Source organism: Triticum aestivum, chromosome 3D (assembly GCF_018294505.1).
Source record: "Triticum aestivum cultivar Chinese Spring chromosome 3D, IWGSC CS RefSeq v2.1, whole genome shotgun sequence".
Lineage (NCBI taxonomy): Eukaryota > Viridiplantae > Streptophyta > Magnoliopsida > Poales > Poaceae > Triticum > Triticum aestivum.
Window position 1 is genome coordinate 498,519,853 of NC_057802.1, and position 70,717 is coordinate 498,590,569.

General features: G+C 46.1%; 5 protein-coding genes and 4 non-coding genes across 18 annotated transcripts; 4 read left to right on the top strand and 5 right to left on the bottom strand.

Moving 5' to 3' along the window:
- The first annotated feature begins 14,345 nt into the window (after positions 1-14,345).
- LOC123075073 (transcription factor JUNGBRUNNEN 1) lies at positions 14,346-17,098 on the top strand. Its single transcript, XM_044497755.1, has one exon. It carries the CDS (start codon positions 14,479-14,481, stop codon positions 15,574-15,576), a length of 1,098 nt encoding a protein of 365 aa, XP_044353690.1. The 5' UTR covers positions 14,346-14,478; the 3' UTR covers positions 15,577-17,098.
- Positions 17,099-18,564: 1,466 nt separating this feature from the next.
- Positions 18,565-24,493, top strand: LOC123079971 (probable jasmonic acid carboxyl methyltransferase 2). Of its 4 annotated transcripts, none has more exons than XM_044502812.1 (11): positions 18,565-18,869; positions 18,958-19,491; positions 19,739-19,931; positions 20,318-20,556; positions 20,756-21,491; positions 21,621-22,076; positions 22,168-22,285; positions 22,788-22,902; positions 23,108-23,500; positions 23,566-23,832; positions 23,901-24,493. In XM_044502812.1, the coding sequence occupies exons 8-11, from the start codon at positions 22,828-22,830 to the stop codon at positions 24,249-24,251; spliced, it is 1,086 nt and encodes a 361-aa protein (XP_044358747.1). In that variant the 5' UTR covers positions 18,565-18,869; positions 18,958-19,491; positions 19,739-19,931; positions 20,318-20,556; positions 20,756-21,491; positions 21,621-22,076; positions 22,168-22,285; positions 22,788-22,827; the 3' UTR covers positions 24,252-24,493. The 4 variants fall into 4 exon arrangements, with proteins under 4 accessions (XP_044358747.1, XP_044358748.1, XP_044358749.1 ...); XM_044502813.1 differs by having other exon boundaries at positions 20,438-20,556; XM_044502814.1 differs by having other exon boundaries at positions 20,445-20,556.
- A 282-nt stretch (positions 24,494-24,775) lies between these two features.
- TRNAK-CUU (transfer RNA lysine (anticodon CUU)) lies at positions 24,776-24,848 on the bottom strand. The gene has a single exon. It is a non-coding gene; the product is annotated as a tRNA-Lys (tRNA).
- A 214-nt stretch (positions 24,849-25,062) lies between these two features.
- LOC123079972 (transcription initiation factor TFIID subunit 9) lies at positions 25,063-27,665 on the bottom strand. The gene is made up of 2 exons (XM_044502816.1): positions 27,339-27,665; positions 25,063-25,703 (listed from the first exon to the last, which is right to left on the bottom strand). The coding sequence occupies exons 1-2, from the start codon at positions 27,648-27,650 to the stop codon at positions 25,356-25,358; spliced, it is 660 nt and encodes a 219-aa protein (XP_044358751.1). The 5' UTR covers positions 27,651-27,665; the 3' UTR covers positions 25,063-25,355.
- Positions 27,666-27,752: 87 nt separating this feature from the next.
- On the top strand, positions 27,753-27,834 carry TRNAS-GCU (transfer RNA serine (anticodon GCU)). Its single transcript has one exon. It is a non-coding gene; the product is annotated as a tRNA-Ser (tRNA).
- A 27,299-nt stretch (positions 27,835-55,133) lies between these two features.
- Positions 55,134-61,340, bottom strand: LOC123079973 (uncharacterized). Of its 7 annotated transcripts, none has more exons than XR_006438162.1 (8): positions 59,973-61,340; positions 59,794-59,891; positions 59,072-59,244; positions 58,769-58,854; positions 57,528-57,600; positions 56,682-56,749; positions 55,889-55,993; positions 55,134-55,587 (listed from the first exon to the last, which is right to left on the bottom strand). XR_006438162.1 is itself a non-coding variant. In XM_044502817.1 (4 exons), the coding sequence occupies exons 1-4, from the start codon at positions 57,591-57,593 to the stop codon at positions 55,425-55,427; spliced, it is 402 nt and encodes a 133-aa protein (XP_044358752.1). In that variant the 5' UTR covers positions 57,594-58,734; the 3' UTR covers positions 55,134-55,424. The 7 variants fall into 7 exon arrangements, 1 of the variants encoding a protein (XP_044358752.1); XR_006438161.1 differs by having other exon boundaries at positions 58,769-58,860; XR_006438159.1 differs by having other exon boundaries at positions 58,769-59,244.
- On the bottom strand, positions 60,786-60,858 carry TRNAK-CUU (transfer RNA lysine (anticodon CUU)). The gene has a single exon. It is a non-coding gene; the product is annotated as a tRNA-Lys (tRNA).
- Positions 61,341-61,403: 63 nt separating the features above from the next.
- Positions 61,404-64,310, bottom strand: LOC123079974 (transcription initiation factor TFIID subunit 9-like). Its single transcript, XM_044502818.1, has one exon. It carries the CDS (start codon positions 64,218-64,220, stop codon positions 63,906-63,908), a length of 315 nt encoding a protein of 104 aa, XP_044358753.1. The 5' UTR covers positions 64,221-64,310; the 3' UTR covers positions 61,404-63,905.
- Positions 64,311-64,324: 14 nt separating this feature from the next.
- On the top strand, positions 64,325-64,406 carry TRNAS-GCU (transfer RNA serine (anticodon GCU)). Its single transcript has one exon. It is a non-coding gene; the product is annotated as a tRNA-Ser (tRNA).
- Positions 64,407-70,717: the final 6,311 nt, after the last annotated feature.

Below are 70,717 nucleotides of genomic sequence, written 5' to 3' on the forward strand. Positions count from 1 at the left end.
CTACATACCCTTGTAGATCGCGAGCGGAAGCGTTCAAGAGAACGGGGTTGATGGAGTCGTACTCGTCGTGATCCAAATCACCGATGATCCTAGCGCCGAACGGACGGCACCTCCGCGTTCAACACACGTACGGAGCGGAAACGTCTCCTCCTTCTTGATCCAACAAGGGGGAAGGAGAAGTTGATGGAGATCCAGCAGCACGACGGTGTGGTGGTGGAAGCAGCGGGATTCCAGCAGGGCTTCGCCAAGCACTACTGGAGGAGGAAGAGGTGTCACGGGAGGGAGAGGGAGGCGCCAGGGCTTAGGGTGTGGCTGCCCTCCCTCCCCTCCACTATATATAGGGCTAGGGGGTGCATGCCCCCTTGGAGATCCCATCTAGAAGGGGGGGGCGGCGGCCCCGGGGCGGCGCCCCCTCGGGGGGCACGGCCCCCTTAGGGTTTCCAACCAGGGGGGCGCATGCCCCCTCGGGGGGCAACGCCCCCTAGGGTTTCCAACCCTAGGCGCCTTGGGCCCTTGGGTGGGGCGCACCAGCCCACCAGGGGCTGGTTCCCACGCCACTTCAGCCCATGGGCCCTCCGGGATAGGTGGCCCCACCCGGTGGACCCCCGGGACCCTTCCGGTGGTCCCGGTACAATACCGGTGACCCCCGAAACTCTCCCGGTGGCCGAAACTGGACTTCCTATATATAAATCTTTACCTCCGGACCATTCCGGAACTCCTCGTGACGTCCGGGATCTCATCCGGGACTCCGAACAACTTTCGGTTAACCGCATACTAATATCTCTACAACTCTAGCGTCACCGAACCTTAAGTGTGTAGACCCTACGGGTTCGGGAGACACGTAGACATGACCGAGACAACTCTCCGGTCAATAACCAACAACGGGATCTGGATACCCATGTTGGCTCCCACATGCTCCACGATAATCTCATCGGATGAACCACGATGTCGAGGATTCAATCAATCCCGTATACAATTCCCTTTGTCAATCGGTACGTTACTTGCCCGAGATTCGATCGTCGGTATCCCAATACCTTGTTCAATCTCGTTACCGGCAAGTCACTTTACTCGTTTCATAATGCATGATCCCATGAATAACTACTTAGTCACATTGAGCTCATTATGATGATGCATTACCGAGTGGGCCCAGAGATACCTCTCCGTCATACGGAGTGACAAATCCCAGTCTCGATCCGTGCCAACCCAACAGACACTTTTAGAGATACCTGTAGTGCACCTTTATAGTCACCCAATTACGTTGTGACATTTGGTACACCCAAAGCATCCTTACGGAATCCGGGAGTTGCACGATCTCATGGTTTAAGGAAATGATACTTGACATTAGAAAAGCTTTAGCAAACGAACTACACGATCTAGAGCTATGCTTAGGATTGGGTCTTGTCCATCACATCATTCTCCTAATGATGTGATCCCGTTATCAATGACATCCAATGTCCATGGTCAGGAAACCGTAACCATCTATTGATCAACGAGCTAGTCAACTAGAGGCTCACTAGGGACATGTTATGGTCTATGTGTTCACACATGTATTACGATTTCCGGATAACACAATTATAGCATGAACAATAGATAATTATCATGAACAAGGAAATATAATAATAACCATTTTATTATTGCCTCTAGGGCATATTTCCAACAGTAGTTTCAATGGTGAACATCACTATGTTGATCATATCTACTATATGATTCACGCTCGACCTTTCGGTCTCAGTGTTCCGAGGCCATATTTGCATATGCTAGGCTCGTCAAGTTTAACCTGAGTATTCCGCGTGTGCAACTATTTTGCACCCGCTGTATTTGAACGTAGAGCCTATCACACCCGATCATCACGTGGTGTCTCAGTACGAAGAACTTTCGCAACGATGCATACTCAGGGAGAACACTTATACCTTGATAATTTAGTGAGAGATCATATTATAATGCTACCGTCAATCAAAGCAAGATAAGATGCATAAAAGATAAACATCACATGCAATCAATATAAGTGATATGATATGGCCATCATCATCTTGTGCTTGTGATCTCCATCTCCGAAGCACCGTCATGATCACCATCGTCACCGGCGCGACACCTTGATCTCCATCGCAGCATCGTTGTCGTCTCGCCAACTTATGCTTCTACGACTATCGCTACCGCTTAGTGATAAAGTAAAGCATTACAGGGCATTTGCATTGCATACAATAAAGCGACAACCATATGGCTCCTACCAGTTGCCGATAACTCGGTTACAAAACATGATCATCTCATACAATAAAATATAGCATCATGCCTTGACCATATCACATCACAACATGCCCTACAAAAACAAGTTAGACGTCCTCTACTTTGTTGTTGCAAGTTTTACGTGGCTGCTACGGGCTGAGCAAGAACCGTTCTTACCTATGCATCAAAACCACAACGATAGTTTGTCAACTTAGTGCTGTTTTAACCTTCTCAAGGACCGGGCGTAGCCACACTTGGTTCAACTAAATTTGAAGAAACTGACACCCGCCAGCCACCTATGTGCAAAGCACGTCGGTAGAACCAGTCTCGCGTAAGCGTACGCGTAATGTCGGTCCGGGCCGCTTCATCCAACAATACCGCCGAACCAAAGTGTGACATGCTGGTAAGCAGTATGACTTGTATCGCCCACAACTCACTTGTGTTCTACTCGTGCATATAACATCTACGCATAAAACCTGGCTCGGATGCCACTGTTGGGGAACGTAGTAATTTAAAAAAAATCCTACGCACACGCAAGATCATGTAGATGCATAGCAACGAGAGCGGAGAGTGTTGTCCACGTACCCTCGTAGACCAAAAGCGGAAGCGTTAGCACAACGTGGTTGATGTAGTCGTACGTCTTCACGATCCGACCGATCAAGTACCGAACGCATGGCACCTCCGAGTTCAGCACACGTTCAGCTCGATGACGTCCCTCGAACTCCGATCCAACCGAGCTTTGTGGGAGAGTTCCGTCAGCACGACGGCGTGGTGACGATGATGATGTTCTACCGACGCAGGGCTTCGCCTAAGCACCGCTACGATATTATCGAGATGGATTATGGTGGAGGGGGGCACCGCACACGGCTAAGAGATCAAGAGATCAATTGTTGTGTCTATGGGGTGCCCCCCTCCTCCGTATATAAAGGGGGGAGGATGAGAGGGCCGGCCAAGGGGGTGGCGCGCCCTAGGAGGGGGAAACCTACTCCAAGTAGGTTTGCCCCTCCCTTTCCTAGTCCAAGAAGGAGGGGGAAGGAAGGAGTGGGAGAGGGGAAAGGCAAGGGGGGCATCGCCCCCCCCCTTCCTTGTCCTATTCGGACTCAAGGGGAGGGGGCGTGCCTCTTGCCCTGGCCGGCCCCTCTCTCTCTCCACTAGGGCCCAACAAGGCCCATTAGTTCCGGGGGAGGGGGGGGGGGTTCCGGTAACCCCCGGTACTCCGATAAATGTCCGAAACCTTTCCGGTGTCCAAACATAGTCGTCCAATATATCGATCTTTACGCCTCGACCATTTCGAGACTCCTCGTCATGTCCGTGATCACATCCGGGACTCCGAACAACCTTCGGTACATCAAAACACATAAACTCATAATATAACCGTCATCGAACTTTAAGCGTGCGGACCCTACGGGTTCGAGAACTATGTAGACATGACCGAGACACGTCTCCGGTCAATAACCAATAGCGGAACCTGGATGCTCATATTGGCTCCTGTTGGAAATATGCCCTAGAGGCAATAATAAAATGGTTATTATTGTATTTCCTTGCTCATGATAATTGTCTGTTGTTCATGCTATAATTGTATTAACTGGAAACCGTAATACATGTGTGAATACATAGACCACAACATGTACCTAGTAAGCCTCTTGTTGACTAGCTCGTTGATCAATAGATGGTTATGGTTTCCTGACCATGGACATTGGATGTCATTGATAACGGGATCACATCATTAGGAGAATGATGTGATGGACAAGACCCAATCCTAAGCATAGCACAAGATCGTGTAGTTCGTTTGCTAGAGCTTTTCTAATGTCAAGTATCATTTCCTTAGACCATGAGATTGTGCAACTCTCGGATACCGTAGGAATGCTTTGGGTGTACCAAACGTCACAATGTAAATGGGTGGCTATAAAGGTGCACTACGGGTATCTCCGAAAGTGTCTGTTGGGTTGGCACGAATCGAGACTGGGATTTGTCACTCCGTATGATGGAGAGGTATCTCTGGGCCCACTCGGTAATGCATCATCATAATGAGCTCAATGTGACTAAGGAGTTAGCCACGGGATCATGCGTTACGGTACGAGTAAAGTGACTTGCCGGTAACGAGATTGAACAAGGTACTGGGATACCGACGATCGAATCTCGGGCAAGTAACGTACCGATTGACAAAGGGAATTGTATATGGGATTGATTGAATCCTCGACATTGTGGTTCATCCGATGAGATCATCGTGGAACATGTGGGAGCCAACATGGGTATCCAGATCCCGCTGTTGGTTATTGACCGGAGAGTCGTCTCGGTCATGTCTGCATGTCTCCTGAACCCGTAGGGTCTACACACTTAAGGTTCGGTGACGCTAGAGTTGTAGAGATATTAGTATGCGGTTAACCAAAAGTTGTTCGGAGTCCCGGATGAGATCCCGGACGTCACGAGGAGTTCCGGAATGGTCCGGAGGTAAAGGTTTATATATGGGAAGTCCTATTTTGGCCACCGGAAAATGTTCGGGATTTTTCGGTATTGTACCGGGAAGGTTCTAGAAGGTTCCAAAGTGGGGCCCACCTGCATGGGGGGACCCACATGAACGTGGGTAGTGGGGGCAAGGCCCCACACCCCTGGTCAAGGTGCACCAAGATCCCACCATAGAAGGAATAAGATCATATCCCGAAGGGATAAGATCAAGATCCCTAAAAAAGGGGGATAACAATTGGTGGGGAAGGGAAATGATGGGATTTCTTTCCCCCACCTTTGCCAACGCCCCAATGGACTTGGAGGGCAAGAAACCAGCCCCCTCCACCCCTATATATAGTGGGGAGGCGCATGGGAGTAGCACCCCAAGCCCTGGCGCCTCCCTCCCTCTCGTGACACCTCTTCCTCCCCGCTTGCGCTTGGCGAAGCCCTGCCGGGATCCCGCCGTCGTGCTGCTGGATCTCCATCAACTTCTCCTCCCCCCTTGCTGGATCAAGAAGGAGGAGACGTCCCCGCTCCGTACGTGTGTTGAACGCGGAGGTGCCGTCCGTTCGGCGCTAGGATCATTGGTGATTTGGATCACGACGAGTCCGACTCCATCAACCCCGTTCTCTTGAACGCTTCCGCGCGCGATCTACAAGGGTATGTAGATGCACTCCCCTCTCTCTCGTTGCTAGATGACTCCATAGATTGATCTTGGTGATACGTAGAAAATTTTAAATTTCTGCTACGTTCCCCATCAGTGGCATCATGAGCTAGGTCTATGCGTTGATTCTATGCACGAGTAGAACACAAAGTAGTTGTGGGCGATGATTTGTTCAATTTGCTTGCCGTTACTAGTCTTATCTTGATTCGGCGGCATTGTGGGATGAAGCGGCCCGGACCGACCTTACACGTACTCTTACGTGAGACAGGTTCCACCGACTGACATGCACTTGATGCATAAGGTGGCTAGCGGGTGTCTGTCTCTCCCACTTTAGTTGGATCAGATTCGATGAAAAGGGTCCTTATGAAGGGTAAATAGCAATTGGCATATCACCGTTGTGGCTTTTGCGTAGGTAAGAAACGTTCTTGCTAGTAACCCATAGCAGCCACGTAAAACATGCAACAACAATTAGAAGACGTCTAACTTGTTTTTGCAGGGTATGCTATGTGATGTGATATGGCCAAAAGGATGTGATGAATTATATATGTGATGTATGAGATTGATCATGTTCTTGTAATAGGAATCACGACTTGCATGTCGATGAGTATGACAACCGGCAGGAGCCATAGGAGTTGTCTTAATTTATTGTATGACCTGCGTGTCAATGAAAATACCATGTAATTACTTTACTTTATTGCTAACCGTTAGCCATAGTAGTAGAAGTAATAGTTGGCGAGACAACATCATGAAGACACGATGATGGAGATCATGATGATGGAGATCATGGTGTCATGCCGGCGACGAAGGTGATCATGCCGCGCCTCGAAGATGGAGATCAAAGGCGCAAGATGATATTGGCCATATCATGTCACTTTATGATTTGCATGTGATGTTTGTCATGTTTACATCTTATTTGCTTAGAACGACGGTAGCATAAATAAGATGATCCCTCACTAAAATTTCAAGAGATGTGTTCCCCCTAATTGTGCACCGTTGCGAAGGTTCGTTGTTTCGAAGCACCACGTGATGATCGGGTGTGATAGATTCTAACGTTCGCATACAACAGGTGTTGACGAGCCTAGCATGTACAGACATGGCCTCGGAACACAAGCAAAACACTTAGGTTGACTTGACGAGCCTAGCATGTACAGACATGGCCTCGGAACACAAGAGACCGAAAGGTCGAACATGAGTCGTATAGTAGATACGATCAACATGGAGATGTTCACCGATGATGACTAGTCCGTCTCACGTGATGATCGGACACGGCCTAGTCGATTCGGATCATGTATCACTTAGATGACTAGAGGGATGTCTATCTAAGTGGGAGTTCATTAAATAATCAGATGAACTTAATTATCATGAACATAGTCAAAAGGTCTTTGCAAATAATGTCGTAGCTTACGCTTTAGTTCTACTAAGATATGTTCCTAGAGAAAATTTAGTTGAAAGTTGATAGTAGCAATTATGCGGACTGGGTCCGTAAACTGAGGATTGTCCTCATTGCTGCACAGAAGGCTTATGTCCTTAATGCACCGCTCGGTGTGCTGAACCTCGAGCGTTGTTTGTGGATGTTGCGAAACATCTGACATACACGTTTTGATGACTACGTGATAGTTCAGTGTGTAATGTTGAACGGTTTAAAATTGTGGCACCAAAGACGGTTTTGAAACGTCGCAGAACATATGAGATGTTCCAAAGACTGAAATTGGGATTTCAGACTAGTGCCCACGTCAAGAGGTATGAGACCTCTGACAAGTTTCTTAAGCCTGCAAACTAAGGGAGAAAAGCTCAATCGTTGAGCATGTGCTCAGATTGTCTGAGTACTACAATCACTTGAATCGAGTGGGAGTTAATCTTCCAGATGAGATAGTGATGGTTCTCCATAGTCACTGCCACCAAGCTATTAGAGCTTCGTGATGAACTATAACATATCAGGGATAGACATGATGATCCTTGAGCAACTCATGATGTTTGACACCGCGAAAGTAGAAATCAAGTAGGAGCATCAATTGTTGATGGTTAGTAAAACCACTAGTTTCTAGAAGGGCAAGAAGGGATACTTCATGAAACGGCAAATCAGTTGCTGCTCTAGTGAAGAAACCCAAGGTTGAACCCAAACCCGAGACTAAGTGCTTCTGAAATGAGGGGAACGGTCACTGAAGCAGAACTACCCTAGATACTTCGTAGATGAGAAGGCTGGCAAGGTCGACAGAAGTATATTGGATATACATTATATTAATGTGTACTTTACTAGTACTCCTAGTAGCACTAGGGTATTAGATACCGGTTCGGTTGCTAAGTGTTAGTAACTCGAAATAAAAGCTGCGGAATAAACGGAGACTAGCTAAAGGTGAGATGACGATATGTGTTTCCAAGGTTGATGTGATCAAGCATCGCATGCTCCCTCTACCATCGAGATTGGGGTTAAACCTGAATAATTGTTATTTGGTGTTTGCGTTAAGCATAGACATGATTGGATTATGTTTATCGCAATACGGTTATTCATTAAAGGAGAATAATGGTTACTCTGTCTATTTGAATAATACCTTCAATGGTCTTGCACCTAAAATGAATGGTTTATTGAATCTCGATCATAGTGATACACATGTTCATGCCAAAAGATATAAGATAGTAATGATAGTACCACATACTTCTGCCACTCCCACTTGAGTCATATTGGTATAAAACGCATGAAGAAGCTCCATGTTGATGGATCTTTGGACTCACTCGTTTTTGAAAAGATTGAGACATGCGAACCATGTCTATTAGTATATATGCATGAAGAAAGTCCATACAGATGGATCATTTGGACTCACTTGATTTTGAATCACTTGAGACATGCAAATCATACCACATGGGCAAGATGACTGAAAGGCCTCGTTTTCAGTAAGATGGAACAAGAGAGCAACTTGTTGGAAGTAATACATTTGATGTGTGCAGTCCAATGAGTGTTGAGGCACGCAGTGGATATCGTTATGTTCTTACTTCACAGATGATTTGAGTAGATGCTGAGAATATTTACTTGATGAAACACAAGTCTGAATTATTGAAAGGTTCAAGTAATTTCAGAGTGAAGTTGAAGATCGTCGTGGCAAGAGGATAAAATGTCTGTGATATGATCATAGAGATGAATATCTGAGTTACGAGTTTAGCACACAATTAAGAAATTGTGGAAATTGTTTCACGACTAATACCGCCTGGAACACCATATTGTTATGGTGTGTCCGAACATCATAACTGCACCCTATTGGATATGGTGCATATCATGATGTCCCTTATCGAATTACAACTATCTTTTATGGCTTAGGCATTAGATACAACCGCATTCACTTTAAATAGGGCACCACGCAATTCCATTGAGACGACACCGTATGAACTATGGTTTAGAGAAACCTAAGCTGTCGTTTTTTAAAAGTTTGGGGCTGCGACGCTTATGTGAAAAAGTTTCGGGCTGATAAGCTCGAACCCAAAGCGGATAAATGCATCTTCATAGAATACCCAAAACAGTTGGGTATACCTCCTATTTCAGATCTGGAAGCAAAAGTGATTGTTTCTAGAAACGGGTCCTTTCTCGAGGAAAAGTTTCTCTCGAAAGAATTGAGTGGGAGGATGGTGGAGACTTGATGAGGTCATTGAACCGTCACTTCAACTAATGTGTAGCAGGGCACAGGAAGTTGTTCCTGTGGCACCTACACCAATTGAAGTGGAAGCTTATGATAGTGATCATGAAACTTCAGATCAAGTCACTACCAAACCTCATAGGACGACAAGGATGCGTACTACTTCAGAGTGGTACGTAATCCTGTCTTAGAAGTCATGTTGCTAGACAACAATGAACCTACGAGCTATGGAGAAGCGATGGTGGGCCCGGATTCCGACGAATGGCTCGAGGCCATAAAATCCGAGAGGATCCATGTATGAAAACAAAGTATAAACTTTGAAAGAACTACTTGATGGTGGTAAGGCTGTTGGGTACAGATGGATTTTAAAGGGAAGACAGACAATGATGGTAAGTGTCACCATTAAGAAAGCTCGACTTGTCGTTAAGATGTTTTCCGGCAAAGTTCAAGGAGTTGACTGCGATGAGACTTTCTCACTCGTAGCGATGCTAAGAGTCTGTTAGAATTATATTAGCAGTTACTGCATTATTTATGAAATCTTGCAGATAGGATGTCAAAACATTGTTTCCTCGACGATTTTCTTGAGGAAAGGTTGTATGTGATACAACCAGAAGGTTTTGTCAATCCTGAAAGATGCTAACAAGTATGCAAAGCTCCAGCAATCCTTCTAAGGATTGGAGTAAGCATCTCGGAGTTGGAATGAACGCTTTGATGAGATGATCAAAGATTTTGGGTTTATACAAAGTTCATGAGAAACTTGTATTTCCAAAGAAGTGAGTGGGAGCACTATAGAATTTTTGATGAGTATATGTTGTTTGAAATGTGTTGATCAGAAATGATGTAGAATTTCTGGAAAGCATCCAGGGTTATTTGAAATGTGTTTTTAATGGAAAACCTGGATTAAGCTACTTGAACATTAAGCATCAAGATCTATAAGGATAGATCAAAAACGCTTAATAGTACTTTCAAATGAATACATACCGTGACAAGATTTTGAAGGAGTTCAAAATGGATCAGCAAAGAAGGAGTTCTTGGCTGTGTTACAAGGTGTGAGTATTGAGTAAGACTCAAGACCTGACCACGGCAGAAGAAAGAGAAAGGACGAAGGTCACCCCCTATGCTTTAGACATAGGCTCTACAATATGCTATGTTGTGTACCGCACCTGAAGTGTGCCTTGCCATGAGTTAGTCAAGGGGTACAATAGTGATCCAGGAAGGGATCACATGACAGCGGTCGAACTTATCCTTAGTATCTAGTGGACTAAGGAATTTTCTCGATTATGGAGGTGGAAAGGGGGTTCGTCGTAAAGGGTTACGTCGATGCAAACTTTGACACTAATCCGGATGACTCTGAGTAGTGAACCAGATTCGTATAGTAGAGCAGTTATTTGGAATAGCTCCAAGTAGCGCGTGGTAGCTGCATCTACAAGATGACATCGAGATTTGTAAAGCACACATGGATCTGAATGTTGCAGACCCGTTGACTAAAACCTCTCTCGTAAGCATAACATGATCAAACCCTAGAACTCATTGAGTGTTAATCACATGGTGATGTGAACTAGATTATTGAGTCTAGTAAACTCTTGGGTATTAGTCACATGGCGATGTGAACTTTGAGTGTTAATCACATGGTGATGTGAACTAGATTATTGACTCTAGTGCAAGTGGGAGACTGTTGGAAATATGCCCTAGAGGCAATAATAAAATGGTTATTATTGTATTTCCTTGCTCATGATAATTGTCTGTTGTTCATGCTATAATTGTATTAACTGGAAACCGTAATACATGTGTGAATACATAGACCACAACATGTCCCTAGTAAGCCTCTAGTTGACTAGCTCGTTGATCAATAGATGGTTATGGTTTCCTGACCATGGACATTGGATGTCATTGATAACGGGATCACATCATTAGGAGAATGATGTGATGGACAAGACCCAATCCTAAGCATAGCACAAGATCGTGTAGTTCGTTTGCTAGAGCTTTTCTAATGTCAAGTATCATTTCCTTAGACCATGAGATTGTGCAACTCCCGGATACCGTAGGAAATGCTTTGGGTGTACCAAACGTCACAACGTAACTGGGTGGCTATAAAGGTGCACTACAGGTATCTCCGAAAGTGTCTGTTGGGTTGGCACGAATCGAGACCGGGATTTGTCACTCCGTATGACGGAGAGGTATCTCTGGGCCCACTCGGTAATGCATCATCATAATGAGCTCAATGTGACTAAGGAGTTAGCCACGGGATCATGCGTTACGGTACGAGTAAAGTGACTTGCCGGTAACGAGATTGAACAAGGTACTGGGATACCGACGATCGAATCTCGGGCAAGTAACGTACCGATTGACAAAGGGAATTGTATACGGGATTGATTGAATCCTCGACATCGTGGTTCATCCGATGAGATCATCGTGGAACATGTGGGAGCCAACATGGGTATCCAGATCCCGCTGTTGGTTATCGACCGGAGAGTCGTCTCGGTCATGTCTGCATGTCTCCTGAACCCGTAGGGTCTACACACTTAAGGTTCGGTGACGCTAGAGTTGTAGAGATATTAGTATGCGGTTAACCGAAAGTTGTTCGGAGTCTCGGATGAGATCCCGGACGTCACGAGGAGTTCCGGAATGGTCCGGAGGTAAAGATTTATATATGGGAAGTCCTATTTTAGCCACCGGAAAATGTTCGGGATTTTTCGGTATTGTACCGGGAAGGTTCTAGAAGGTTCCGAAGTGGGGCCCACCTGCATGGGGGGACCCACATGAACGTGGGTAGTGGGGGCAAGGCCCCACACCCCTGGTCAAGGCGCACCAAGATCCCACCTTAGAAGGAATAAGATCATATCCCGAAGGGATAAGATCAAGATCCCTAAAAAAGGGGGATAACAATCGGTGGGGAAGGGAAATGATGGGATTTCTTTCCCCCACCTTTGCCAACGCCCCAATGGACTTGGAGGGCAAGAAACCAGCCCCCTCCACCCCTATATATAGTGGGGAGGCGCATGGGAGCAGCACCCCAAGCCCTGGCGCCTCCCTCCCTCCCGTGACACCTCTTCCTCCCCGCTTGCGCTTGGCGAAGCCCTGCCGGGATCCCGCTACTTCCACCACCACGCCGTCGTGCTGCTGGATCTCCATCAACTTCTCCTCCCCCTTGCTGGATCAAGAAGGAGGAGACGTCCCCGCTCCGTATGTGTGTTGAACGCGGAGGTGCCGTCCGTTCGGCGCTAGGATCATCGGTGATTTGGATCACGACGAGTACGACTCCATCAACCCTGATCTCTTGAACGCTTCCGCGCGCGATCTACAAGGGTATGTAGATGCACTCCCCTCTCTCTCGTTGCTAGATGACTCCATAGATTGATCTTGGTGATACGTAGAAAATTTTAAATATCTGCTACGTTCCCCAACAGCTCCCACATATTCTACGAAGATCTTTATCGGTCAAACCGCATAACAACATACGTTGTTCCCTTTGTCATCGGTATGTTAGTTGCCCGAGATTCGATCGTCGGTATCCCAATACCTAGTTCAATCTTGTTACCGGCTAGTCTCTTTACTCGTTCCGTAATACATCATCCCGCAACTAACTCATTAGTTACAATGCTTGCAAGGCTTATAGTGATGTGCATTACCGAGTGGGCCCAGAGATACCTCTCCGATAATAGGAGTGACAAATCCTAATCTCGAAATACGCCAACCCAACAAGTACCTTCGGAGACACCTGTAAAGCACCTTTATAATCACACAGTTACGTTGTGACGTTTGGTAGCACACAAGTGTTCCTTCGGTAAACGGGAGTTGCATAATCTCATAGTCATAGGAACATGTATAAGTCATGAAGAAAGCAATAGCAACATACTAAACGATCAAGTGCTAAGCTAACGGAATGGGTCAAGTCAATCACATCATTCTCCTAATGATGTGATCCCGTTAATCAAATGACAACTCATGTCTATGGCTAGGAAACATAGCCATCTTTGATCAACGAGCTAGTCAAGTAGAGGCATACTAGTGACACTATGTTTGTCTATGTATTCACACATGTATTATGTTTCCTGTTAATACAACTCTAGCATGAATAATAAACATTTATCATGATATGAGGAAATAAACAATAACTTTATTATTGCCTCTAGGGCATATTTCCTTCACTTGGCATTCCTTGAAGAGCATCGCAAGATTGAGAACTGACAAGTTCATGCTCAGCTCCAAGAAGATCTTATTGAGCATCACTGGCAATATCATAGCGAATCCTAGTTGTTCTATCACATGCTATTTGCTACATTTGGACCATTCGGTGTGCTTAAATCTGAATAATTCAGTTTGTAAACTTTAAATTCAGTTTGTAAACTATATTCGTGATTTGCTTGAACATTTAAATTTATGTTTAGTTTCTATATGTGTGCTAATATGTAGTTGCAATGTATATTAGAATTGCAAAGTTTAGAAAAAACAACATTTACTCCGTTAAATATAGGGACCGGCTAGGTCCGGCCAAATCTTTGTGGAGTAAATATACTCCACAAGGGTTTACTCCACCGTATCCTCCTCTATTTATTGGGGTTCAGTTAGAAATGCCCTAAGGAGTGAGACAAGGATGCGACGAAGCTGCTGATCTCGCATATTCGGACAACAACAATTTCTATCTCTAACCAGGATCAACCCTCCGGTGCCCTAGGTTGTTGTTGGGGTTCTCTTAGTTTCGTATCGTTTGTGCGTAGGTAGTTGGCCTGCGTGCCGTCAATTTGTGTGATGCTGCATGTGCAGCCTTTAACTGTCGTGGACTCTTTCTATTGAGTTTTTGGGTTGGTTGTACCGGTCACTCTCATCTGTGGGCTTTATCTATAAAGCCGGTCTCTCATCATTTCTCTAGAAAAAGTAGCACATCAGCGCCCTTGATCCCTCCATTGCAGCCACAAACAGCAGCGGCCCTCGACCCCCTTTTCTTCCGGCATCGGCGTCTGCTGAGGCTGGCGGTGACTGCAACATCAGTGTTCTCAGCGACCTGCGTCGCAACACTTCGCTGGTGCTGCCACCGATGCACTACCGGCGACCAGTTCGCAGCAGGCTAGCCCCCTTGCAGCATGGGAGGTTTCTTATGGCAAGCTACATGGCAGCACTCCATGGCAGCACCGACGGGCCCGACGATGCTCCCATTGCAGCTCCATGGCAGCATGCCGCGGCACGGCAAAAGCTTCATCAAAACACCGACCCCCCCTCCCCCATTCCAACAATGGAAATTGTCCCAAGCTCAATCCGACTAGTAGCAAGAATCGTGCGCACTTGGCCTTCCAAGTTCGCTTCAAAGCTAACTCAAAAAGGAATGGAAACATTTCGCTTCAAATCCGGTTACCACCGTTGGGTTGAAAAGTTGGGGAGGGCCACCAGAGGAAACGCGCCAAGTCCCCGACCCCAACCCCCAACACAGCTCGCGCGTCCTTAAAACTGGAACCGCCGCCGACGCCTCTCCCTGCCTCCGGCGCGTCCCCCTCCCCTCCTCCTCTTCTCCCTCAAACTCTAGCCCCCATGGCGTCGCCGCCGCTGCCCGGCTCTTCCTCCTTCTACTCAAGCGAGGACGAACCCGCCTTCTTCCCGAACCCTTGGTTCGAATGGGAGGGAGCCGGCCGCCGCGTCTCTCCCTACCACCCGCCGCCGCCGCAAACCCTAGCCCATGGCGTCGCGGCCGCCTCCCTCCTGACCCCTGGCGCGTCACCCACCTCGCCTCCACCCATCGCGTCGCCGCCGCCTCCTCCTGAGCCCGCGCCTGGCTTTGCCTTCTGCCCGACCGACAGCGAGCTCGTCTCCTTCTACCTCCGCCCAAGAATCTCCGGCCAGCCCCTGCCAGACGCCACCAGCCAGTTCTTCCACGAGGCAGACGTATACGCCACAGATCCGGCCTCCCTCGTCTCCGGCCGCCTGCCAGGCCCGGCGAGGGCTCAAGGCGAGAGCAAGAACTGGTACTTCTTCAGCCTCGTGAAGCCCAAGAGCGCCCAGAATAGCCGCAAGTCTCGGATCGTCGGAGGAGGCAAGGGCACATGGAAACAAGAGCGAGGGAATGACGTCGTCGACGGTGAGGGCCACGCCGTCGGCCGCTTCGAGAAGTTCACCTACACACCCAATCCCAAGGAAGACAAGAAGCCGCCGGAGTGGCTCATGATGGAATTCAGCGTCGGCCAAGAAGACGGCGGCCAGCCGGGGCCGGTTCTTTGCCTCTGCAAGATCTACCAGAGCCCGCGGTTCCTCAAGTCCGCCTCCAAGAACTCGGCGTCCGCGCGCAAGAGGAAGACGCCTGACGACGGCCCTCGGCTTTCTCCGCCATCTCTGCACGCGTCTGCGCCCAAGAAGAGCAAGGCCCCCATGGACGAATCACCCGCAGCCAGGCGGCAGCTCCTGTTTCCGTCGTTGCCCCCTCCATCAAATCTGCCGTCGCCCGTCCTGTTTGCCTCGCCCCCTCCTTCCGCACCAAATCCCGTGGTGGAACTGGAAGACGACTTCTTGGCGAATATTCTTGCGGACCCAGAGATGAACTGGTCCTGGGAAGAGCTATCTGCGCCCTTGCCCTGCTCAATGACGGCAGTGGCACCGGCCCTGCTGGGATCCTGCCATGGAAGTCAGTGCGCCTAACAGAGTTCTTGCATAAAACGGCCATCTCTGAAGATGTTCACCTCCGGCGCCTCTACTGCTTCAGTTATTCAAGATCTCATCATACCACTAAACTAGTCATTACCTTTACTGTTATGCTTACTTTGTTTGCTAAAAGCAAACCATAAGCATTTTACTCTATATCGTATACTCTACGGCATTATATCATGGCTCAGTTTTGGGAGCAATATATCATGCCAAATTTTGTAGCTTCTCACCCGATGGCAGTTAAGAATTACTTTTGACTCTTGGTTGTGTCTTCTGTGATGGAATTACTGTTTGGTATCTTAACTAGGACGTGATGTGTACCCAATCCTCCACTGTTAAGTTTGATGCTATCTTGTGTTGTGCAATGTGGATCTTAATTTCTGCAGTAGATAAATGTCAGCTGAACCTTGTTTCTCCTTTTCTGAATTTAGCACTGCTACTGAATCGTTGAATACATGCCGTGTCCTGTTGTTCTCCGTAAGCTTTGTTAATTCTGCAATATCTCTGTTCTAGGCTAGAAACAGGTTTAGATTTGCTTACCGGGGTCTGTGGAACTACTGTATGCTGCAGCCGGACTTATGAATGTTCATCTGTTTTTTTTTTCTGAATGCAGCCGGACTTATGAATGTTCATCTGTTTTTTCTGAATGCAGCCGGACTTTTGTAACTTCTTTGTTGTTGGATTTCTGGGCATTACTGCAGAATGGTCAAATTTTGTAGCTCGATTGCTGTAGTGAACTGAAGATGTGCTTGGTATCTTACATGTGCTCAGAACTTAACTATGTGTTTTGTTTACCAAATAAAAATCCTGACACAATTTGTGGCTGCTGTTTTCTAGATGGGTCTTGTACATTCAGTAGTTTTTTGCCTGACACTTTAACATACATCATATGTTGTTTGGAGGATACAGGCGTTGTTCATTGTTGGATTTCTGGCCGTTACTCCACAACGATCTTACAGAATATGTAGTACTATTGCACATTAAACTTTCTGACACAATACGCAGTTCCCTTTTCTAAGTTGTTTTTCTAGACTCAGACGATTACACAGTTTTGCTTGACAGGTGTTTTTCTTTTGCTGCTGGAACTTTGGAACATAGACCAGACTTGGGTGAGAGTCACACTCTAATCACAGGTGATCCCTGGAACGACGGATACTTTCAATAAAATTCTTCTTCACCTCAGCCCGAACTGCTGACACGATTGTGGGACATGTTCGATTTCTTCTCTGAAGAAGAAATGGTGCTTCAGTAGAGCTCCTGCCGACATGGATACACATGGGCCCAGAGGATTGGGTTGGGGGCCCTGTGATGAAAACCTCAGGAATCATAGAGGGATTAGTGATGCAAGCAAGTTGTAGTTGGTTCAGAAGATTGGGCTGTAAATTCTTAGACTTAGGATTGCAGTTATGTATGATACTACAATTTTGATCCTGATGTAGCTGTAAAAGACAAGTGGGATTGAACTATCAGATCAAATGGAAAAGAACCTGAGCATGCGTATGTTACCGCAGGATTAGCCATTTTTGGGCTGTAAATTCTTACTCCAGTAAGTGTTATGTTACAAATTGTTTTGGGAGCAATATATCATGCCAAATTTTGCATCTTCTGATCCGATGGCAGTTATGAATTACTTTTGACTCTTAGATGTATCTTCTGTGATGGAATTACTGTTTCCTATCTTAATTAGGACACGTTATGTACCCGATGCTGCACTGTTAAGTCTGATGATATCTTGTGTGCAATGTGGTTCTTAATATCTGCAGTAGATAATGTCAGCTCAACCTTTTCCCTCTTTTCTAAATTTAGCACTGCAACTGAATCGTTGAATATATGATGTGCCCTGTTGTTCTCCATAAGCTTTGTTAATTCTGCAATATATTTGTTCTAGGCTAGAAATAGGTTTAGATTTGCTTACCGGGGGTCTGTGGAACTACTGTACGCTGCAGCCCGACTTATGAATGTTCATCTGTTTTTTGTAATGCGCCCTGGCGTCTATGATTCACCCCTTGTACTCGCTTTTGTAACTTTTTCGTTGTTGGATTTCTGGGCATTACTGCAGAATGGTCACAATCTGTAGCATGATTGCCGTCGTGAACAAGCCATTTCATCTTCTCCTTGAATTTTCTCCTGCGTAGCGTATGTAGAGATTACAGTGCGTACCCTTGATGATGTAGTCGTTCATGGTGGTCTAGATTGCCCAAGAGACAAGCATCACAATTTCCATGAAGAAAGGGCAGGGCAATTCTGCGCCTGAGATGAGGAAGAATGTTCCGAATGTTGGATGGATAATAAGTCCAGCCAGGACAAATGCAGTTCAAGCAAGCAAATGCAAATGGAGACGGGAAGGGGAGATGGTCTCTTGTTTCTAGAGAAAGGGAGTCACACCTGACACAACTGTAACCTGCTCTGAAACAACGCTCTGGTGCTCTGGTGTATAGCCTCCTACGCAGGAGGAGCCAAGAAACCTTGTGCTTATTCTGACAGCAAGTATTTCAAAGCCATTTAAAAGTCTATGGAATTGGGTTATGTCCTATCTGTTTCTAGTACTCTACTTTTCATGCACCAGAAGACCCCATATTTCTAGCTCTCTGAATATTACATGTAGTAGATATGCATTTCAAGTAAGGAGGGTGTACAACTGAACTATGTTACCCTAGTTCTGACAAAACAATATGTTCAAAATGAAGCTAGCTTGGAAATTGGAATTCTAGGTGAAGTTGGAGTAGCGACGGCCATATATTGCTCGTCCCGTATTTCATCAACCATTTAGATTCTCTTGAAATCAAAACACAGAGCTCGAATGATACAGGCAGAGGCAGTGTACTGTGTACAGCGGCGTCCCGGGTCCATTTGTTATTATTAAAAAAAAATTGAGGGGACGGCGTCCTGGGGGGACGGGGTCCAATGCCTCATACGGATGGGTGCCGAGGCCCTCTGCCAGCCTAGTTAGTGCAGCCCAGAAAGAGGGAAATGGAAATTCCGGCCCAGCTTGTGAACTGGGCACCTCCCGTGCGCGCTTCTCCAACGGTCTCCCGGGCGAGACACAACGGCCGGCGAGATCCGCTCCGCCTACCACCCTCGCCGCCGCGGCCGGAGAGAGTCAGGAATGTTCGTTTTGCAGGCGAGCGGCGCGGCAGCTTCGTAGGTGGTGGAGCGGACGGGCACGGACCCGCGCCTCTACGACGACGCAGCCGCCATCCCGGCGCTCCTCGACTCACCTCTTCGACGCCGACGCGCCTCCTCGTCGTCATAGCGCAGGGCGTCGACGCCGCCCACTCTTCCAGCAGGTTCGGTTCGGTCAAATCCCTCCTCCTGTCGCCCCATGCGCCGCGGATACTGACGGGATTTCCACTACTGGCTGGCGGCTGCGTGCAGGTGGTCAAAGAACGTGGCGGCGCAGTCGCCTACCTCTACTACCTGCGCTGTCGCTGGAGGTGAAGAGGATAATCTGCCTCTACTAGAGTCGCCGGATTGCTAACAAGAACTAGAAAGGCAAAGGGTGGCCTGGAAGTTGGGCTCTCCGTTCCACCGCCCGCCATCAGTTCGACGAAATGCCGCCTACCCTCCTCCTTAGGTGCTCCGTACACGGCCGACGGGCGGAGCCGCTTGTGCAGGACACGCTGAAAGATCATGGTGCGCAAGTAGTTCTACTGCGTGTCATCATGACCTCTTGGGAGCCGAGTTGAATGGACATGTGGTCGACGCACTTGCTCTGGGAGAAAGATAGATGGATGGCAGCATGGAGCCGAACACAACCACCAACTAAGGCTACAGTTTTCATGGTGATCAAGGCAGGCACTGCTTTGTGAGCGGCGACTGGCTGGGTGGTCCACACGCGGGGTGCTCAGGTCCGACTAAATTCGCGGGGAGGGTGTCTCCACTGAAATAAGTGCTTGATCAGATGACCAGGTGAGTGATGTGTCCCTGCTTTGTTTCTTTGTTTAAGAGGCACTGCATTTGTTTCCTTCGATCTATATCCATTAACAAATGCGGCTGCCCATGAACTCGCTCAACTAGCTTTTAACTGTACAACACATTGTAATGTATGGCTTCTACAAAGCTTGAGTTATGTTGGCCAGTTGACTGCTTGAGATTGTAGCACTTACTCTCTTTTTTGTGGCAAAACAGTTGTAACATGTTATTTATTTCCAATCAGGAGATTGGGAATGAGACACACACAAAAGAATCTTCAAGAGTTTGGAGGGAGGATAAGAGCAGAAACAGTACTAGCTGTATGGTCCATGACAATATGTGAACACTCCAATTTATTGTTCTTATTCAGTAAAGCTCATCGTGATCATGTTAATGCTAATCATGTACTGGAAATTCCGGTAAAAAAGGAATGTAGGGTAAGTTCAATCATTCTTCTGTTTCTATACTCAACTTGAAGAGCCAACATATTCTACCATGTCAAATAATGATAATTGTGCTGGTTTAAACAAATATCATATCTGGCCGTGACAGGTTGCTATTCTTATCTGAATTTGACCCTTCAACCTTTCTACCTTATAATTAACACGTTTATGTCATAATTGCCTCCAATAAGCAGCCACAAGAGCCATCCCCAATTGAGCATATAAAAAGAAGAATTGAACTTCCACTGTGCAATCAAAGTCATGGTCTCAAAATGACAAATTAGCTGATCTAAAACAAACTCTAGTAGTGACCGGTTGTTAATTTATTATATCCTGATGTGAATTTGACCTAATCTTTCATGCAACCTTCCTATTAGCAGCCCCTGAGATTGATAAGCATGTTGACCCTATCAGTCTGCCCAATAAGCAGCCCGAACAGCATATAAAAGATAGAATTGAAGGGTACCATCACCATCTCCATCCTAATCTTGTCCTCTAAGGTTCAAGGTCTTCGGAGGTTGGGGGTGCTGCATGCAAAGCCATGGCCTCCAAAAAGATGGCGCAGATTATGATTCAAGGACACGGGGAAACTAGCTATGCTCGCAACTCTAGTATTCAGGTATTTTCTCTTCTGTCTATTAATTTAGCAGTGTTGTCTCTACGGTCTCTTGAAACTTGGCTTCCGAAGATTCTCTCACCAAGAATTTGTTCATAATATATCTTATTTTACTGGCATTTAAATTAACACCATTATGCAAAATAAGAACAAGAATTGGGATAGTTTTAGTTCTTTCTGAATAAGTACATGTCAACTGCAGAAGGCTGAGCAGAAGAAGATGAAACCTGATTGAAGCGGTCATCGTTGAATTATGCAGCAGCACCGGCACCTTGCAGCCCGGCAAGTTGTGATCGCGGACTTGGGCTGCTCCACTGGTCCAAACACACTTGCACTTGTATTGATTGCTGTCGAGGCGATTCACGTTCATTGTCTTCAGTTCTAGCAACCTCCACCGGAAGTGTGTGCGCTCCTCAACGATCTCCCCGAGAACGACTTCAGCACGGTGGTGAAGAGCCTGGTCACGCTCCGTCAAAGCAAATGATCCTGTTGTCGTGACCGGTATCACACCAGGGTCGTTTTACGAGCGGCTCTTCACCAGTGAATCCTTGCATCTTGTTTGCAAGTCCAATAGCTTGCATTGGCTCTCAAAGGTGTGAGTTTGATACTACTTGATGGATCAATCCACTGCATTACTCGTCTACTCCATAAGCAAAACCTTATCTTTAGAGGCTCCAGAAGATCTAACGAGGAATCTCATCCCAGCGTATGACATTGATGAGCATTCTAGGAGTGAAAGGCTTCCTATAGTACTTGAGGCTTATGCAAAACAGTACAGAAAAGATTTCACGCTTTTTCTGGAGCTGAGAGCCAAAGAGTTGGTCTCAGGAGGCCGAATGATTGTTTCGCTGGTAGGGAGGTGTTCTGATGCAATCGCCACCAAATTCTCTTATATATTAGAAATTGTAGCTCAGATTCTATGTGTCATGGTCTCAGAGGTAAACTGCTTTACTTTCTTTTCTAGCATGTATCTTTTGCGATTACCTGCAAAAAAAAAAGGTATCTTTTGCGATTGAATTGGTGCGAGCATTATATTTGACCTCATGATCTTATGGTTATATTAACAGGGTGTGATTGACAAGGAAAAGTTTGATTCCTTTTATGGGCTATTGTATGAACCTTCTAGCGAAGAGCTGAGGGAGATCATCCAAGAAGAGGGCTCCTTTTCAATCAGGGAGATGCGGGCGCATGACCTAGAACTGATATGAACAATGCTCTCAGCACCCCAGGAAGGTTTGCACGGATTTCTGTGAGCTTTGTTTGAGCCGGTATTAGTCCAACATTTTGGTGATGTCATGGATGAATTCATGAGGACCGCGGAACGGCGATGGATCCTAGAGGGAAGCTTGCAAGAGGAGCGGGCTAGATGTCCATATGCTATGCTGGTTGTATCCCTCGAAAAGGCATGATTATCAGGTCCCTAAAGGTACATCACATTTGATGACAGTGAACAGATGCTGTCTTTGAGGCCAAATGTGTGCCCACTTGATTATGTAAACTAAAACCCATGGCGTGCTTTGAAGGTAATCAACTCTCTGATGTATAGTATATGCACATGTTTAAGGGAACCATTTTTTAATGGAACACGGTCATGGATGATTTTTTATTCTCAAGGGCCGAAAAGAAGAACTGGAGCTTGCAGTGCAGTTTGCAAGCTGTGTGTGTGCGTGCCGAAAACCCAAGAGTGATGCTGGTTTTATCGTTCAACAAGGCATGACACGACGACTGGCCTGTGAGTTCTTAGCTTGTATCTCTCAACCATGGCATGACATGTTTGTATCTGTTCTGCTAGTTTAAACAAATATTCTCTTATCCCAGTTTGACACTTTAGCCTTTCAAGTTGCTGGCCTTAATAGTAGTGACAAATAACAGATTGAAAAACACATTGACTATTTCATTGCCCCCAATAAGCAGCCAGAACAGTCATCCCTGTTGAGCATTGAAAATGAAAAATTGAACTTCCAGCGCAAGCGGAGCCATGGCCTCAAAATAACAGGTAGCTGGTATAAGACAAACTCTGGTGATAGGTTGTTAATGTATTATACCCTGATTTGGGTTTGACCGAATCTTTCATTAAACCAGTGTATGAGCTGGCCCTAGGACTGATAAGCACGTTGACCCATTTGCTTCGCCCAATAAGCAGCCAGAAGAGCCATCCCCAGCTAGCATATAAAAAACAAGAGCTGAACTTCCGGTGCATCTTCACCATCTCCTTCCTAATCTTGCTCTCTCAGGTTCAGGTCTCCGGAGGCTAGCCCTGCTGCAAGCAAAGCCATGGCTTCCAAACAGATGGTGCATATGAATCAAGGACAAGGCGAAACTAGCTACGCTCACAACTCCAGTTTTCAGGTAATTTCTGCTCTCTTAATTAGCTGAAGAGTGTTGTTTCTACGGTACCTTCTCCTGAAACTTGGCTTCTGAAGACTGTTTCAGCAGGAATTTGCTCATAATATATCTTATATTACTAACAACTAAACTAGCACCTTATAGTAAAATAAAAACAATATTGGGAAAGATTGAACTAGATTTCTGAAGAAGTACAAGTCGTCTGCAGAGTGCTGAGCAGAACAGGATGAAGGCCCTGATAGAAGCAGCGGTCGTCGAATTATGCAGCAACACCACCACCTTGTCGCACGGGAAGGTGGTGATTGCGGACTTGGGCTGCTCCTCGGGCCCAAACGCGGTAGCACTGGTGTCCATCGCCCTCGAGGCCACCCACAGCCACTTTCTTCAGTTGCGGCAGCCACCTCCGGAAGTCTGTGTGCTCCTCAATGATCTCCCATACAACGACTTCAACGCGGTGGTGAAAAGCCTGGTTGCGGTCCGGCAAATCGGTGAGCCTGTTGTTGTAACTGGTGTTGTACCAGGGTCATTCTATGAGAGGCTCTTCCCTAGTGGCTCCGTGCATCTTTTCTGTTCATCCAACAGCCTTCATTGGCTATCAAAGGTATTGAGTCTGACACCACTCCAGTAGCATTCGCCCCTTCACTATCTGATCGTTCAGAGGCACAGGCTCCTGAAGATTTAAGGATGAAGCAAATCCCGGTGTATGACATGGATGAGAACGTCAGGCGTGAAAGACTCCCAGTGGTCGCTGGAGCTTATGCACGACAATTCAAGAAAGATTTCACACTTTTCCTGCAGCTGAGAGCCAAAGAATTGGTCCCAGAAGGACGGATGGTTGTTTCCCTCCCGGGGAGGCGTTCTGATGAGCCTGTCACCGAGACCTCTCTCATCTGGGGAACTGCAGCTCAGATTTTAGGCGCCATGGCCTCAGAGGTGAATACATCCTTTACTTTTTAACCATGCTGTTATTTGCTAATGAGCATTTTTTGGATAACTAACAGGGTGTGATTGACAAAGAAAAGCTTGATTCTTTGTACATACCGGTGCATGGACCTTCCGATGAAGAGCTGAGAGAGATCATCCAAGAAGAGGGCTCCTTCTCAATCACAGAGATGCGGGTGCACGACCCTATAAGCGGCATGGACCGCGCCCTCCTCACCCCAAACAGGATGGTGAATAGCCTGAGAGCTGCTTTCGAGCCGATAATAGTCCAGCATTTTGGATCGCCAGCAGAGATCATGGATGAATTTGTCAGGACCGGCGAGAAGCACTTGAGCCTGCAGCGCAGCTCACAAGTCAAGCACGCCAGAAGCCCGAGGGTTATGCTGGTTGTATCGCTCACCAAGGCATGACATGACAGTTGACGTGTCGCTGCTGCTAGTCTGTATCCATCGCCAATTTGTGACATGTCTGTAAAATTCTGCATCAAACTTAATCGGATTTGTGAGAGACGGGAAAGGCGAATATATGCTGAAATTGCATTGTGAGACAAGCACTTGTCATTTTCATTTCAGCAAAGTATATGTCTCACAATGCAATTGAGTGGTATTGAAGTTCTACAAAGGTACATACATGATATTATTCCTTTGTGTTCCATGGCAATCTCATAAGAATTGGTGTTGTTCTCCCCTGGACCCATCTCTCCTGTCTCTCATCTATGCTATCACTGAGGCAGTGAGGCATGGCTTGAGATCAAAGAACTACTCGAACACAGCTTCAGCAAAAGGCAAGTCCCTGTGTACAAATTGCAAACTGATGCTGTAAATAAACTGGAGCGTGTCCGTCGCAATGCAGTGGCCATCCATCATATTCATGCACTACTTGCATGCAAATTGATTCCTGTAGAGTACAAAAAATTAAAAAAATAAAAGGTGGTCGCCCACCGTGGGGCTCGAACCCACGACCACAAGGTTAAGAGCCTTGCGCTCTACCAACTGAGCTAGACGGGCTGTTTTGGCTTTTGTTTTGATTTCTCACTAACTCTTCCATGTGAGACGCATAGAAGGTATCAGTCCATCCTGCTCCCCAGTCAAAAAAGCAAACACTGATAAAGAAACAAAAGTGGTGCAGGCACTACAGATTTATCTTTATCTCTATATTGTACTCCCTCCGTAAAGAAATATAAGAGCATTTAGATCACTAGAGTGCATGCCACCAAAAGCATAATAGGAACACCGATTTAGCATTCAGAAACAACAACGGCACAGTTCAAGTTTGACGACATCTACAAAATCAATAAGCTGACAATAATGGACAAGAATTAATTAATCCGAGGTGCACGGCTACAACTTTTTTCATGCTACTTGCAAGGCTGCTCCCTTTCCTCAACAATCAGCATTTTTCATGCTGAAACAGGAGGGCGCTAGCCAGAAAGGGCGATCCCAGCAGCTACACAAGCATCAGCAAGCAGGCTCGCGGGAACAAGCACTAGGAGCCTGCCAGCGATCTACAATCAGTTAGCCCATGTTCAACTGATCAATTGTCACCAGAGGACGCTTTGCAGCCGCAGCAGCCACCGCATTCAGTTGGAAAGAAACCCTCTGGCTCTGGCTCTGAGGCTGATGTTGCTCGCTGCCCCTCTGATCCTGCGGATAGCTTGGACTAGGATTGCCAGGGCTTGCGTTGGTCCCCTCGTTGTCATCTTCCGCTTCCTCGATCTGAGTTGGCGGCTTCAATGCAGGTAGGAGTTGGTAGTTTTCGCTCAACAATGTGTCCTGTTCGGGTGGCAGAGGAATCGAGCCAGGTGGAGCAATAGACTTGGGCAGCGGGATTTTGTTCCGGCTGCGTGCCAACTCAAGTAGAACCTGCGACATCAGCAAAAAGACTTGTCATCCACCTATGCATACAGAGTACTTTGTGTCAGCTTGAGTTTCCAGGGATCTGATAAAACGTAAAACAAGCACTTGACTTCAAAGCATAACCACATGAGTTGTTCATAGCCTTTATTCCCCCAAGATGTTGTTTAGTTGCACTTCTTAGCAGTTAACACGCAAGTGGATATACTTGTGCATGACCCTCAATCTCTAATATCTTTGTACTGCCCAATATGATTCATCAACATTTTAGGTATATCTTCAGATACCAGCCCCATATACAATAAGAATCATACCCTGTTTGTTTCGTGTTTCTATAGAAGTCTAGCCATGCATTCCAAAACATTGTTTTCTACTATGCGTAGCTTGTTCCCGAAGAATTGAAGGGGTGGGAGTGGGGACATTGGTGTATCAGTGAATTGGCAGGTAACCGTCATCATGGAATGTTATGTGGGGAATTCCGTTTCGGAGGAACCCACAGGCCACTGCAGGCACACCTGAGTTGGAATTGGCTAAGAGTTCGTTCAATGAAAGAGTCTTATGTTCCCCAAGTTAAGAGTAGTTTCAATAGAACTTGCAGCAGTCACGTTCTGCAGCAGTTTTGACCTTGTATCCATCCAGGACACTAGTCTTGAGTCATGTCCCGTAGCTGCAACGACTGATGCGAGTTACCGATAAAGAAGCCTTCCCTAATCTCTGTTCGCCACTACCCATTATCTTTCTGATCTGTGCTGGCTACGGTGCCTCCTCGCCGATACCTTGTCAGCCCTATGGCATAGGCATAGCGATCTGATCTGAGGCTCTAACAGATGCTCTCCCTTCTGTGCGATTATTTGACTTGACCTACGAAGAGTGTCAAATCTAACAAAACTGAGTTTAAAGTACACATGATACTGTGGGCTCAGCTGAACATTCCTAACAAGACATGGACTAAATTGAATGTCGATCTTCTGCCCCAACTGGACTCTCATTGCATCATCTGCTACTATCTGCAGGAATTTAAATGTAGGCACTCCCTAGTTACCCACCAAGCTAGCAAAAGTTTGGTAGGTTCCAACTTCCCAAAGGATAAACGAGTCATCTTGGTCCTAGTGGTAGGGTGGTAGAATACTACTCTCTCCATAAAGAAATATAAGAGCATTTAGATCACTAAAGAGGGAGTGCTTGAGATGATCTGGGTTCGAATCCCACATTCCCTCCTATGTTTTCCTTATAATTTCAGTATCGGATGGTGGCTTTGATTGTGGAATGCATTCATTTATTCGAGAAGTTGCCCCTTATTTGAGATTTAAAAATTTCCCAAAAAATATCTCCCCCAAGAACCAGATATTAACTGAAATCTCAACAGAACACATCATTTCTTCTATCGAGAATGTTTCTGCTGTGACACATCGGCACATTCTCTGTTGTGCCTATCGTTTCCCCAATTGGAATCCACAACATTACTCCCTCCGAATCTGATGGGTTCACAGGAAAGCCGGTCCTGGATGGCTGGATCTAGAGTTTAAACTGGCACCTTGCCCTCGTGATTCACCAATTGATGAAGGTACGGAACCTAGTAATTTGTCCGAATCTAACGAAGATATATGGTACTAGGGTTTTCGGTGAGATTGGTGGTACTCTTACCTCGCGGGGCGGCGGCTGGGAGAAGGAGAAGTTGACCTTGGCCTGGATGGCGAGGCGGACGTCGTCGGCGTCGAGCTGGGGCTTGGCCGCGTGGTCGGCGTAGACCTGGGCGTCGCCGAGCACGTCCCCGACGTAGCGGTAGGCCAGGTCGAGGAACTGGTGCACGACGCGCGGCTCGTACTCGCCCTCGCCGAGCCCCATCGACCGGAGGAGCTCCCGCACCACGCGCGCGTCGCGAGGCTCGTCCGGGCCGGAGGCTCCTCTCGCCGCCGCCGCGGACGGAAGCGATGGCCGCACGCCGCCGCCGTCCATGCTCTGATTGCTGTGTCTTGGCTGGTCGGGGGTTTAGGGGAACGAATCAGGGTTAGATGTCGTGCCTTTTAAAAGCTGGAGAATTGCAATAGTTTCATCAAAGACGCTTTGGCCGAGTGGTTAAGGCGTGTGCCTGCTAAGTACATGGGGTTTCCCCGCGAGAGTTCGAATCTCTCAGGCGTCGATGTAGGTTTTACCTACCAATAATTTTTATCTTTATTTTAGCAAGTAATATTGTCATCGTGCTAAGGCCCCATAGCACCAACGCACCAAAACAGCAACTGCCGCCGATGAAGAAAAATATAGATCGGATGGATCCAACCTGTAGACACATGAACACACACGAACGAAGACAGGATCCACGTGGATCCACCAAAGACAACCGCCGACCGAATCCCGAGAGATTCGCCGGGGACAAACCTCCACACGCACCAGAACAGCAACTGCCGCCGATGAAGAGAAATGTAGATCGGATGGATCCAACCTGTAGACACATGAACACACACGAACGAAGACAGGATCCACGTGGATCCACCAAAGACAACCGCCGACCGAATCCCGAGAGATTCGCCGGGGACAAACCTCCACACGCACCAGAACAGCAACTGCCGCCGATGAAGAGAAATGTAGATCGGATGGATCCAACCTGTAGACACATGAACACACACGAACGAAGACAGGATCCACGTGGATCCACCAAAGACAACCGCCGACCGAATCCCGAGAGATTCGCCGGGGACAAACCTCCACACGTCCTCCGACAATGCTAGAAACACCATCGAAACGGGGACTAGGCGGGGAGAAACTTATTCCATCTTCAGAGAGCCACCAATAATTTTTATCTTTATTTTAGCAAGTAACATTTTTTCTGTGGCTTATTTCGATCTACACCAAGTCTTTTTTGCGAGAAAAACTTATTCCATCTTCAGAGAGCCACCACCGCCTCGCCTCTCTCAGCAAGACACAAACCCTTAGAAAACTCAAAAAAGCATGAAGAAACAGAGCCCTCCCGCCGGCAAGGGCCGGGATCCACCACGCCTCTATGGCCCTAAGACCACGAGAGATGAGGTAGACCGACGGCGGCACCAACAGGAGGCACGAGAAACCCTAGTCAAAGGGTCTTCTTTCTTCCCGTGGAAGAAAGAAAACTATCTACTCCAAATTTAGCTTCATAATAAATACGTTTCCACTTTCCAGTGTTTCGTTACCTACTTTTCCTACCAATACTTTTTCCTTTCTTTCCACGAGTAATATTTGTTTTCTCTGTTGCTTATTTCTATCTACTCCAAATTTGGCTTCATAATAATACGTTTACGCTTTGCAATGTTTCGTTGCCTAGGTGTTGGTACTTACTTCCTCCGTTCCAAATTACTCGTCGTGGTTTTAGTTCAAATTACTTCATAATGATCAAAAGGTCACTTTGGAACAGATGATAGGAGCACTTTCTTTTGAAAAGGTTGAATCTCTCGGGTGTTGATATTTATTTTCTTCCAATACTTTTTCCTTTTTTTTTGCGAGTAATTTTTTTCTATGGCTTATTTCTCTCTACCCAAAATTGGCATCCTAATAATGCGCTTCCATATTTTTCGTTACCTAGATGTTGGTACTTACTTCATGATGACCATGCAAAAGGAAAAGCTCATGTTCAAACTGTTGGAAATATGCCCTCGAGGCAATAATAAAATGGTTATTATTATATTTCCTTGTTCATGATAATTGCCTATTGTTCATGCTATAATTGTATTAACCGGAAACCGTAATACATGTGTGAATACATAGACCACAACATGTCCCTAGTAAGCCTCTAGTTGACTAGCTCGTTGATCAATAGATGGTCGTGGTTTCCTGGCCATGGACATTGGATGTCATTGATAACGGGATCACATCATTGGGAGAATGATGTGATGGACAAGACCCAATCCTAAGCATAGCACAAGATCGTGTAGTTCATTTGCTAGAGCTTTTCTAATGTCAAGTATCGTTTCCTTAGACCATGAGATTGTGCAACTCCCGGATACTGTAGGAATGCTTTGGGTGCATCAAACGTCACAACGTAACTGGGTGACTATAAAGGTGCACTACAGGTATCTCCGAAAGTGTCTGTTGGGTTGGCACGAATCGAGACTGGGATTTGTCACTCCGTATGACGGAGAGGTATCTCTGGGCCCACTCGGTAATGCATCATCATAATGAGCTCAATGTGACTAAGGAGTTAGCCACGGGATCATGCGTTACGGAATGAGTAAAGAGACTTGCCGGTAACGAGATTGAACGAGGTATGGGGATACCGACGATCGAATCTCGGGCAAGTAACATACCGATGGACAAAGGGAATTGTATACGGGATTGATTGAATCCCCGACATCGTGGTTCATCCGATGAGATCATCGTGGAACATGTGGGAGCCAATATGGGTATCCAGATCCCGCTATTGGTTATTGGCCGGAGGTTGTCTCGGTCATGTCTGCATGGTTCCCGAACCCGTAGGGTCTACACACTTAAGGTTCGGTGACGCTAGAGTTGTTATGGGAAATAGTATGTGGTTACCGAAGGTTGTTCGGAGTCTCGGATGAGATCCTGGACATGACGAGGAACTCCGGAATGGTCCGGAGGTGAAGATCGATATATTGGACGAAGGGTATTGCAGTCCGGAATTGTTCTGGGAGTACCGGATGACGACCAGCGTGACCGAAAGGTGTTTCGGAGGCCCCGGCAAGCGTTGGGGGGCCTTATGGGCCAAGGGGAGGGGGCACACGAGCCCACTAAGGGGCCGTGCGCCCCTCCCAACCCCTCTCACGTAACTTGGAGAGGTGGGGGCGCCTCCCCTAGGGCAGCCACCCCTTCGGGCTTGGGGGGCAAGTTTCCTAGGGGTGGGGGCGCCCAAACCCATCTAGGGTTTCCCCTGTGGCTGCCGCCCCTCCCCTAGGGAACCCTAGGGCGCCTCCTCCACCCCCTTCCCCCTATATATAGTGAGTGAGAGAGAGGGCAGCCGCACCCCTTCCCTGGCGCAGCCCCTCCCTCCTCCAACTCTTCCTTCTCCTCCGTAGAGCTTGGCGAAGCCCTGCAGGAATACCACAAGCTCCACCACCACGCCGTCGTGCTGCCAGAGTCCTCCCTCAACTTCTCCTCTCCCCTTGCTGGATCAAGAAGGAGGAGACATCCCCGGGCTGTACGTGTGTTGAACGCGGAGGCGCCGTCCGTTCGGCGCTAGGATCGGATCTTCCGTGATTTGAATCGCCGCGAGTATGACTCCATCAACCGCGTTCTTGTAACGCTTCCGCTTAGCGGTCTTCAAGGGTATGAAGATGCACTCCCTCTCTCTCGTTGCTAGCATCTCCTAGATTGATCTTGGTGACACGTAGGAAAATTTTGAATTATTGCTACGTTCCCCAACAGTGGCATCATGAGTTAGGTCTATGCGTAGATTCTATGCACGAGTAGAACACAAAGTAGTTGTGGGCGATGATTTGTTCAATTTGCTTGTCGTTACTAGTCTTATCTTAATTCGGCGGCATTGTGGGATGAAGCGGCCCGAACCGACCTTACACGTACACTTACGTGAGACAGGTTCCACCGACTGACATGCACTTGATGCATAAGGTGGCTAGCGGGTGTCTGTCTCTCCCACTTTAGTCGGATCGGATTCGATGAAGAGGGTCCTTATGAAGGGTAAATAGAAATTGGCATATCACCGTTGTGGCTTTTGTGTAGGTAAGAAACGTTCTTGCTAGAAACCCATGGCAGCCACGTAAAACATGCAACAACAATTAGAGGACGTCTAACTTGTTTTTGCAGGGTATGCTATGTGATGTGATATGGCCAAAAGGATGTGACGAATTATATATATGTGATGTATGAGATTGATCATGTTCTTGTAATAGGAATCACGACTTGCATGTCAATGAGTATGACAACCGGCAGGAGCCATAGGAGTTGTCTTAATTTATCGTATGACATGTGTGTCAATGAAAAGCGCAATGTAATTACTTTACTTTATTGCTAACCGTTAGCCATAGTAGTAGAAGTAATAGTTGGCGAGACAACTTCATGAAGACACGATGATGGAGATCATGATGATGGAGATCATGGTGTCATGTCGGTGACGAAGGTGATCATGCCATGCCTCGAAGATGGAGATCAAAAGGCGCAAGATGATATTGGCCATATCATGTCACTTTATGATTTGCATGTGATGTTTGTCATGTTTACATCTTATTTGCTTAGAACGACGGTAGCATAAATAAGATGATCCCTCGCTAAAATTTCAAGAAAGTGTTCTCCCTAACTGTGCACCGTTGCGAAGGTTCGTTGTTTCGAAGCACCATGTGATGATCGGGTGTGATAGATTCTAACGTTCGCATACAACGGGTGTAAGCCAGATTTACACATGCGAAACACTTAGGTTGACTTGACGAGCCTAGCATGTACAGACATGGCCTCGGAACACAAGAGACCGAAAGGTCGAACATGAGTCGTATAGTAGATACGATCAACATGAAGATGTTCACCGATGATGACTAGTCCGTCTCACGTGATGATCGGACACGGCCTAGTTGACTCGGATCATGTATCACTTATTAGCTTCAACATAAGCCGCCACTCGGGGCGAGTCATAACGGATGTCACTCGGTAGGACCGCCTCTGCTCCGTAAACCATGAAGAAAGGCGTATAACTCGTAGATCTGTTAGGTGTAGTATTGATGCTCCAAATCACAGAAGGCAACTCCTCCACCCAACAACCTGGCGTCCGTTGTAAAGGGACCATGAGCCGGGGTTTTATACCTTTCAAGATCTCTTGATTGGCTCTTTCAGCTTGACCATTGGATTGAGGATGAGCTACTGATGAAACATCAAGCCGGATATGTTCACGTTGACAAAACTCTTCCATAGCCCCTTTGGACAGATTAGTACCATTGTCAGTTATGATGCTGTGTGGAAAACCAAAACGAAAGATCACCTTTTTCATGAACTGAACCGCCGTGGCTGCATCACACTTACTGACCGGCTCTGCCTCAACCCACTTCGTGAATTTATCAACCGCCACCAGGAGATGTGTATTTTTATCTTTGGACCTTTTGAAAGGCCCAACCATATCAAGCCCCCAGACTGCAAACGGCCAAGTGATTGGAATCATCCTTAATTCTTGAGCCGGCACATGAGCTCTCCGTGAGAATTTTTGACAAGCATCACATTTACTGACTAGATCCTCCGCATCAGCATGAGCCGTCAGCCAATAAAAACCATGACAGAAAGCTTTGGCCACAAGAGATTTTGAGCCGGCGTGATGACCACATTCCCCTTCATGGATCTCACGAAGTATTTCCTGACCTTCCTCAGGCGACACACAATATTGAAACGCCCCAGTAACACTGCGATGATGCAACTCATCATGAACAATTGTCATGGACTTAGACAGCCGGACGATTTGTCTAGCCAAGGTCTCGTCCTCAGGCAACTCGCCCCGGGTCATGTAAGCCAAATATGGCACTGTCCAATCTGGGATGACATGAAGAGCCGCCACTAACTGCGCTTCTGGGTCTAGAACAGATAAATCTTCCTTTGTGGGCAACTTAACAGAAGGGTTATGAAAAACATCCAAGAAGGTGTTAGGTGGCACCGGCTTACGCTAAGATCCCAGCCGGCTTAAAGCATCAGCCGCCTCATTCTTCCTTCGATCAATGTGCTCCACTTGATAACCTTTGAAGTGTCCCGCGACAGCATCAACTTCACAGCGATAAGCTGCCATGAGAGGATCCTTAGAATCCCACTTGCTTGACACCTGTTGAGCCACCAAATCTGAGTCGCCAAAGCACCTTACCCGGCTTAAGTTCATCTCCTTAGCCACCCGAAGACCATGGAGCAAAGCCTCATACTCAGCTGCGTTGTTGGTACAAGGAAACATCAACCGGAGCACATAACAAAATTTGTCACCTCGAGGGGAAGCTAAAACAACTCCAGCCCCCGAGCCCTCCAATTGCCTGGATCCATCAAAGTGAATAGTCCAATGTGTGTTGTCCGGCTTTTCCTCAGGCGTCTGTAGCTTTGTCCAATCATTGATGAAGTCCACTAGTGCCTGAGATTTAATAGCAGTGCGTGGCACATACTTCAAGCCATGAGGTCCAAGTTCAATGGCCCACTTGGCGACTCGCCCTGTAGCCTCTCTATTCTGAATGATGTCTCCCAAAGGAGCAGAACTTACCGCAGTGATGGGGTGACCCTGGAAGTATTGTTTAAGCTTCCGGCTCGCCACGAACACCCCATAAATGAGCTTCTGCCAATGTGGATATCTTTGCTTAGACTCAATAAGCACCTCACTGATGTAGTAAACCGGCCGTTGAACCGGATGCTCCTTGCCAGCCTCCTTGCGCTCCACCACAATTGCAACGTTGTCAGCACGTGAGTTAGTAGCCACATACAACAATAACGGCTCTTTATCAATGGGAGCCACAAGGACCGGCGGCTCAGATAACTGTCTCTTTAAATCTTCAAAAGCAGTGTTAGCGGCATCACTCCACACAAAATTGTCTGTTTTCTTCATCATCTGATACAGCGGTATGGCCTTCTCACCTAACCGGCTTATGAACCGGCTTAAAGCAGCGATACGACCCGCCAGTCGCTGAACATCGTTGACGCATGCCGGCTTAGCCAAAGAGGTGATTGCCTTGATTTTCTCCGGGTTAGCTTCAATGCCTCTGTTAGAAACCAGAAAACCCAGAAGCTTGCCTGCTGGCACGCCAAACACACATTTGGCCGGGTTAAGCATCATTTTGTAGACCCGGAGATTATCAAAGGTTTCCTTCAGATCATCTATCAAGGTTTCCTTCTCTCTGGATTTCACCACAATATCATCCACATAAGCATGAACATTGCGCCCAATCTGGTTGTGGAGACAGTTCTGTACACATCGCTGATAAGTCGCCTGGGCACTCTTGAGCCCAAATGGCATAGATACATAACAGAAGGCTCCAAACGGAGTGATGAAAGCCGTCTTCTCCTAGTCCTTAACTGCCATTTTGATCTGATGATAACCAGAGTAAGCATCCAAGAAGCTCAAACGCTCACAACCCGCCGTAGCATCAATAATTTGATCAATACGGGGAAGAGCGAAAGGATCAGCCGGATAAGCCTTATTTAAGTCCGTGTAATCCACACACATCCGCCAGGTACCGTTCTTTTTAAGTACAAGCACCGGGTTAGCCAACCACTCTGGGTGAAAAACTTCAATAATAAACCCGGCCGCCAAGAGCCGGGCCACCTCCTCACCGATAGCTTTACATCTCTCCTCATTAAACCGCCGAAGAAACTGCCTGACCGGCTTAAACCTTGGATCAATATTAAGAGTGTGCTCAGCGAGTTCTCTCGGTACACCCGGCAAGTCAGAAGGTTTCCATGCAAAGATGTCCCGGTTCTCACGGATGAACTCGATGAGCGCGCCTTCCTATTTAGGATCCGGATTGGCACTGATACTGAATTGCTTAGATGAGTCGCCTGGAACAAAATCAACAAGCTTGGTGTCATCAGCCGACTTAAATTTCATCACCGGGTCATGCTCTGTGGTTGGTTTCTTCAGAGACGTCATGTCCGTCGGGTCAACGTTGTCCTTATAAAACTTCAACTCCTCTGCTGCACAAACTGATTCGGCATAAGCAGCGTCACCCTCCTCACATTCCAGGGCTATCTTCCGACTCCCATGTACTGTAATAGTGCCCTTGTGACCTGGCATCTTGAGCTGTAAGTAAACATAACACGGCTGCGCCATGAACTTGGCATAAGTCGATCGTCCAAACAAAGCGTGATATGGGCTCTTGATCTTGACCACTTCAAAGGTTAATTTCTCAGCCCTAGAATCATGCTCATCTCCGAAAGCTACCTCCAGCTCAATCTTACCAACCGGGTATGCCGACTTACCAGGCACCACTCCATGGAAAACGGTGTTGGATGTCTTTAGATTCTTGTCAGTCAACCCCATACGACGAAAGGTCTCATAATAAAGGATATTGATGCTGCTACCTCCATCCATGAGTACTTTAGTGAATTTATATCCACCAACCTGAGGTGCTACCACCAAGGCTAACTGACCCGAATTGTCAACCCGGGGAGGGTGATCTTCCCTGCTCCACACAATAGGCTGCTCTGACCACCTTAAATAACGGGGAACCGCCGGCTCAACAGCGTTCACAGCCCTTTTATGAAGCTTCTGGTCTCGTTTGCACAAGCTAGTGGTGAACACATGATACTGTCCACTATTCAGCTGCTTTGGATTGCTCTGATAACCCGATTGCTGCTGCTGACCTCCCTGACCAGACTGTTGATTATAACCACCTTGATTTCCTTGAAAGCCGGAACTTGAGCCGCCGCCCGGGCCATGAAAACTGCCTCCACCTGAGCCGCCACCAGACCCATGGTTGCCGTCGAACATGTTAGAATTTTTGAAAGCCTTCATGATCGCGCAATCTTTCCACAGGTGAGTGGCTGGCCTTTCCCGAGTGCCGTGTCTCGGACAGGGTTCATTGAGCAGTTGCTCAAGAGTAGGACCTGACCCACCGGACCGAGGGGGCGGCCTCCCCTTGCGCCGTTGATTATTACCTTGTGAATTGGTGTTAGCCACAAACTCCGGATTACCGTCGGCCTTACGCTTACTGCCTCCTTGATTTGCCGGGTTATGCTGCTGACCCTTTCCGTTGCCGTTCTTCTTTCCCTTCCCTGTCTTCTCTTCATCAGACGCGGGATCCTTGGTACTATCAGAATCGGCGTATTTGACTAGAGCCGCCATCAACTGGCCCATGTCATTACAGTCACGCTTGAGCCGCCCCAGCTTCTGTTTCAGAGGTTCAAATCGGCAATTTTTCTCTAACATTAAGACCGCAGAGCCGGCATCCATCTTGTCAGACGAATGTATTATCTCCTTGACCCGGCGGCGCACCCAATGAGTGGTAGACTCACCTTCCTCTTGCTTGCAATTAGTCAAGTCCACAATTGACATGGGCTGCTTGCAGGTGTCTTTGAAGTTCTGGATAAACTGGGCTTTTAACTCTGCCCATGAACCAATGGAATTAGGCGGCAGCCCCTTCAGCCAAGTGCGGGCCGTTCCATCCAGCATCATGGTAAAGTACTTGGCCATTGCCGCATTACTGACCTCCAACAGCTCCATGGCCATCTCATAGCTTTCAATCCACGCCCCGGGCTGTAAATCAGCTGTGTAATTTGGTACCTTTCGGGGTCCCTTGAAATCCTTGGGCAAACGCTCATTACGCAAAGCCGGCACCAAACAAGGAACGCCGCCAGTTCTTGTGGCCACTCCTACCTCAATAGAAGTTGTTGAATAATCCGGGAAGGTTTGGTGAGCCGCCTGGTGAGCCGCCTGCTGAGCCGCCCGCTCATCCTCTCGACGTATCCTGTCGTGTACCGGATTATACCCACCTGGCTGGTTACGGCGCTAAGCGTTGCTTGACAAGGCCACCGAATCCATGTGTCTGCTGTAACTTGGGCTCCGGCTTGGGCGAGGAGTCGAATGAATCATGTCTCGACTATAGGAATAAGCCTCCTGCTGAGCCAGAGCCGTCTGAAGAAGTTCTCTGACCCTTCGCGTCTCAACTGATGTTGGAGAGTCGGCATCCACCGGTAGAGCCGCCAGACGTGCCGATGCAGCGATCAAGTTCTCCAAGGGGTTGGAAAAATGACCCGGTGGTGTTGGTACGTAACGAGGCGGGGCCGTATTCACGTGAGGAGGCTCCATCACCCGGGGCTGAACCGGTGCCCCCGCTCCGGATGTTATAAACCGGTTTACCTCCGGCGGGTTACTAGGGCCGGCTCCGGGCGTGCAGAAGAGATTCCGAGGATCATAAACCGGAGGCAAACGAGATTGAGCCTTCTGGTGCCTCCTCCTCATCACCTCATTAGATGCGTTCAGACTCATCATAAGCTGGAAAGCCTCTGACTGGATCTGTTGCGCCCGAGCATCCAAAGCCGCCCGCTCCGCGGCCAATCTGGTGTCCTCAGCTGCTAGGGATTCTTTGGCCCAGGCTATTTCCTCACGTACCTGTGCTACCTCTACATCATGCTCAGCTTGACTCGCCGGAATAACTGTGGCGGTTAACAGGGCCGTCAACTTGTCCATGAGATCAATCAGCACCTGAGCCGGCAGGCGCACAGGGCCTCCTGCCCCGGCCGCTCCTGACCCGGAAGTTATCGTTGCCGCAGCCGTAGAATTTTGACCGGGTTGAGTGCCAGCCATGAAGATCCCTACTCTGCTCGGCGGCTCAAAGGGGTCCGGAATACTGTTGCCATCAGAACAACCCCCAAGCCCGCCATCTTGCAATTGGTATAACGAATCCGTCTCACCAGTGGACGACTCACCATCGGAGTAGACGGCCGTCTCACCGCCGTCCACGGATCCTTCAGAAAGTTCTCCTCCATGGATGCAACCCACGAAGGCACGCTTCATGGCGGGCTGAGCCCGGGCGGGTCTCGCACACTGAGCCGTCTCGATGATGTCGGTGAAGATGTCCGGCTCAGGGCCCGGCTCACCAATCCGGCCGATGAAGACGTGGATTCCGCCGAAGGGGACCCGATACCCGTACTCAATTGAGCCGGCGTCGGGACCCCAACCGGTGTCGTTGATGTAGAGCTTGCCGCGATGACTCTTAGTCATCCGGCCCACAGCGTATCCCTTGAGCCCTTCGAAGCTGCCCTTCAAGAACTCAAATCCATCGTGCGCTGGCCCCACGGTGGGCGCCAACTGTCGTGGAATTGTCACGGCAGATGTCCTCGTGAAAGGACTTAGTCGTGGAGCCATCGCAACTAGGAAGCTTAAAGGGGTTAAAGTGGGACAAAGGACACGAGGGTTTATACTGGTTCGGCCCCTTGCGGTGAAGGTAAAAGCCTACGATCCAGTTGAGGTGGAATTACTAGGGTTTCGATGACCAGGGAGCAAATCTGCTATGCCTGGTTCTCGATTTATGTTACCTGCCCTGAACCGCCGCCGGGTCGTCCCTTTATATACAGAGGTCGACGCCCGGCGGCTCATAGAGTCCCGGCCGGCTCATAAACAGTGTCCGGCTCAGTGATCCATTAATCTTGCCTTACAATACAAGTTATGCCATTATGGCGGTTTATCACTACAGGCCTTGAGTCGCCTTTGGGCCTTGGGCCCTTAACTGAACCGCCATCTTCAAGCTTGTTATTGGGCTTCATATGATGAACCGCCATAGCGTAACCTGGCCCCTCCTGGGCGGGTTACACTAGTAGTTATATCCCCAACAAGAGGGATGTCTATCTAAGTGGGAGTTCATTAAATAATCAGATGAACTTAATTATCATGAACATAGTCAAAAGGTCTTTGCAAATTATGTCGTAGCTTACGCTTTAGTTCTACTGTTTAAGATATGTTCCTAGAGAAAATTTAGTTGAAAGTTGATAGTAGAAAATATGTGGACTGGGTCCGTCAACTAAGGATTATCCTCATTGCTGCGCAGAAGGCTTATGTCCTTAATGCACCACTCGGTGTGCTGAACCTCGAGCGTCGTCTGTAGATGTTGCGAAACATCTGACATACACATTTTGATGACTATGTGATAGTTCAGTGCATAGTGCTAACGGTTTAGAATTGTGGCACCAAAGACGGTTTTGAAACGTCGCAGAACATATGAGATGTTCCAAAGACTGAAATTGGGATTTCAGACTAGTGCCCACATCAAGAGGTATGAGACCTCTGACAAGTTTCCTAAGCCTACAAACTAAGGGAGAAAAGCTCAATCATTGAGCATGTGCTCAGATTGTCTGAGTACTACAATCGCTTGAATCGAGTGGGAGTTAATCTTCCAGATGAAATAGTGATGGTTCTCCATAGTCACTGCCACCAAGCTATTAGAGCTTCGTGATGAACTATAACATATCAGGGATAGACATGATGATCCTTGAGCAACTCACGATGTTTGACACTGCGAAAGTAGAAATCAAGTAGGAGCATCAATTGTTGATGGTTAGTAAAACCACTAGTTTCAAGAAGGGCAAGGGAAAGAAGGGATACTTCATGAAACGGCAAATCAGTTGCTGCTCTAGTGAAGAAACCCAAGGTTGAACCCAAACCCGAGACTAAGTGCTTCTGTAATGAGGGGAACAGTCACTGAAGCAGAACTACCCTAGATACTTCGTAGATGAGAAGGCTGGCAAGGTCGACAGAAGTAATTTGAATATACGTTATATTATTGTGTACTTTACTAGTACTCCTAGTAGCACCAGGGAAATAAATACCGGTTCGGTTGCTAAGTGTTAGTAACTCGAAATAAAAGGCTGCGGAGACTAGCTAAAGGTGAGATGACGATATGTGTTGGAAGTGTTTCCAAGCTTGATGTGATCAAACATCGCACGCTCCCTCTACCATCGGGTTTGGTGTTAAACCTAAATAATTGTTATTTGGTGTTTGCGTTGAGCATAGACATGATTGGATTATGTTTATCGCAATACGATTATTCATTTAAGGAGAATAATGGTTACTCTGTTTATTTGAATAATACCTTCAATGGTCTTGCACCTAAAATGAATGGTTTATTGAATCTCGATCGTAGTGATACACATGTTCATGCCAAAAGATATAAGATAGTAATGATAGTACCACATACTTGTGGCACTGCCATTTGAGTCATATTGGTATAAAACGCATGAAGAAGCTCCATGTTGATGGACTCACTCGTTTTTGAAAAGATTGAGACATGCGAACCATGTCTATTGGTAGATATGCATGAAGAAACTCCATACAGATGGATCGTTTGGACTCACTTGATTTTGAATCACTTGAGACATGCAAATCATACCACATGGGCAAGATGACTGAAAGGCCTCGTTTTCAGTAAGATGGAACAAGAAAGCAACTTGTTGGAAGTAATACATTTTGATGTGTGCAGTCCAATGAGTGCTGAGGCACGCAGTGGATATCGTTATGTTCTTACTTCACAGATGATTTGAGTAGATGCTAAGTATATTTACTTGATGAAACACAAGTCTGAATTATTGAAAGGTTTAAGTAATTTCAGAGTGAAGTTGAAGATCGTCGTGACAAAAGGATAAAATGTCTATGATATGATCATAGAGATGAATATCTGAGTTACGAGTTTGGCACACAATTAAGACATTGTGGAAATTGTTTCACAACTAATACCGCCTGGAACACCATAGTGTGATGGTGTGTCCGAACATCATAACTGCACCCTATTGGATATGGTGCATACCATGATGTCTCTTATCGAATTACCACTATCGTTTATGGGTTAGGATTAGAGACAACTGCATTCACTTTAAATAGGGAACCACGCAATTCCGTTGAGACGACACCGTATGAACTATGGTTTAGAAAACCCTAAGATGTCGTTTCTTAAAAGTTTGGGGCTGCGATGCTTATGTGAAAAAGTTTCAGGCTGATAAGCTCGAACCCAAAGCGGATAAATGCATCTTCATAGAATACCCAAAACAGTTGGGTATACCTCCTATTCCAGATCCGGAAGCAAAAGTAATTGTTTCTAGAAACGGGTCCTTTCTCGAGGAAAAGTTTCTCTCGAAAGAATTGAGTGGGAGGATGGTGGAGACTTGATGAGGTTATTGAACCGTCACTTCAACTAGTGTGTAGCAGGGCACAGGAAGTTATTCCTGTGGCACCTACACCAATTGAAGTGGAAGCTTATGATAGTGATCATGAAACTTCGGATCAAGTCACTACCAAACCTCGTAGGTTGACAAGGATGCGTTCTACTTCAGAGTGGTACGTAATCCTGTCTTGGAAGTCATGTTGCTAGACAACAATGAACCTACGAGCTATGGAGAAGCGATGGTGGGCCTGGATTCCGATGAATGGCTCGAGGCCATAAAATCCGAGAGAGGATCCATGTATAAAAGCAAAGTAGACTTTGGAAGAACTACTTGATGGTCGTAAGGCTGTTGGGTGCAGATGGATTTTAAAAGGAAGACGGACAATGATGGTAAGTGTCACCATTAAGAAAGCTCGACTTGTCGTTAAGATGTTTTCCGACAAGTTCAAGGAGTTGACTGCGATGAGACTTTCTCACTCGTAGCGATGCTAAGAGTCTGTTGGAATTATATTAGCAGTTACTGCATTATTTATGAAATCTTGCAGATAGGATGTCAAAACATTGTTTCCTCGACGATTTTCTTGAGGAAAGGTTGTATGTGATACAACCAGAAGGTTTTGTCAATCCTGAAAGATGCTAACAAGTATGCAAAGCTCCAGCAATCCTTCTAAGGACTGGAGTAAGCATCCCGGAATTGGAATATACGCTTTGATGAGATGATCAAAGATTTTGGGTTTATACAAAGTTTATGAGAAACTTGTAATTCCAAAGAAGTGAGTGGGAGCACTATAGAATTTTTGATGAGTATATGTTGTTAACATATTGTTGATCAGAAATTATGTAGAATTTTTGGAAAGCATACAGGGTTATTTGGAAAGTGTTTTTCAATGGAAAACCTGGATTAAGCTACTTGAACATTGAGCATCAAGATCTATAAGGATAGATAAAAATGCTTAATAGTACTTCCAAATGAATACATACCGTGACAAGATTTTGAAGGAGTTCAAAATAGATCAGCAAAGAAGGAGTTCTTGGCTGTGTTACAAGGTGTGAGTATTGAGTAAGACTCAAGACCTGACCACGGCAGAAGAGAGAGAAAGGGCAAAGGTCGTCCCCTATGCTTTAGGCGTAGGCTCTACAGTATGCTATGTTGTGTACCGCACCTGAAGTGTGCCTTGCCATGAGTCAGTCAAGGGGTACAAGAGTGATCCAGGAATGGATCACATGACAGCGGTCGAACTTATCCTTAGTAACTAGTGGACTAAGGAATTTTCTTGATTATGGAGGTGGTAAAAGAGTTCGTCGTAAAGGGTTACGTCGACGCAAACTTTGACACTAATCCGGATGACTCTGAGTAGTAAACCGGATTCGTATAGTAGAGCAGTTATTTGGAATAGCTCCAAGTAGCGCGTGGTAGCTTCATCTACAAGATGACATAGAGATTTGTAAAGCACACACGGATCTGAAAGGTTCAGACCCGTTGACTAATAACCTCTCTCACAAGCGAGATATGAACAAACCCCATGGGTGTTTGATTCATTACAATCACATAGTGATGTGAACTATATTATTGACTCTGGTGCAAGTGGGAGACTGTTGGAAATATGCTCTAGAGGCAATAATAAAATGGTTATTATTATATTTCCTTGTTCATGATAATTGTCTATTGTTCATGCTATAATTGTATTAACCGGAAACCGTAATACATGTGTGAATACATAGACCACAACATGTCCCTAGTAAGCCTCTAGTTGACTAGCTCGTTGATCAATAGATGGTCGTGGTTTCCTGGCCATGGACATTGGATGTCATTGATAACGGGATCACATCATTGGGAGAATGATGTGATGGACAAGACCCAATCCTAAGCATAGCACAAGATCGTGTAATTCGTTTGCTAGAGCTTTTCTAATGTCAAGTATCATTTCCTTAGACCATGAGATTGTGCAACTCCCGGATACTGTAGGAATGCTTTGGGTGTATCAAACGTCACAACGTAACTGGGTGACTATAAAGGTGCACTACAGGTATCTCCGAAAGTGTCTGTTGGGTTGGCACGAATCGAGACTGGGATTTGTCACTCCGTATGACAGAGAGGTATCTCTGGGCCCACTCGGTAATGCATCATCATAATGAGATCAATGTGACTAAGGAGTTAGCCTCGGGATCATGCGTTACGGAACGAGTAAAGAGACTTGCCGGTAACGAGATTGAACGAGGTATGGGGATACCGACGATCGAATCTCGGGCAAGTAACATACCGATGGACAAAGGGAATTGTATACGGGATTGATTGAATCCCCGACATCGTGGTTCATCCGATGAGATCATCGTGGAACATGTGGGAGCCAATATGGGTATCCAGATCCCGCTATTGGTTATTGGCCGGAGGTTGTCTCGGTCAGGTCTGCATGGTTCCCGAACCCGTAGGGTCTACACACTTAAGGTTCGGTGACGCTAGAGTTGTTATGGGAAATAGTATGTGGTTACCGAAGGTTGTTCATAGTCCCGGATGAGATTCTGGACATGACGAGGAACTCTGGAATGGTCCGGAGGTGAAGATTGATATATTGGACGAAGGGTATTGGAGTCCGGAATTGTTCTGGGAGTACCGGGTGACGACCAGCGTGACCGAAAGGTGTTTCGGAGGCCCCGACAAGCGTTGGGGGGCCTTATGGGCCAAGGGGAGGGGCACACCAGCCCACTAAGGGGCCGTGCGCCCCTCCCAACCACTCTCACGTAACTTGGAGAGGTGGGGGCGCCTCCCCTAGGGCAGCCATCCCTTCGGGCTTGGGGGGCAAGTTTCCTAGGGGTGGGGGCGCCCAAACCCATATAGGGTTTCCCCTGTGGCCGCCGTCCCTCCCCTAGGGAACCCTAGGGCGCCTCCTGTTGGAAGTATGCCCTAGAGGCAATAATAAAATGTTTGTTATTATATTTACTTGTTCATGATAATTGTCTATTGTTCATGCTATAATTGTATTAACCGGAGACCGTAATACATGTGTGAATACGTAGACCACAATATGTCCCTAGTAAGCCTCTAGTTGACTAGCTCGTTGATCAATAGATGGTTACGGTTTCCTGACCATGGACACTGGATGTCGTTGATAACGGGATCACATCATTAGGAGAATGATGTGATGGACAAGACCCAATCCTGAGCATAGCACAAGATCGTGTAGTTCGTCTGCTAAAGCTTTTCTAATGTCAACTATCATTTCCTTAGACCATGAGATTGTGCAACTCCCGGATGCCGTAGGAATGCTTTGGGTGTGCCAAACGTCACAACGTAACTGGGTGGCTATAAAGGTACACTACAGGTACCGATGGACAAAGGGAATTGTATACAGGATTGATTGAATCCCCGACATCGTGGTTCATCCAATGAGATCATCGTGGAACATGTGGGAGCCAACATGGGTATCCAGATCCCGCTGTTGGTTATTGGGCAGAGAGCTGTCTCGGTCGTCTGCATGATTCCCGAACCCGTAGGGTCTACACACTTAAGGTTCGGTGACGCTAGAGTTGTTATGGGAATTAGTGTGCAGTTACCGAATGTTGTTCGGAGTCCCGGATGAGATCCCGGACGTCACCAGGAGTTCCAGAATGGTTCGGAGGTAAAGATTTATATATGGGAAGTCCTATTTTGGCCACCGGAAAATGTTCGGGATTTTTCGGTATTGTACCGGGAAGGTTATAGAAGGTTCCGGAGTGGGGCCCACCTGCATGGGGGGACCCACATGAACGTGGGTAGTGGGGGCAGGGCCCCACACCCCTGGTCAAGGCGCACCAAGATCTCCCCTTAGAAGGAATAAGATCATATCCCGAAGGGATAAGATCAAGATCCCTAAAAAAGGGCGATAACAATCGGTGGGGAAGGGAAATGATGGGATTTCTTCCCCCCACCTTTGCCAACGCCCCAATGGACTTGGAGGGCAAGAAAACAGCCCCCTCCACCCCTATATATAGTGGGGAGGCGCATGGGATCCGAACCCTTCCCCTGGCGCAGCCCTCTCCCTCCCCAACACCTCCTCCTCCTCCGTAGTGCTTGGCGAAGCCCTGTCGGAGAACTGCAAGCTCCACCACCACGCCGTCGTGCTGCCGGAGCTCTCCCTCAACTTCTCCTCTCCCCTTGCTGGATCAAGAAGGAGGAGACGTCCCCGGGCTGTACGTGTGTTGAACGCGGAGGCGCCGTTGTTCGGCGCTTAGATCGGAATCAACCGCGATCTGAATCGCTGCGAGTACGACTCCTTCATCCGCGTTCTTGTAACGCTTCCGCATCGCGATCTTCAAGGGTATGAAGATGCACTCCCCTCTCTCTCATTGCTAGTCTCTCCATAGATTCATCTTGGTGATGTCTAGAATTTTTTTAATTTCTGCAACGATCCCCAACAGTGGCATCATGAGCTAGGTCTATGCGTAGATTCTATGCACGAGTAGAACACAAAGTAGTTGTGGGCGATGATTTGTTCAATTTGCTTACCGTTACTAGTCTTATCTTGATTCGGCGGCATTGTGGGATGAAGCGGCCCGGACCGACCTTACACGTACACTTACGTGAGACAGGTTCCACCGACTGACATGCACTTGATGCATAAGGTGGCTAGCGGGTGTCTGTCTCTCCCACTTTAGTCGGATCGGATTCGATGAAGAGGGTCCTTATGAAGGGTAAATAGCAATTGGCATATCACCGTTGTGTCTTTTGTGTAGTTAAGAAACGTTCTTGCTAGTAACCCATAGCAGCCACGTAAAACATGCAACAACAATTAGAGGACGTCTAACTTGTTTTTGCAGGGTATGCTATGTGATGTGATATGGCCAAAAGGATGTGAGGAATTATATATGTGATGTATGAGATTGATCATGTTCTTGTAATAGGAATCACGACTTGCATGTCGATGAGTATGACAACCGGCAGGAGCCATAGGAGTTGTCTTAATTTATTGTATGACCTGCGTGTCAATGAAAACGCCATGTAATTACTTTACTTTATTGCTAACCGTTAGCCATAGTAGTAGAAGTAATAGTTGGCGAGACAACTTCATGAAGACACGATGATGGAGATCATGATGATGGAGATCATGGTGTCATGCCGGTGACAAAGGTGATCATGCCGCGCCGCGAAGATGGAGATCAAAGGCGCAAGATGATATTGGCCATATCATGTCACTTTATGATTTGCATGTGATGTTTGTCATGTTTACATCTTATTTGCTTAGAACGACGGTAGCATAAATAAGATGATTCGTCACTAAAATTTCAAGAGACGTGTTCCCCCTAACTGTGCACCGTTGCGAAGGTTCGTTGTTTCGAAGCACCACGTGATGATCGGGTGTGATAGATTCTAACGTTCGCATACAACGGGTGTAAGCCAGATTTACACATGGGAAACACTTAGGTTGACTTGACGAGCCTAGCATGTACAGACATGGCCTCGGAACACAAGAGACCGAAAGGTCGAACATGAGTCGTATAGTAGATACGATCAACATGGAGATGTTCACCGATGATGACTAGTCTGTCTCACGTGATGATCGGACACGGCCTAGTTGACTCGGGTCATGTATCACTTAGATGACTAGAGGGATGTCTATCTGAGTGGGAGTTCATTAAATAATTAGATGAACTTAATTATCATGAACATAGTCAAAAGGTCTTTGCAAATTATGTCGTAGCTTACGCTTTAGTTCTACTGTTTAAGATATGCTCCTACAGAAAATTTAGTTGAAAGTTGATAGTAGCAATTATGCGGACTGGGTCCGTAAACTGAGGATTGTCCTCATTGCTGCACAGAAGGCTTATGTCCTTAATGCACCGCTCGGTGTGCTGAACCTCGAGCGTCGTTTGTGGATGTTGCGAACATCTGACATACACGTTTTGATGACTACGTGATAGTTCAGTGCGTAATGTTGAACGGTTTAGAATTGAGGCACCGAAGACATTTTGAAACGTCGCGGAACATATGAGATGTTCCAAGAGTTGAAATTGGGATTTTAGGCTCGTGCCCACGTCAAGAGGTATGAGACCTCTGACAAGTTTCTTAAGCCTGCAAACTAAGGGAGAAAAGCTCAACCGTTGAGCATGTGCTCAGATTGTCTGAGTACTACAATCGCTTGAATCGAGTGGGAGTTAATCTTCTAGATGAGATAGTGATGGTTCTCCAAAGTCACTGTCACCAAGCTACTAGAGCTTCGTGATGAACTATAACAAATCAGGGATAGATATGATGATCCTTGAGCTATTCGTGATTTTTGACACCACGAAAGTAGAAATCAAGTAGGAGCATCAATTGTTGATGGTTAGTAAAACCACGAGTTTCAAGAAGGGCAAGGGAAAGAAGGGATACTTCATGAAACGGCAAATCAGTTGCTGCTCTAGTGAAGAAACCCAAGGTTGAACCCAAACCCGAGACTAAGTGCTTCTGTAATGAGGGGAACGGTCACTGAAGCAGAACTACCCTAGATACTTGGTAGATGAGAAGGTAGGCAAGGTCGACAGAAGTATATTGGATATACATTATATTAATGTGTACTTTACTAGTACTGCTAGTAGCACCAGGGTATTAGATACCGGTTCAGTTTCTAAGTGTTGGTAACTCAAAATAAAAGGCTACGGAATAAACGGAGACTAGCTAAAGGTGAGATGACGATATGTGTTGGAAGTGTTTCCAAGGTTGATGTGATCAAGCATCGCATGCTCCCTCTACCATCGAGATTGGTGTTAAACCTAAATAATTGTTTTTGGTGTTTGCGTTGAGCATAGACATGATTGGATTATGTTTATCGCAATACGGTAATTCATTTAAGGAGAATAATGGTTACTCTGTCTATTTGAATAATACCTTCAATGGTCTTGCACCTAAAATGAATGGTTTATTGAATCTCGATCGTAGTGATACACATGTTCCTGCCAAAAGATATAAGATAGTAATGATAGTACCACATACTTGTGGCACTGCCATTTGAGTCATATTGGTATAAAACGCATGAAGAAGCTCCATGTTGATGGATCTTTGGACTCACTCATTTTTGAAAAGATTGAGACATGCAAACCATGTCTATTGGTATATATGCATGAAGAAACTCCATACAGATGGATCGTTTGGACTCACTTGATTTTGAATCACTTGAGACATGCAAATCATAACACATGGGCAAGATGACTGAAAGGCCTCGTTTTCAGTAAGATGGAACAAGAGAGCAACTTGTTGGAAGTAATACATTTGATGTGTGCAGTCCAATGAGTGCTGAGGCACGCAATGGATATCGTTATGTTCTTACTTCACAGATGATTTGAGTAGATGTTGAGTATATTTACTTGATGAAACACAAGTCTGAATTATTGAAAGGTTCAAGTAATTTCAGAGTGAAGTTGAAGATCGTCGTGACAAGAGGATAAAATGTCTGTGATATGATCATAGAGATGAATATCTGAGTTACGAGTTTGGCACACAATTAAGAAATTGTGGAAATTGTTTCACGACTAATACCGCCTGGAACACCATAGTGTGATGGTGTGTCCGAACATCATAACTGCACCCTATTGGATATGGTGCATACCATGATGTCTCTTATCGAATTACACTATCGTTTATGGGTTAGGCATTAGAGACAAACGCATTCACTTTAAATAGGGCACCACGCAATTCCGTTGAGACGACACCGTATGAACTATGGTTTAGAGAAACCTAAGCTGTCATTTCTTAAAAGTTTGGGGCTGCGACGCTTATGTGGAGAAGTTTCAGGCTGATAAGCTCGAACCCAAAGCGGATAAATGCATCTTCATGGAATACCCAAAACAGTTGGGTATACCTCCTATTTCAGATCCGGAAGCAAAGTGATTGTTTCTAGAAACAGGTCCTTTCTCGAGGAAAAGTTTCTCTCGAAAGAATTGGGTGGGAGGATGGCGGAGACTTGATGAGGTTATTGAACCGTCACTTCAACCACTGTGTAGCAGGGCATAGGAAGTTGTTCCTGTAGCGCCTACACCAATTGAAGTGGAAGCTGATGATAGTGATCATGAAACTTCGGATCAAGTAACTACCAAACCTCGTAGGTCAACAAGGATGCGTACTATTTCAGAGTGGTACGTAATCCTGTCTTGGAGGTCATGTTGCTAGACAACAATGAACCTACAAGCTATGGAGAAGCGATGGTGGGCCCGGATTCCGACAAATGGCTCGAGGCCATAAAATCCGAAAGGATCCATGTGTGAAAACAAAGTATAGACTTTGGAAGAACTACTTGATGGTCGTAAGGCTATTAGGTACAGATGGATTTTAAAAGGAAGACGGACAATGATGGTAAGTATCACCATTAAGAAAGCTCGACTTGTCGTTAAGATGTTTTCTGACAAGTTCAAGGAGTTGACTACAGTGAGACTTTCTCACTCGTAGCGATGCTAAGAGTCTGTTGGAATTGTATTAGCAGTTACTGCATTATTTATGAAATCTTGGAGGTAGGATGTCAAAACATTGCTTCCTCGACAATATCTTGAGGAAAGATTGTATGTGATACAAACAAAAGGTTTTTGTCAATTCTAAAAGATGCTAACAAGTATGCAAAGCTCCAGCAATCCTTCTAAGGACTGGAGTAAGCATCTCGGAGTTGGAATATACGCTTTGATGAGATGATCAAAGATTTTGGGTTTATACAAAGTTTATGAGAAACTTGTCTTTCCAAAGAAGTGAGTGGGAGCACTATAGAATTTCTGATGAGTGTATGTTGTTGACATATTGTTGATCAGAAATGATGTAGAATTTCTGGAAAGCATATAGGGTTATTTGAAAAGTGTTTTTGAATGGAAAACCTGGATTAAGCTACTTGAACATTGAGCATCAAGATCTTTAAGGATAGATCAAAAATGCTTAATAGTACTTTCAAATGAATACATACCGTGACAAGATTTTGAAGGAGTTCAAATAGATCAGCAAAGAAGGAGTTCTTGGCTGTGTTATAAGGTGTGAGCATTGAGTAAGACTCAAGATCTGACCATGGCAGAAGAAAGAGAAAGAACGAAGGTCGTCCCCTATGCTTTAGACGTAGGCTCTACAGTATGCTATGTTGTGTACCGCACCTGAAGGGTGCCTTGCCATGAGTCAATCAAGGGGTACAAGAGTGATCCAGGAATGGATCACATGACAGCGGTCAAACTTATCCTTAGTAACTAGTGGACAAAGGAATTTTCTCGATTATGGAGGTGGTAAAAGAGTTCGTCATAAAGGGTTACGTCGATGCAAACTTTGACACTAATCCGGATGACTCTGAGTAGTAAACCAGATTAGTATAGTAGAGCAGTTATTTGGAATAGCTCCAAGTAGCGCATGGTAGCTGCATCTACAAGATGACATAGATATTTGTAAAGCACACACGGATCTGAAAGGTTCAGACCCATTGACTAATAACCTCTCTCACAAGCGAGATATGATCAAACCCCATGGGTGTTGGATTCATTACAATCACATAGTGATGTGAACTAGATTATTGACTCTAGTGCAAGTGGGAGACTGTTGGAAATATGCCCTAGAGGCAATAATAAAATGTTTATTATTATATTTACTTGTTCATGATAATTGTCTATTGTTCATGCTATAATTGTATTAACCGGAGACCGTAATACATGTGTGAATACGTAGACCACAATATGTCCCTAGTAAGCCTCTAGTTGACTAGCTCGTTGATCAATAGATGGTTACGGTTTCCTGACCATGGACATTGGATGTCGTTGATAACGGGATCACATCATTAGGAGAATGATGTGATGGACAAGACCCAATCCTGAGCACAGCACAAGATCGTGTAGTTCATCTGCTAAAGCTTTTCTAATGTCAAGTATCATTTCCTTAGACCATGAGATTGTGCAACTCCCGGATGCCGTAGGAATTCTTTGGGTGTGCCAAACGTCACAACGTAACTGGGTGGCTATAAAGGTACACTACAGGTATCTCCGAAAGTGTCTGTTGGGTTGGCACGAATCGAGACTGGGATTTGTCACTCCGTATGACGGAGAGGTATCTCTGGGCCCACTCGGTAATGCATCATCATAATGAGCTCAATGTGACTAAGTAGTTAGTCGCGGGATCATGCATTACGAAACGAGTAAAGTGACTTACCGGCAACGAGATTGAACGAGGTATTGGGATACCGACGATCGAATCTCGGGCAAGTAACGTACCGATTGACAAAGGGAATTGTATACAGGATTGATTGAATCCCCGACATCGTGGTTCATCCAATGAGATCATCGTGGAACATGTGGGAGCCAACATGGGTATCCAGATCCCGCTGTTGGTTATTGGGCAGAGAGCTGTCTCGGTCATGTCTGCATGATTCCCGAACCCGTAGGGTCTACACACTTAAGGTTCGGTGACGCTAGAGTTGTGTTGGGAATTAGTGTGCAGTTACCGAATGTTTTTCGGAGTCCCGGATGAGATCCCGGACGTCACCAGGAGTTCCGGAATGGTTCGGAGGTAAAGATTTATATATGGGAAGTCCTATTTTGGCCACCGGAAAATGTTCGGGATTTTTCGGTATTGTACCGGGAAGGTTCTAGAAGGTTCCGGAGTGGGGCCCACCTGCATGGGGGGACCCACATGAACGTGGGTAGTGGGGGCAGGGCCCCACACCCCTGGTCAAGGCGCACCAAGATCCCCCCTTAGAAGGAATAAGATCATATCCCGAAGGGATAAGATCAAGATCCCTAAAAAAGGGCGATAACAATCGGTGGGGAAGGGAAATGATGGGATTTCTTCCCCCCACCTTTGCCAACGCCCCAATGGACTTGGAGGGCAAGAAAACAGCCCCCTCCACCCCTATATATAGTGGGGAGGCGCATGGGATCCGAACCCTTCCCCTGGCGCAGCCCTCTCCCTCCCCAACACCTCCTCCTCCTCCATAGTGCTTGGCGAAGCCCTGTCGGAGAACTGCAAGCTCCACCACCACGCCGTCGTGCTGCCGGAGCTCTCCCTCAACTTCTCCTCTCCCCTTGCTGGATCAAGAAGGAGGGGACGTCCCCGGGCTGTACGTGTGTTGAACGCGGAGGCGCCGTTGTTCGGCGCTTAGATCGGAATCAACCACGATCTGAATCGCTGCGAGTACGACTCCTTCATCCGCGTTCTTGTAACGCTTCCGCATCGCGATCTTCAAGGGTATGAAGATGCACTCCCCTCTCTCTCGTTGCTAGTCTCTCCATAGATTGATCTTGGTGATGCGTAGAAATTTTTTAATTTCTGCAATGATCCCCAACACCTCCTCCACCCCCTTCCCCCTATATATAGTGAGGGAGAGAGAGGGCAGCCGCACCCCTTCCCTGGCGCAGCCCCTCCCTCCTCCAACTCTTCATTCTCCTCCGTAGAGCTTGGCGAAGCCCTGCAGAAATACCACAAGCTCCACCACCACGCCGTCGTGCTGCCGGAGTCCTCCCTCAACTTCTCCTCTCCCCTTGCTGGATCAAGAAGGAGGAGTCGTCCCCGGGCTGTACGTGTGTTGAACGCGGAGGCGCCGTCCGTTCGGCGCTAGGATCGGATCTTCCGTGATTTGAATCGCCGCGAGTACGACTCCATCAACCGCGTTCTTGTAACGCTTCCGCTTAGCGATCTTCAAGGGTATGAAGATGCACTCCCTCTCTCTCGTTGCTAGCATCTCCTAGATTGATCTTGGTGACACGTAGGAAAATTTTGAATTTTTGCTATGTTCCCCAACACAAACATGCTATCCACATGTCATACCGACATACAATAGTGGACCTTCTATGGATCACATCATATGAAAGTTTCCGCTTGATGGCCCGGTTAAACTTAATGTTGATGGTTCCTTTTTGGATGGTATTGGAGGGACGGGCATGATTTTAAGGGATGCTTCTGGTGGCATCATTTTTTGTTCGTGCACACACCTACTTTCATGCAATGATGTGTTTGAATATGAAATTTTGGCAATCAGAGAAGGATTAAGGCTGGCCTTACAATGGAGTAGCCTTTCTATTGATCTGGTGTAGGACTGTTTGGAAGAGGTAAACATATGGTGAGAAGCACAGATGTCGGCATCGTTTTTTGTTCGTGCACACACCTATTCTCATGCAATGATGTGTTTTTTTTTCGAGAAAACTTCCGGTCAATTCATCAACTGTCAAGATAGTACAAAGAACAATAAAAGTAAAATTTGCATCCATGTCCGTAGACCACCTGGCGACGACTACAAGCAATGGAGCGAGCCGAAGACGCGTCCGCCGTCATCGCCCTTGCCTCGTCGGAGCGGGAGAAACATTGTTGTAGTGGACAGTCGGGAAGTCGTCGTGCTAAGGCTTCATAGGACCAGCGCACCAGAACAGCAACCGTCGCCGATGAAGAGAAGCGTAGATCGGAAGGATCCAACCTGCAGACACGTAGACGAACGAAGACCGGATCCAATCGGATCCACCCAAGACAAACGCCGACCCCACGAGATCCATCGGAGACAAACCTCCACATGCCTTCTGATGACGCTTGAATCATCACCAGGACGCGGGCTAGGCGGGTAGGATCTTATTCCATCTTCAAGAAGCCACCGCTCCCTCGTCTTCTTGAGCATAGCAAAAACCTCAACAACACTCAGAAAAGCACCTAAAAATGGAGCCCTTCCGCCGGCAAGGACCGAGATCCACCGCGCCTCCATGGTCCAAGGACCATAGGAGACGAAGTGGACCGGCGGTGGCACCGGCGAGAGGCAAGGAAACCCTAGATGAGAGTTCGCACGAGGGTAAGAGCGAAGGGGTACGGGGGAATCAGAAAGGAAAACCCATGCAATGATGTGTTTAAATCTGAAATTTCGGCAATCGAAGAACGGTTAATGCTGGCCTTGCAATTAACCTTCCTATTGATGTGGAGTCGGGCTGTTTGGGACAGGTCAACATATAGTGAAAAACAGAGATGTCAACAAATCGAAGTACACTTTGTTGATTAAAAAAAAGATCAAGGAGAGCTTCCCGTAGTTCTTGTGTACTAGATCGGTACCGCGCCTTGGCGCGAGGGTGCCGGTCCCAACTTTTTGGTCAAGCAAGTAATGCTAAGTTAGTAGGAATCCAGATTTGGCATATGGATTCATATAGGATAACAATATCTATGTTGCTCAATATCGACACGATACTATAAGGCAGAATCGATTTCAATACATCCGTAAGATTACAAAAGATAGCCCTAGCGCAAGTTGCCCGTTCCAGACGTGAAATCTAGATCGATGTAGTATGCAATCAATGCATGGTTCAAAGCCCAAAGCAATGCACCAAATATTTAACCTCATGAAGTGTTAAGAAAGCAAGGTTGTTAAAGATACTAACTTCATAGGGAGATAATGCAACCTTTGTTGATTACCCACTTGCAAGCAAGGTAATGTGATGTGCTGAATACTGAAACCATATGTCTGTAGAAGTATTGGACCACAACCTTCACAGTACCGCGATCATCACACGGAATCTACCACAGGAAAACCGAACATGGATGCCATCATTCCCAACCTGGTAATAATGCCATCAGACCAAAAGATGTTAGAATATCAGCAAACACCAATCCAATGAACATTCTTTATCAGAGTTAAAAAGTTCAAAGCAAGGTATAGCCACATCAAACCCGGAAGGACATATTTCATACTCAATAGTTTAGAAGATAGAAAAAAAAAGCAATGCTCATCATTATAGATACGAACAATAGTTCCATAAAATATTACTACCACCGGTTGACTTCTTCCACATAAAATGATGTCTCACTATCAAACTTAGCAGAAAGGTTTCCCCATAACTTGACTTTGATTTCATATGAGGAGAGGCAGCATGTGTGCATTGAACATTCTGATCTCTTGGTTATATAGTGGCTATAACCAAGAGATCAGAATGTTCAATGCACACATGGTGCCCAAACCATATACAAAGACAGGCAGTAGTAGAAACCTGATATCACAAATGATAATATCCTTTATAGGTACAAATTGCTTCCATGTTTATGGCTGAAACATGTGTACATCAGAAACTTTAACTACAATATGGTAGATATCTACAGGACCAAGCAAGAAATCAGAAATAGAACAGCGGGCGTCTTAAGTAAAGCAAGCACCACCCGATTACATATAAGTTTGTATTCATCCTCAGCACTGTCCAGGCTGAAGAGGGTACATAGGGTCACATACAGTCTGCAACATCTGCTTGTCCTTCGACAGCATAACAACATTAACTAAACACGTGGGTCAAACACATAAATAAACATATGTCGGACAATAGGGCGCAATAGAATCGGAGCTAGCAGAGACACAGGAAACTGCCTTAGAACATCCGAAGAGACACTCCCATAGCCAGACATCATTACTTCATGCATCCACAAACAAAAGGATAGGGTCCTGCATATATATAGATTTGCAAGCGCAGATTAGCAGGATGCCCATCAGAGGAGTCATTTCTGATGCATAGTAAGGTTCATGATATTCAAAACAGTAATAATGGTAGACTTTGCATAACATGACAACACATCATATCTCATAATTAGAATACATTATATTACTGAAAACAGAAACTGAGGTGACCAATTGGAATAATCTGACCACATTCCATAGTTTAAATTCAAAAATTAGGCTTCTCCCTAAAGCATACACTCAGATAGGGGGCATTTAAAAAGAATCTGGATGAAACACACAGGCATACCTTCGATATTTCATTGCACATCTCAATGGAGACATTATTATCTTATGGACCTCGTTAAAATCGATGACCTTATTAGTTGCAACTATAATTATATGAAACAGGTACCTGCAACAAAAAATGACAAACCATGATGGATCAGAAATGAATTAAGCAGCTAGTTGCAGCACGACATGCCCAACTTCTCACCTCTGTCTTTTTTATTTTTCTTCATTTATCAATATACATAGTGACACACCAACGCCTTGACTATGCTCTAGCTATCACAGTGGTTTACAAATTCCAGATTCGTATTCAAACAAATGAACTATATAGAGTCATGATAGGTGGGTGAGCCTTGCTTCTGTTCGGTTGTAATTACAGGGGGCATGGTAGGTTGGGAGTCTGGCTTCTCTTTGTGTGTAAAGATAGTGTGTCAAGAGAGCCTTGCTTTTGTTCGGTTACAACTTCAGCAAGCTTGCTATAGAGAAAGTTTAATGAAAACACTTAGATAGCAAGTAAGCCATGTGAGATTAAAAAAAAGCACGGACACCAGCAAGAGAACTGAAATATTCCAGTTTCATGAAATGCATCTCCTTTGTACCTCTTATGATTAGAGGAAAGGCCATAAATGGAAGAACCAAGAGTAGATTTTATACCTACATATAATGGCAGGCTGGCAACAGTAGGGCATTTTCATTGGATAAATACATCAAATTTTACAGGACTAAAATCAACTTCATCTCTGTGTACCTCATATGATTAGAGGAAAGGCCATAAGGTAAAAACCTAAAGTTAGCATAGGATTTATACATACATGTAATTACAGCAGCAGGGTGCTATGCTATTGGTGGTATCCTTTTTATATATATCCTCACTGGTTAGCTGACATAAGAAAAGGAGAAGATCAGAAGGGTATAACAGTTATGAAGCTATAACAGTTATTAAACAATGTGTCAGGCTCACAGGAAAAAACTCAGCGAGTTTTCGTAAGAGTAATACAAAGAAAAACTTGAAATTGAAAATATACACTTAAAAGAGTGGCCAAAGTAAATTTTCCGCATAACACAGTGAATGCAATTTCATAAGAGGTAGCAAAACCATGTAATGCAAATAGGCTGTGTTTTTTTGGGATGTATGGAGCAAAACAATTCAACAACCCATGGAGAATATTATGTTGCAGCGGATATATGAAACTGAGTTATAATGCATAAAAGAATGACAATGGACAATAGTGACATAAGAGGGTAAACAGGGTTTGCCGGGCACTAATTATGTTGTAGCACAAAATACTAATAAATAGTAACTCTAAAGATCAGTTAGGAGCCGGGGAAGGAACTGTAAATAGCATACGTCAGCAGATTAAGCAAAGAGGCACTGATTATACAGAGACTCCAACACCAAACAATTAGAGGGGGACATCAATCGCATACACGGGATGGAGGAAGAGAGCACAAACCATACTTCAAGCAGGGAGAAATCGTGTGCTATTTCAAACAGAGTAACATTTTATCTAGTGCACAAAAATATAGTTGTACAAAATTACTTTATTGTGTCCCAGTTACATAAATCATTTTCTTTTGATACTATCCCAGTTAAAGAGTTGGAAGTCTTAAGTCACAGGAAACAGGAAAGGCCATAAGGTGGTATATTTTTTGAATACCAATGTAATGAAAGGTGGTATCTTTTTCGAATACCAATTCATGGTGTCTTCTTCGAATACCCTCATCTGATACCTAATATAAGAAAAGGCGAAGATCAGAAACCTATGTAAATAGTAGAAGAAGGATACAAGTATGATACAAATGAACCATATATAATGATTTATAGAGATTATCTACAATACATGGCAACCAAAATCGTTGCTTCTTTTGTTAGATATTATGATCCCCAAGTCTCCATCCATAGACTAAATCAGTATAATCTCAGTGTCAACTACAAATATACACATTCTCAAACCTAGAGCAGCAAAACAACACGAAATAAATTTACTAAAAGACTAAATTAATGGGGATAATTAAGGCAAAAAAAAAGGGCAGCCCGGTGCATGTAGCTCCCGCTTGCGCAGGGTCCGGGGAAGGGTCCGACCACTTTGGATCTATTGTACGCAGCCTTTCCCTGCATTTCTGTAAGAGGCTGTTTCCAGGACTTGAACCCGTGACCTCATGGTCACAACCCAACAGCTTTTACCACTGCGCCAAGGCTAATGGGGATAATTAAGGCAATGAAAAACAAAAGATGAACAATGATTATATTGAAAGATCAAATTAGTGGCAGACAAAGAAAGCATTTTGTTCTTAAAGAAACAGTGAAAACAACTTGCAGCAGGATAAAAGCATTTCTTTGAAAGTCTAGCAATATATAAATAGTTCAAATAGTAAAGGATGTATATACAATTCTAACACATGATTATGCAGAATAAACACACTTGACAGTTTCATGAGAAAAGCAACAACTGACCAACGAACAGAACAAGAAAGAACCTATGTACATAAAGGAAACAACACTATGTTACTAAGATAGGAAAGAAACATATAGGCATGAGGCACGAGAAGGCTAGAGATTTAAAAAATAGTTACTTCAACATGATACCTGAAAGATAACTATATAACTTTCTCCCGTTGAGCTACCAGACACAAGTAACACAAACAGTGAGACAAAGAACACACCAAACCATTTTTTTAAAGATGGATCGGCTTCATGCACAGAGTATTCACAGTGCAGCATCAACACTGAACTCAAATATTTTATCCATCTATTTTTTAAAGGAGGAAAAAACTCATCGCTATATAACATCTTCCATGATAGCAGAACTGGAAAAGGAGTGTTAGAGATAAGAGCGGAGTTGGGGATGGATGTAGTTCATGGGTGGGGGTCAGGAGGCAAGGCAAGTAATCTGTATACCTTTGCACAAGACAAAGACGACAAGGTCGCCGGCACCGACAGCCTCTTCTGGCTCCATGAGCCCCGCAGCCATAAGCATCGATGATCTACTCCTTCAATAGAATGTTGATCAAATCATTAGTTTTCTATTTACCGCTAGAGATTCTCCCGTGGTTCTTATTTCTCGATAACTTATGTGGACAGTAGTTTGTAAGATATATATGCATAAAGGCAATATCCCAAAGAAATATCTAAAATATTTGAAACAACATTATCATGAGCATACAAGTAAAGAAGATAGAAAATGTTGTGGATGGGCCAGACCTGCCAACTACCAACAAAATCTGTACAGACAATCCAGATCTCAAATGATCGTGGTGGTCTTCAAATCAAAACTGAGACGAAAGGGTGGTTGATGTGCTCTAGCAGTGGCAATGAGACTCTCCTTGTGCGTTAAGGTACATCAATTGTGGTCCAATTTTTTTGATTGGCAAGATCTGTTCCAAAAACCAGTCACCAATCAGTACTATGGTGGCTATTAAAGAATATAGCCATGATCAAAATATAGTAATAAGAAAACCTTCAAATATGCTTAGAACAATTTTAGGAAGAACCGGTTAGAGTCAGAACCCTACAACAATGGCATTACAAAGAAAACACTTTCTGGTGGTCATTAGAGAAACATGACATTCACTTTTTAATCGAATTCAACTTGGAAGAAGCTGAGAACAATAGCTCGCAAAACTGGGATGTCGTATTCGCCAAGATTTGAATTGCCTAATGGGATTTAATGTTCACACAGTACCCCCATCTCTACATGTTCAGTCCTAAATCTACACAGCTCACAGTACTAAACCAAACATGTATAAGATAATCATCAACCTTGCATATCGTATACAGACCAATCAAATACACTTGGAGCTGACCACACATGCAAATGGCAACTAATGACAACAAGAATGACAAATCCTCCTGGATTTCACAGTTGGCAGGTACAACAAACTAACCAATCAACCTCTCATAGAGTGTGCCATGAAGATGAGCACCTTAGCCGGAGATGCAGGAGGAAGGACGGCCAAATCTGATGAAGGAACAGCAGCCACGGACCCAGCAACGACCCTGGCACCAAACCCTCACAACCACGCTGTGCAGCCGAAACCAACAAACACGCATGAGGAACGAAGAGCAGGACGTCTGGAAGAGAAAGAAGAAAGGAAGAACGCACCTTTCTGATGGCGGCGAGCGAGCAAACGGCGGACGACGGACGGGGGACGACGGCGCGTCAGCCTCGTCGCCCGCAACCCCCATCTCCTTCTCTCTAGATGAGCGGCCTGAGCTCGAGGATGGGTGCCCGGGCGAGCGGCGGCGGCGGCGGCCGTCGGCGGGGAAGGGAGGCGGGCGCGGGCCTAGGGTTTGGAGGGGGAGAAAGAGGCGAGGCGGGGGGAAGAGGAGAGGGGGTGGCGAGTGGGAGAGGAGGCGGCGGCGTGGGGAGCAGGCGGCCGCGCGCGAGTGTGGGAGCGAGCGGGCTAGGGTTATCTCCACGGGAGAAGCCCCTTTTATACCCCTGTGCGTGAAATTATGAAAATGCCCATGGCGGGGCAAGGAAATTACCCGCGATGGCACGAGCGAGAGCTAACTATTCATTGTAGCAGTGCTTTTTTTTGATCCAACGGCCAGGATCGTCCAGCAGCGAGATCGGACGGACGAAGTCGCATCAAAAAATCGATCCAACGGCCGAGAGTGGCTAAGCTCTGAGAAGCCTCATGTTCTCCCTAGATACTTATATCAGGATTACTCATATACACTGTACTTAGAATTTTTCTAGTCATGATTTGGCAAATTTTGGTAGATCCCAAGTTCAAACTGCTGTGTGGCTTGGGCCAGGTTCGGAACGTGATAGCATTCCCTGATGATTGAGTAATACAAGAACTATTTCGGAAAAAAAAACTATTTGAATACAGCCTGAACAAAGGGAAGTTCCTGCGTGCATTGCACATGGAAATCAATTCCTGGGGAGTGAAAAAAAAAGGAGAAATGTCGCCCACCGTGGGGCTCGAACCCACGACCACAAGGTTAAGAGCCTTGCGCTCTACCAACTGAGCTAGACGGGCTGTGCTGTTTATATTTTGATTTGTCAATAACTCTTCCAGGCAACACGCACAGAAGGTATGAAATGACAAGCTGATATAAAATGACAAAGACAGTGAACTACAGAGTTATCTCTATATCGATTCGAAAAAAAAGAGATTTATTTCTATTGTACACTTAGTAGGGGTGTGCACGTATTGTTAGGTCCTCATTTTAACCAACCAAATATGTGCCACATGCCACCAAAAGCATAATTGGAACACAGTGGCAATAGAAACACCGATGTAGCATTCAGAAACAACGACGGGACAGCTCAAGTTCGACAAGATATTACAAAATCAATAAGTTGACAATAATGCACAGAAATTAATTAACCAGAGGTGCACGGCTACTACTTACACTACTTGCAAGGCTGCTCCCTTTCCTCAACAATCAGCATTTTTTTCATGGTGAACTAAGAGGGCGCTAGCCAGAAAGGGCGGTCCCAGCAGCTACACAAGCATCAACAAGCAGGCTCGCGGATGATCAATTGTCACGAGGACGCTTTGCAGCCGCGGCAGCCACCGCGTTCAGTTGGAAAGAAACCCTCTGGCTCTGGCTCTGAGGCTGATGTTGCTCGCTGCCTCTCTGATCCTGCGAATAGTTTGAACTGGGATTGGCAGGGATTGCGTCGGCTCTCTCGTTGTCATCTTCTGCTTCTTCAGTCTGAGTTGGTGGCTTCAGTGCGGGTAGGAGCTGGTAGTTTTCACTCAACAAAGTGTCCTGCTCAGGTGGAAGAGGAATCGAGCCAGGTGGAGCGATAGACTTGGGCAGCCGGATCTTGTTCATAGCCTAGCCACAAGAGTTGTTCATAGCCTTTATCTACGCAAGATCTTGTTTAGTAGCACTTACCAGCTAACCCAAAAGTGAGTAAACTTGGAGTGACCCTCAATCTCTAATATCCTTTTACTGCCTAATATGATTCATCAACATTTTAGGTATTATTTTCAGATGCCAGCCTCATACACATTGAGAATCATACCCTGTTCATTTCATGTTTCTATATAAGACCAGCCATGTATTTCAAAACATTATTTTCTACTACGCTTAGCCTGTTCCTGAAGATTTGGAGAGGTGGGAGTGGGGGGAACCAGTGTACCAATGAATTGGTAGGTAACTGTATTACAGAGTGTTATGTGCGGAGTTCCATATCGGAGGAGTAAACCCAGAGGCTACAGCAGACACACCTGAGTTGGAATAGGCTAAGAGTTCAATTAATCTTTTGTTCCCTAAGTTAGGAATCGTTTCAACAGAACCTGCAGCAGTCACATTCTGCAGCACTTTAAGTCTGTATCCATCCAAGACACTGGTCTTGAGTCACCTATATAAAGGTCCCGTAGCTGCAGTGACTGATGCAAGTTATCAATAAAGAAGTCTCCCCCTAATCTCTATTCGCCACTACCCCGTTACCTTTCTGATCTGTGATGGCTACAGTGCCTCCTAGTCGATACCTCATCAGCCCTCTATGTGATTATTTGACTTGACCCATCCATGAAGAGTGTCCAAATCTAACGGAAGTTATCGAGAATACACATAATATATCTAAAGAGTAAAGCCAACTTAATAAGGAAACCGAGTATTCTTGTTTCCAGTTGCAACAGAAGTCTGCTATGGTACAAAGCAGCATCTCTGCACTAACAGAAGAGGGTATTTATTTCTTGCTTGGTTCTCAAAGGTTAAATTGTGTATATGGAACTACTAGTTGCACATGATTCCTAAGATTTTAGACCCTTCAGCTGATAAGCATTCAACTTTCCAAACAAGAAATGGGCTCAGTTGAACATTCCTAACAAGATATGGTGTCATGGACTGAACTGAAGTCAATGTTCTGCCCCAACTGGTCTCTCCTTGCATCATGTGTGCAGATATGGAAGGTTTTCCTTGATGGAGGTTAGAAAGGGCTCTTTTGCTCTACTTCTTTTTCTTTTTTACTTTGAGAAGGGGTTCTATTCTGCTACCTTCACTTCTGACTTTTCCCACCTATTGGTATTGAACTTACATGAGCAATGCTATTCATACATACAGGTTCGACAAAAAGTTTTACGTACCAGTTCATTGTAGTGACGGTTGCTAAGATCGTGGGAGCAGTAACAATCTAAAATAATTAAATAAACCAGTACGCATGGATTTCATAAGATTTTTACGTAAGAATAGGATTTTCCTTACATCGAGAAGGTATTCGTTTCTGCTACTAGCTGCACACTGGGATTTAAATCTCGGCACTCCCTGATTACCCCACCAAATTGGCAAAAGTTCTGTCAGTTCCAACTTCCTAAAGGATAAAGGAGTCATCTTGGTCCTAATGTACTACTCCCTCCATAAAGAAATATAAGAGCGTTTAGATCACTAAAGTAGTGATCTAAACGCTCTTATATTTGTTTACAGAGGGAGTAATTGAGATGAATCTGGGTTCGAATCCCACGTTCCCTCCTATTTTTTTCATTATAATTTCAGTATAACACTGTCTGATATGTTGGTCCCTCGGACACCTACGAGTGTAGAAAAAACGACATTTCATGAGCTCAAGGACTAAAAACCACAATCTCTGTGTTGCGTTGCGGATGGTGGCTTCTAAACACCACCATGTCTGAATCTTTGATTGATGTGTTCTTATTGTGGAACGCATTTAATCGAGAAGTTGAGCCTTATTTAAAATTCAAATTTTCCCCAAAAAATATCTCTCAGCCAAGAACCAGAAATTAACTGAAGTCTCAACAGCACACATCATTTTTCGTACTCTTAGCCGTTGAGATTTCAGCCAAGAACCAGATATTTTTCGTGCTCCAATTGGAGGGAGTAGATTGTTTCCTCTGCGACACATCACATCCTCTACAGTGCTTATCCCCAATTGGAGTCCACAACATTACTCCCTCTGAATCTGATAGGTTCACAGGAAAGCCGGTCCTCGATCTAGAGCTTAAAGTGGACCCTTGTCCTCGTCATTGACCAATTGAATGAAGCTACGATACCTAATAATTTGTCCGAATCTAACGAAGATATACTCTAGGATTTTTACTGAGATTGGTCGTGCTCATACCTCGCGGGGCGGCGGCTGGGAGAAGGAGAAGTTGACCTTGGCCTGGATGGCGAGGCGGATGTCGTCGGCGTCGAGCTGGGGCTTGGCTGCGTGGTCGGCGTAGACCTGGGCGTCGCCGAGCACGTCCCCGACGTAGCGGTAGGCCAGGTCCAGGAACTGGTGCAGGACCCGCGGCTCGTACTCGCCCTCGCCGAGCCCCATCGACCGGAGGAGCTCCCGCACCACGCGCGCGTCGCGAGGCTCGTCCGGGCCGGAGGCTCCTCCCGCCGCCGCGGACGGAAGCGATGGCCGCACGCCGCCGCTGTACATGGTCTGATTGCCGTGCCTTGGTTGGTGGGGGAAGGTTTCGGGGAACGAATTGGGTTAGATGTCCTACCGTTTACAAGAGGAAAAGAAGCACCAAAAGCATAAAAGACGTTTTGGTCGAGTGGTTAAGGCGTGTGCCTGCTAAGTACATGGGGTTTCCCCGCGAGAGTTCGAATCTGTCAGGCGTCGTTATTTTTAGTTTTTTCTCCGCCTTATTTCATTCTACTCCATTTTTGTCTCTGTCTCTATTTTCTCTCCGTCTTATTTATTTATTTATTTTTGTGAAAGTCTTTTTCTCCAAGGCATCAATTTTTTTAATTCTCTGGCTTATTTCTCCATGCTCCATTTTTTTACTTGTTTGTCTTATTTCATTTTTCTCTACGTCTTATTTCTATATAATCAGGCGTCAAAGATTGAAGCCGTTGTCATTTTTCTCTCTGCAGCAGTGGACTTGGGGGCTCCTAGCGGTCCACCGTGGCCTTTTGGTTGTTTCACTTGCTGAAGCTCCTAGCGGTCCACCGTGGCCTGGGTCTGGGCCTCTTTGCACGCCAAGCTCAATTTCTCGAGCTTGACGACCTTCTTTTTCTGGTCCTCTTGAAGGGTGTCACGTTGCGCGTATAGACCCTTCAGGTCTTTCTCGACCTCAGTGACCCGGGCCTGGTCCTTGCCACGACTTGCCTTCTCTTTGGCCAGCTCATCGATGGCCTTCTTCGTTGTAACCTTTTTGATGTTCGCTTCTTGCTGAGCTTTTTTAAGCTTAGCTCGGAGGGCCTAAATCTCCGTGGCAGCAGCTAAAAAACAATCAAATGCACCTCTGTTAAAATAATTTATGTTGCGACTACAACATATTTAAGCTCGGGCACTAGCCTTCATCGTACCTTGCGCTTGATCCATTTACTTTTTCAGCAGATCCATGTCCTCTTCGGACCGCACAAGCTTGTGGTTTAGCTCTGCCAACTCCTTGGAGTTGGATGCAAAAGCCGAAGCCGACGCCTGCAAGTTAAATTATTAAGCATCTCCGTTACAAACATTGATCCTCTAATTGGCTTTATCAATCCGATCAGAGTCTCGGGGGCTACTGCATATTCGCTCTTATACAAACCAAAAACAAAAAACCCAAAGAAAAATGACCCCCAAGTCAGTTCATCAAACTTACTCCGGGCTCGGGGCTGCTGTAACTGCACTCCTACACGTGCATCTGCAGTTGACCTTTCTTACAAGACAAAGTCTTCGGACAACATTCTCCGTACTCGTCCGTTAAGGGCTACTAGGTATGTTGGTTGCTAACTAACAACCTTGGATCATGAAGATGGTAAAAGGGTTACGTATGTCGTACCCCAAAACCTTTAAAAAGGCCTTTGAAGACCTCCTTAATTCTAGTCTCTGTGGACCGATAGTTATTAAGTGATACGTCTCCAACGTATCTATAATTTTTGATTGTTCCATGCTGTTATATTATCATTTTTGGATGTTTTACAATCATTTTATAGCAACTTTATATCATTTTTTGGGACTAACCTATTGACATAGTGCCCCGTGTCAGTTGCCGTTTTTGCTTGTTTTTTACATCGTAGAAAATCAATATCAAACGGAGTCCAAATGCAGCGAAACTTTTTGGAGATTTTTTTGGACCAGAGGACATCCAGCGGGCCAGAGAAGCACCTGGGAGTGGCCCGAGGGGGGCACAACCCACTAGGGCGCGCTTGGGGGCCCAGGCGCACCCAGGTGGGTTATGCCCACCTCGATGGCCTCCCGCACCGCCTCTTTGCTCTATAAATGCCCAAATATTCCAAAAACCCTAGGGGAGTCGACGAAATTTTGTTCCAGCCGCCGCCAGTTCCAGAACAACGAGATCCAATCTAGAGCCCTTCTCTGGCACTCCGCCGGAGGGGGGAATCATCACCGGTGGCCATCTTCATCATCTCGGCGCCCACCATGATGAGGAGGGAGTTGTCCTCCCTCGGGGCTGAGGGTATGTACTAGTAGCTATGTGTTGTGTGTGTCTCTCTCTCTCGTGTTCTTGAGATGGAACTATCTTGATGTAACGCGGACTTTGTTGACATAGATGAATCATATGGAGTTTTTCCCCTCTCTATCTTCTTGGTGAATTGAGTTTTCCCTTTGAAGTTTTCTTATCGGATTGAGTCTTTAAGGATTTGAGAGCACTTAATATGTGTTTTGCATGAGGATATCTGTAGTGACATTGGGATATCTAATTGAGTTACTTGATGTATATTATTGTGACCAACTTGCGGGTTCCGTGACTTTAGGGCCTATGCATAGGGGTTGGCACACGTTCTCATCTTCACTCTCCGATAGATATTTTGGGGCACTCCTTGGGAATCAAATAGATGAATCTGAAATTGTGTGATGCTTATTGTATAGCCAAACCCATGGATATTTGCGGTGACATTGGAATATCTAGGTGACATTAGGTTTTGGTTGATTTGCATCTTAAGGTGTTATTCTAAAGAATAGCTTTGTGGTGGTTTCGTGCCCGACAACAATTTCTATACAACAAGTAATTTTGGAGTGAACTCTACACCACACTTGTTGGATTTGCAAATGATTCAACTATGTCAACATTGTTAGGAGATCACACTAGTGAAAGTACGGACCCTAGGCCTTGTTTTCAAGCATTGCAATACCGTTTGTGCTCCGTTTTATCAATTGCTACCTTACTGTTTTTATTTATTCAGATTATAAAAATATATTTCTACCATCCATATTACACTTTTATCACCATCTCTTCACCGAACTAGTGCACCTATACAATTTGCCATTGTATTAGGTGTGTTGGGGACACAAGAGATTTCTTGTATTTGGTTGCAGGGTTGTTTGAGAGAGACCATCTTCATCCTATGCCTCCCACAGATTGATAAACCTTAGGTCATCCACTTGAGGGAAAATTGCTACTGCCCTACAAAACTCTGCGCTTGGAGGCCCAACACGAGTCTACAGGAATAAAGTTGCGTAGTAGACATCATTAAGCACCGCGCCAAGAAGGCCATGGTGCTCCGCAATGATGGGGGAGCTTGTCATAGCTGCCTCTGATAACCCACAAGTATAGGGGATCGCAGCAATTTTCGAGGGTAGAGTATTCAACCCAAATTTATAGATTCGACACAAGGGGAGCCAAAAAATATTTGTAGGTATTAGTTGCTGAGTTGTCAATTCAACCACACCTGGAGATTAATTATCCGCAGCAAAGTAGTATGATAGTTTTGATAATAGTGACAGCAGCAATAGTAACGGGAACAGTGATAGCAGTATTTTGTAGCAAGTGCAACAGTAATGATAGCAGTAGCAACTTAGCAAAAACAGTATAGGATAAATTCGTAGGAATTGGATCGGTAACTTGTTGGATGATATTCATCATGTGATAGTAATGACCTAGGGCGATACGGCACTAGCTCCAGTTCATAAATATAATGTAGGCATGTATTCCGTAAATAGTCATACGTGCTTATGGAAAGAACTTGCATGACATCTTTTGTCCTACCCTCCCGTGGCAGCGGGGTCCTATTGGAAACTAAGGGATATTAAGGCCTCCTTTCAATAGGGAACCGGAACAAAGCATTAACACACGGTGAATACATGAACTCCTCAAACTACGGTCATCATCGGGAGTGGTCCCGACTATTGTCACTCCCGGGTTGCCGGATCATAACATGTAGTAGGTGACTATAACTTGCAAGATCGGATCTAGAACATGGATATAATGGTGATAACATAAACGGTTCATATCTGAATTCATGGGACCCGGGCCCAAAGCGACAAGCATTAAGCATGGCAAAGTCATAGCAACATCAATCTCAGAACATAGTGGATACTAGGGATCAAGCCCTAGCAAAACTAACTCGATTACATGATGAATCTCATCGAACTCCTCACCGACCAGCGAGCCTACGAAGGGATTACTCACTCCCGGTGGGGAGCATCATTGAATTGGCGATGGAGAAGGGTTGGTGATGACAAAGAACGAAGATCCCCCTCTCGGGAGCCCCAAACGGACTCCAGATCTAGCCTCCCGATGAAGAACATGAGGTGACGGCGGCTCTGTCTCGTGGATCGCGATAATTCTTTCTCCCTCATTTTTTTCTAGAAAAATAGGATTTTATAGCGTCGGTTTTAGGGTCTGCGGGGCCACCAGGTGGGGACAACCCACTTGGGCGCGCCTAGGAGGGCAGGCACGCCCTGGTGGGTTGTGCCCACCCAGGTGCCCCCCTCCGGTGGCTCTTGGCTCCAGAAATTCTCTTTATTGATATAAAAAATCCTCGCAAAGTTTCGTTCCCTTCCGAGAACTTTTATTTCTGCACAAAAACAACACCATGATAGTTCTGCTGAAAACAGCGTTAGTCCGGGGTTAGTTTCATTCAAATCATGCAAATTAGAGTCCAAAACAAGAGGAAAAGCCTTAGGAAAAGTAGATACGTTGGAGACGTATCAACTCCCCCAAGCTTAAACCTTTGCTTGTCCTTAAGCAATTCAGTTGATAAACTGAAAGTGAAAAAAAAACTTTTACGAACTCTTTTGCTCTTGTTTCCATAAATAAGCTTAAACAACACCCAAGTTTTTAGCTAACATTATAACTAACCATGTCGACAATAACTCTTAAAAATTATATTAACTCATATCAATGACATAATTAGCTAGCGAGCAATAATAAGATATCTCAAACGGCAACACGTTGTCAAAACAACCATGATATAACATAAATGCAGAGCACTTCCAAAGTTCAAGCAGTGACTAAACATTGTAATTCATGGTAGAAAAGATCCAGTCATGATGCACCCAACATTAGCTACACACAATGCATCAGCATGACAGCAATGCTCTCAGGTTCTGGCGCTTATTTTTAGAAGGTGATGACACAACATAAAAGTAAATAGATAGTCCCTTCGCAGAGGGAAGCAGTGATTTGCAGATGTGCTAGAGGTCAAGTTTTAAAACAAAGGTAAATGATATTTTGAGACATGCACCCTTCTTGTTCACTTCATGACCATCAGTTATCAATATATACCATGTTAAACACGCTAGTGGCGGTTCCCAAGTGATAAAATAAAGGTTTACTCCCCCTCCACCAACAATCACACTCCACGGCTTGTCCGAAACAACGGGTGCCGTTGTGACGCCCGGATAATTATGCTACAGTAAACCTACGCTGATGATGCCACGTCACCTCTGTTAGTGTTGATAATCACGCGTTAGTTCAAAAACCAATTCAAATTCAAAATTTAATAAGAGCAAACAATAAAAGTTTTCAAATATTAAAACTAAAATGTTCGGAGTGAACCAAATATTGCATAGGTAATTATGGTGGAGAAACCACACTTTTATAAAATGTATAAAATACTCTAAAATGAATAAAACAGTAGCAAATACAATTATTTAAATGCTTTAAAAATAATAAACATTTTCAAAACTAAATTGTTATAAGTATTAAACTATTGTGGCAATGGCATAATTTGTAAAATCTATTTAGGTGCCACCTTGGTAATTTACTAAAACTAAAGTAAAAGAAAAACAAAATACATAAACAAATGAAAAGAAATGCAAAAGGACACAGAACAAAGAAAAAAGAAAAAAAGAAAAGGGAGAAGGCCCCCCCACTAGACCCCTGGCCCAACTGGGCCGACCCCCGGCCCAGCCCACCTCTCCCACTCGCCCCCCTTCCCTGTTCCCCCGACCGGGGTCGGAACAGGGGCCGGTCCCCGCCGCACCACCTCGCCGGCGACGGGGAGGATAAGGGCGCCAGCACCCCCCCGCCTCCTCGGGCCCCTCTCCCACTCACCCCCGCTCACCTCTCGGCCCCTGCGCCTCTCTCTTCCCCCCAGATCCGCGCCGCTCCTCCCTTCCCCACGCCCGACGCGGTCGCCGCATGCCCGCCTCGCCGCCCCAAGGTGTCTCCAAGGACCGCCGTCGCCCGCTACTGCGTATGGTGCAGCCCGTTGGAGACCGGAGCCCCTACAACGAGCACACCGAGCTCGTCTTCAGCTTCGGACGCCGGCGACCCCCTTCTTCCCCGGCGCCGACCTGCTGCTCCTAAGCCTCTCACCGGCCTCCGTGTGCCGCGCGGTGAGCCTCTCCCCGCTCCTCCCCTGTCCTTTCTCTCTCGCGCGCTCCCTAGCGGCTTCCCCACGCGCGCCCGAACGCCGCGCCGCGGAGCTCGTCGCCGGCGGGTCTCCGGTGACCATTTGGTCATGGGCGTAGGCCCGTTAGCTCGGCCGCATCGTGCTGCACCCGCCTAGCTAGTTAGTTCGGCCGCTCGCGCGCTCTAACGCCGCACCCGCCCCAGCCCGAAGCACCTCGCCGCCGGCGAGCTCGAAGCGCTCGCCCCCGCCCGTTCCAGCCACCCCGGCCACCACCGTTGGACGCGCGGCGCCGAGCCGCGTCGAACGCGCCCAGCCACAACCCCGCAGACCCCCTGTGCGCGAAACCCGCGCCCCTCCCGAGCCGCGCCGCCGCGTTTGGCTCGTCGGAGTCGCTCCGGCGCCGGC

Bases quoted from the DNA above. Each gene is read 5' to 3' on its own strand.
- LOC123075073 (XM_044497755.1), top strand. From the start codon at position 14,479: ATGGCGTCGCCGCCGCTGCCCGGCTCTTCCTCCTTCTACTCAAGCGAG.
- LOC123079971 (XM_044502815.1), top strand. From the start codon at position 22,828: ATGGCTTCCAAACAGATGGTGCATATGAATCAAGGACAAGGCGAAACT. The intron at 22,903-23,107 runs GTAATTTCTGCT...AGTCGTCTGCAG, and splicing joins CTCACAACTCCAGTTTTCAG to AGTGCTGAGCAGAACAGGAT. The intron at 23,501-23,565 runs GTATTGAGTCTG...TCAGAGGCACAG, and splicing joins GCCTTCATTGGCTATCAAAG to GCTCCTGAAGATTTAAGGAT.
- LOC123079972 (XM_044502816.1), bottom strand. From the start codon at position 27,650: ATGGACGGCGGCGGCGTGCGGCCATCGCTTCCGTCCGCGGCGGCGGCG. The intron at 25,704-27,338 runs GTAAGAGTACCA...CTGATGTCGCAG, and splicing joins CCCAGCCGCCGCCCCGCGAG to GTTCTACTTGAGTTGGCACG.
- LOC123079973 (XM_044502817.1), bottom strand. From the start codon at position 57,593: ATGAGGGTATTCGAAGAAGACACCATGAATTGGTATTCGAAAAAGATA. The intron at 55,994-56,681 runs GTATGTATAAAT...TTTTTGTTGCAG, and splicing joins CCCTGCTGCTGTAATTACAT to GTACCTGTTTCATATAATTA. The intron at 55,588-55,888 runs GTATGCCTGTGT...ATATATATGCAG, and splicing joins TGTGCAATGAAATATCGAAG to GACCCTATCCTTTTGTTTGT.
- LOC123079974 (XM_044502818.1), bottom strand. From the start codon at position 64,220: ATGTACAGCGGCGGCGTGCGGCCATCGCTTCCGTCCGCGGCGGCGGGA.